Genomic DNA, 60,948 nt, shown 5'->3' with positions numbered 1-60,948 from the left:
ATAATGAAACCAAATTTGTATCCCAAGACTGTAACACTTTCCAACTTCATATCAAAAATATATACAATCAAGATTTAGAATAATTATTTTCAGAATTGTGTTATGATCCAAATATCATTGATCCGCACTAGGCTACTAGTAGTTGTATAATATATGTACAAGAACACCAAAGAAAGAGACTTGAGATGGCCTGCATGACCTCATTTTTCGAGATACAACAAAACAAATGAAGGCTTTAACAATAAATTACCACAAGGGGGCGACAAGTTACACTAAATGATAGCAGCACAACCAGAGTATGAAAAGGGGGATTAGTAAGGATAAAGCTTTTATTACACACATTTTATCAACAATTTTCACAAGCATGGGATAGGAGAGAGGTGAGAAAAAATATTTATGATGAAAAAAAGCCTCATAATCCGTATTATTCACGATATATTATTTATTTGTGAACTGAATCTGCAACATTGACATAACATTACACATCTGCAACAGCATCATTTGAAACGTCCAACTAAGAATTGTGAATAATTAGGTCGAACCTTAATTTCTTTTCTATTCGATGAAATGCCGTTAATTAGGCCGAATACAAATTGGCTTCTAATTTGGTCTATTTATTCATTACAGGCGGTATTGTCTCGGTCACGCCATCATTCCGTGCTGTTTCCTCACACGCCACATGATGGTAAACGCGAGTTAGAACATACCCACTTTACTCCAACAGCATCCTTCACTGATGAGCACAGTGCATCTGCACAATGATACCGGAATTCGGATGTTTAACTTTCAAAATAAGAGCGTGGAATTTGTCCATTATGCCTTTTCTAAAGTAAATGGACCTATTGATTTGACAATATGTGAAAATATGAAAGTATCCAAAGACAATGTGTTTACAGTTATAAAATGTGATGTAAGTTGCTGAAAGGTCACTCAAAACAGTGTGTAACAATTGACAATACTGTCCCATATCAGGCGAGGGTGATTCAGTTCTGACTTAAATTATATAGATAATTTGGAAGTAAATGTTACCAAGCTGTACTGGAAATATAATCTCAAAAGCCACAGACAGATATGGTCAGATGCGACCTTAAAATAAAAATTGCTCTTTGTTTACAACTTCTCAGATGTGGGAGTTGGCAATGGTTTGGTCTCTTTTTTCTGTTTCTAACACCAGAATTTTGGACTGTTGGTCAGACAACAAGCTATTTGAAAACCTTGCTGTTTTGACATTTTACTCACTTAATGATAAATCAAATTAAATGGAGAAAAAAAGAGAGAGGTCGATTAATACATTGTGTGCTATACTCAATCTCAACATCAACACACGGTCAAAAAGTCAAAACTTGTTGTATAGTTTATTTTGAAAGGTTTGACCGGATGTGCTTCTCCCAGTTGTGCCCGTCTTGACACCGGAGCTGAGTGGCCCACATTGAACCCAATCTCTGACGGAGAACAGGAGTATCGCCCCGGCGGACAGTTGCGGTAGCCTTCTGGCTCGGATATTTTTCATTTTCTGGATTTATACGTACATAGATAAATTCCGGGATGCCTTCAAATAAAAATCTCCAAGGTAATAAATAAAACAATTGCGGGTTGCCTTGTATATTTTCCCGGGCATCTGCTTATGTCTGTCGCTAGCTTAAAGCTTAGAAGTCTTTACAATAGAGCATCAGCAGGCCGACCCCGAGCTAAGCCTCTGTCGATATTAACTAGCTTGCTATTGAAATAACGTGATTTTGTATTTGCAGGAGGGAAGACCTTTGGACTGTTAAAGGAGCAGCAAAGGCAAAAACTGGAGGAGATAAACAAGGTAACGCATGTTTCCTTCATGTATTTGCCTCTAACGGTTACAAACGGTCATTTGAATGTAACGTTCTTGTGCACGCGCACACTTGACTTGGCATTGGCCTTGTTTGTGAGCGTGCAGCCACAATGATAATTTATCTGTCCCAGGAGTGCTGTTGTTGACAATGAATTCCCTCCCAAATGCCACACACATTCATTGTAGTGGACCATACCGAAGCTGTTAATGCATTTTATTGATTCCCCCCTGCTGTCTCGTGGCACTTGTTGAACGGCTGCATGCTGTCACACAGCGCTGAAGGGGTTATATGTGGGTATTCCCTCTGACATCATAATATCAATTTGATGAAACGCATTTGCAGCGTGATCAGTGGCCGCCTCCATGTTCGCAGAGCACAATGTGGCCGGGAAAACAGGTGTCTGAATGAGCCCTTTGTCTAACGTTTAGGCCTCGCTTCATCAGATTCCTCTGTTGTGGTTCCCACAGATTAACTAGATGTCTGTATAATCTCTGTTCCCCCTCTGGCCGCCTGTCATCAGCTCCCATATTATGAAAATCAGGTCGCAGGGAGAGCCAGGAGCGCCTGTGACATCTCTGTTTCAAACACTTCCTGTTGAGGTTCATAGAGATTAATCTACTTTTTAATATCCTTCATTTGTGCACCAGAAAGATGATCTCTAATTCCTAAGCGGCTAGGTCTAAAAATACCCAGCCAGTGTGATTAAATCCAAGGTTTTTATACACTGACATCCATTACTTTGGGTTATAAGAACATGTGCATCCTATGGGAATAAAACTGTAAATATTAGCATTAGTTTAGCATAAAGGATTCTCAATTGACAGATAATTAATCTGCAACTGGCCAATATTTCAACCAATGCTACCTATAATTTCCTGGTTCCAGCAGCTTCTGGTTCTGTCGGACACAACAAAACCTTTGTAAGACTGAGAAACTGTGATGGACCTTCTTTCTTTTTTTGAACGGTTGGGATGCACCGCTCTAACTTTCTAAATACCGATACTGATACCTTGGTTTTGCTTTCCACCCGATACTGAGTACCGATACTGCACCAGAGATTAGTTACTCAGCATGTGTGTCTCACTCTGAGGAAGACACTGGGATCATTCTTCTTTGCGTGAGACGACCTTAGGCTTGACCCTAACCTCTCTGTCCGAACTATGTTCCCAACTAAATGTAAAAAAGTTGCTGATATCGCACCCAGAGCCTGACAGATATACAAATTCGTCGATATCTGACCTGTGCACCTCAATTTTACAGACTTAACAATCCAATCCAAACTGTTTTCTAACACTTAAAAACAATATAAAGTTGCAGCCCGTATTAGGTCTGAATCTTAAGCTGGAGCAGACACAGTAAACTAGTCTGTATTTGACTTCTGTATCGTGACACATTCCCTGCAGAGATACTGACAGATTACATGCTTTATAACACTGGCTCTGCACTTGTTCAAATAAACGTGCACACTATAATACACTAGGAGTAGACACTCCTGTGCATGGTGGGCTGTAGCAGTGATTCAGCACGGCTGAGTCATGCCTCCCCGCTAAACATCCAGTTGTGCTGTTTGTCCTTTTCACCCTTAATTAAAAGCCTGACGGACACAACGGAGGTCAGCGCAGAGAACGGGCTCACCCTGCGCCTCGCTTTGCTCTCTCTAATTCGACATAGATTGAAGCTTTGAAGCTGACTCCCACGTGGCAGATTGCGTCATTATAATTTCATTAGAATAGCTCCCTTCAGGCTGATTTCCTCCGCACCCTTGTGGGGTGTTCCACTTAATGAACACGGAGAAAAGTATTGACAATCCATTGGGAAGAAAAACATCTGAAGATAATGAGTCATGATTCTCAAGTTGGAGGTTTTTCCACACATTTGAGAGAACAGAATCACATCAAAGCACTTTATGCTCTAATTTATTTTACTTTTACATTTCATTGCAGGAAGTTTCTCAGAAAAGTTTAGAAATTGGCTCAAAACTGGTTTCTCGTTAAACAGGTTTTTCTTCTAATCCCCTTCTCTTTTGTTCCCCCCTCTATCTCCTCAGGAATACATGGAAGACCAGAAATACAGGGATGAAGAGGACCTGCCCGACAAATTGGAAAGTCTAAAAAGTAAGTCCCCCCCTCCCCTCAGTATCTGCGAGTACGAGGGCGCGTTCCTTCTTTGTGGCTTTTGTCTTGGCCGCGGTATTTGTTTGTTTGTTGGCACGCATTGTTCAATCTGCACACATAAAAAGTCTTTAGCATTTTGTTTTCCTCTGTGGGAAAGACAGGCTGCTGTGATTTCTGAGAGGATTGGGAGGCCAAGTCCACAGTGGCGAAAGAGGAATGTGGAGGAATGTGCCGGGGCGTTCCTCTGCTTGTTGTTTTAATATTCAGAACTCTCTGCTCCTGGGAATAGATAAAACATTGCTACTAAGAGCTCATAACGGGAACAAAATGGCATGATTTACCAGAAGAAAAAAAACTCCTCCCTGTTGCTTAGATCTTATGCAGCTCAGGATGCATGTATTTCTTTTTCTCTGCCTTTTGCAGACAGAGTAACATACGGCTGTTTATTCTAAAAGCGAGCATATGCTTTGTGATGAGAAAGCTGCCATGTCCTACTTACAATCCATGCTCGCTGGAGGAAATGGAGCAGCGATATATAAACAGAAAGGGGGCCTGACACCCTGAGACGTTTTTTTTTCTTTCTATATTTTCCCTCTTTTTCCATACTGTCCCAGTGACCCAGAGGTCATATAAGCAATGTGCTTTTAACCACCAGCCAACTTACATCAGTGCAAATCATCATTAAGAAATAAGCCTGAACTTCACTCAACACCATCGAAACATGAAGGCAGCAGCAAGTCGTTTGTGAATCTTTTCTAGATAACTCCTTTCTTTGTTGCTTTTGTTTTATTATAACAGATGCTTGTCACAATCATTGCCAAATAACCCTCAGAAATTTAAGTTTCTTGAGCTGTCACAAATTGATACGGGGACAATCATTCTACTGACAAGCAGCGTTTAGTGCTGCATTTTGTGGTAGATGAGAGACGCTTGGCTGATGACAGAGACGTTATAACATATTTATGAAATAGAAATTAGAATTATTAAGGGCCTGTGTCCACTAACGCCACATTTTGCGCTGGCAGCGCCCATGACCTCAATTTCGGAGCGCTTCTCGCCAGCACTTACTGTTGCTAGGTTACGAAAGTTGTCTGGAGGCACTTCCGCTTCCCTCGGTGGGGATCGTTAAGTCTGATTTAAATCGCTCTGTCTGCTTAATATTTGCTGTATTCAAGTAAATTTTATTAATAAAACATAAAGACAATGGACAGGAATCGTGTCCTGGCATTAGCAACAGCTCTACACCTGGAAATTGTACCCTCAAAAAAACGAAACGATACGCTTCTCCTCCGCCATTTATGTTGACAAAGTTGATATCCGATGTCCCGCCCTTTCTTGATTTTGATTGGTCGGTGAGGGAGAAGTGACATTGACGAGCGCGGTGGTGTTCCAAAAGTTTAACTATTTTCAACTGAGAGAGCTGTGAGCGCAGCGACAAAAAACAGCTGATGCTGAGCGCTGAAATCGCTGGACTGCATCGTTTTTGTGTAGAAAATAGGCGCTGCCAGCACAAATAACATGTTTGTGGACACAGGCCCTGAAGCTAATATCTGCAAGTACGAACAGGAATATCTGCCTTTTAACCCACTGCTAACTATGTTCTAAAACTGGATCAATACATCCTAAATCACCTGTTTGTAATGGTTTTATTTACAAGTGTGTCAGGATGAAAGCACCTCTTTAACATCCTCCATGTGACATTATTTATGACAGCGACAGCATCGCATGCATGTTTTTAAAAGCAGGTGATGCACGGACTCTGCACGAACAGCCATCCGTTCACTCTGTGCCCTGGTGAATGGATGTAATGTAATGTCACATGGACATTAACATTTAAATACATTTCAAAATGAAATCCTTGTTTTTATTAAGTGGGATCAGGATTTGTTTGGGTAAAGTTAAGTCACGTGACCATGCACATCCTGCAGCGTGACTACTGCACGTGCACAAACCATGATGTTGATGCTGAAACAATACGTCCTGCAGCCTTGGATGTAAGTAGAAGTAATGTTGGCTAACTAATGTAGCCATGATGCCAGCAGGTCAGCTCAGCTCTGCTGGAGTATCATAGGCCGTATTGTACATTCACAAGATACACAGACAGGGAAAATGTTGCATTTTTAAAAGCTGGTAGGAGTCGAGACGAACAACCCAATGAGTCGCACAGAGGTGCTGATGTTTGCTGCTCAGGTCAGCCAGACAACAGTTTAGCAACAGGTCAATTTAAAGTTAATCTGATAGTGAGGAGTTTTTAACTGTTCAATATTTGTTAATGTATCGCACCTTGTGTCGTTATCGCAATATTGAACAGCGTAATCGCCAGGGATGGTCATTTCAAGCAAAAATACTATTCTATATTCACTGAGACCTATTCGACTCTTATTCAAAGATCTTATGATAAGCTAGTTAGTAGAAGTTTTACCCGGCAAAGTTTGCACATGACCTCATTTTAGTTTATTTTTTTAGACGCAGCTCCACACAGAACTCTCTGACGGCTGCAGAAGTCTCTGCGTTTTTCTCCGGTCCCGTATCTCACAGTGCAACACCCGTTATATCCCGAGTAATTGCACATCACAGAGTTTCCTCATATGGTGCAGGCCTACATATTATTATGGTAGTGAAATTATCTTGTCTTGCAGTATGCAGATTTCTACACATTTACAGGTTATCATTTCCCACATAAGCTTGTGTCTTTGGTGTTGTATAACTTTTTCTCTTCACACGACACAGATTTGATTTAGTTTGTCTGTCTGTGGATGGAAATGAAGTGAGTGGAGTGTTTTTACAATGAGCAGAGGCCTGAACAGAAGCAGTTATCTGCCCTCAGGGTCAGACAGTTTTATCTTTCAGAAAGGATGATGAGAAAATACCTTCTTTATCTGTTGGCCGGCGCGGCGGAGGAAGTCATCATCCATTCAGCTATTTTATCTGCAGGGTTCTTTTGTACACTTGAAAAACCCCTTCGGGTGATGGCTGCCAAATCAAAACAATCAAAACAGCTCAAACTAAAATCACAGATGCCTTTTAGAACATCAAAGACAATGATGGCAGAAGATGACTGTTACTTTGTCACATCGGTTCCTTAAAGTGGGTCAGGAGGAAACACTGAAGAAGACTTGAGTTTTGTTGGGTTGAGCCTTTTTCTGTGGCTGCAGATGATCAACAGGCTGCCGTACGACAAGTGGCCCTCTCAAGAATGGCTGTTTGTGTGTGTGTGTGTGTGTGTGTGTGTGTATGTGTGTGTGGAGGCCCACTCCTCAGGGTTTACGAACAGGGTACGCATTGTCCTGTCCCGCTCCCCATGGGTTTTCACACAGTTAACACCGCTCCCTCTCCCCCCCCTCCCCACACACACACAGAGCTGCCACTGTGGGACAGAAATAGCGTGTGTAATCTGACCAAAGGGGTTTTCTGGAGAACAGAGAAAAGTGAAACTTAGGGAGAAGCGGGAAAATGTCTGCTTTTGATGTTTATATAGCAGCAGCCACCTCAGGATGTTAATATTTTTTCATCTTTTATACAGGATTTTAAATGCGATAGTTTGTAGGGCTGCACGATTATGGCAAAAATGATAACGATTAATATTTTAGGGGCTTTTTTAAACGTCCTTTCACATTTACATAAACAAAGCAACATTTTCAGTTGTATTTTGTGCTGCATTTTGGCTCATGTACAAATTTTGCATCAAACTATGACTTAAAATTAGGTTCTTTACCTGAAGTTGGTGCATCTCCTAGAGGCAAAATGCAATGCACATTGCCTTGGTAATTTCAGTTCGTCTTTGGGAGTTAGGTGGGGAGTGTTTGGGAGTGTTGCACTGTACAGCATAGCTGTTTTTGATGTCTGATTTCGCGCTGGACAACGACGAGGAGTAGCGACGTTATTCCTCTCAGCCTTCATTCACTCATCATGCTGCACTTTGTGCTGTTTTTTCAGGTGGTTGCACAAGTTTGTTGTGTTGCTTTGCGGCGCAGAAACAGCTTTCATGCACTCTTTTCTTCTTATTTATTCTTGCTTAACATCACTGGCCCTAAACCCGTAGTACCTCCAAACAACCGATGACGAGACGTTTGGGGGACCGGTGTTTCGGTTTATCGTTTATTAGCGCAACAACAAGCAGCGCTCAAAATGCTACTTAGCGTTAGCAGCCTACATGACATGTTTACACCAACAACACGCCTCACTAAGATGTAGCAGATACGTATATTTTGAGCTCGTAATGAAAACAACACAGAGGCATTCACAAGGACAACGTATTCACTTCCTGTTTTCAACAGCTGCTGTAACTATGACGACCACAGTTGCAATCGTCTGAAAGTCGCCAGTTAACATTGTCTCACGTTAAACCGAAACACCGGTCTGTTGTTTACTCTTCCACTCTTATAAAGTTTTTTTTAGGGGGGGCTTTTCGAGCCTCTCGATTGCCCCTTTGGGGAGTGGCTGTTAAATGTCAGTATCGCCGTCAATCATGTTTACTTAATCCTGGGAAGCCCACATTGTGACAGGGATTAATCTTTGATTAACTATGCAGCCCTATTGCACACAGTGTAATGCAGGATAACTGGCGACATAGTAGCTGTTACGGAGAGCAGAGCATCCCCTACAAGGAAAATTGCATCATCCACTTGAGTCGGAGTTTGACAGTTGGACACTAATCAAATCCAATTATTGGACTGAAAGCTGTTCAAGTCATTGTCGCTTATTCAGGTTGAGCAGTTTAAATCGAGTTTTCCCTGAAAGAAATCACATGATTTGTGGAAGTACTTACACATATAGAGGATCATCAAATGTGTTTTTTTTCCCACTGATTTTTGTATTTATTTTAAAACTTTGGACAAAGCCAAGCTAGCTGGTTCCCCCTGCTTCAAGTCCGCACGCTAAGCTTAGCTAGCTGTTTCCCGATTTCATTGATCTTCTCATTTAGCGCTTAGAAAAAAGGGAATTAGCTTATTTACAAAATGTGTTTGTTTAAGCTAAATAACTGTCTACATGTCCTGTACAATAAAAAGTAAAAGTGATGTGTTTGCTGTAGAAGAGGCACATACAGCTCCAAATGCTCTTTTTTCTTATTCTGAAACTGAAAACCAAGTAGCAATATAGCTGAGGCTGAATTTTCCAATTTCCCTTGAATCAGTCGCATTGCTTGCACTATGCTGCAGGTTTGGGATTTGCTTGTTTTTCTCCGAGTGAGCACCCATGAAGGAAATCTCCTCTCCTTTCAGCCCAAGCGTTGTTGTTTTTCTTGCTGCGTTTGAACTTTTAAGTTCCCTTTCTGACTCCCTGACCGGCTCTGTCCCATCTGTCTCACATGTCTGCCCTACTCAGCTGCCCTTTGCCTGCCTCCACTGACAGACAGCCAAAACACACACTCACACAGACACACCTGTTATTATCAGCTGCTCGCGTCTTTCCTTTCGCCAGGTCAGCTGTCGGCTGAATGTAAGACAGTGAAATCACCGCACAGTGTGTTAACAGTTGTGCTGACATGTAAGACGCCAGCTGGTGATTGTTGTTTGTCTAAATGTTCCACAAGGGTCTGTGGTCTGTATGAGCTGAGAATGAACTAGCACTGTTAGTAATAATCTCCTGTGTGTGTCTGTTTTGCAGATAAATATGCTGAGTTTGACCTGAATGACCAAGGAGACATCGGTGAGTAACTGCACCCCTCATAACAACTGTTAGCTGACCTGTGCGCGGCGTCTACACGAGGGAACAGTAATTAATACTGTGTGTATTGTCAGCAGTGCGAGCACATGCAGGGCTTCAACAGGCTCATGTGTCATGTTTGTGTCCTGTATGTAAAGTGAGACCGTAGTGTACAACAGTGTGAAAGGGGCTCGAACAGATGTGATGCGAGCTCCAGTGTGGGAGTCAGACAGCAGGTGTGAGGTCCGTCTGTAGGTCCTGAAAGAAGATGTTAAATTAATCCGAATATTTAATGCCACAAAGACACCCTTCCTCTCCAGGCAGGACAGGATTTTTAAGGACTTTTGTGATGCCATTTTTGTCATGTAGCTAGTTCTTCATCAAATCAAAACTGTCCAAATGTTTGTTTAAAAACCAATTACCTTCAAAACAACATTCCCAATAGCCTCATGTGTTCTTTTAGCTTAGTGCTAACAAGCAGATGGTAAACATTATACCAGCCAAAGATCAGCTTGTTTGCTTTTGTCATTGTGAGCATAGCGAGATGACATTAGCATTTAGCTCATAACGACACTGCTCACGCATGTATCAGGATATTGCGTAGGAGTCCGGGTCCTGTTCATTCAAATGACGGCTTATGAGTCGTGCATGAAGCCAAAAGAGGTCAACTTCTGCTACGCCCTATCTTCTGGTTAGCTTCTTTATAGTACGGCACATAAAGCAATCTCACAAGCATTTCCTTTAAGTCCGCTTCTAAACCCCTGTGGCTCTGCTGCATTATGCAGAAGAAAATAACTTTGGATTCCCCTGTGAGTGTGTTTTTACAATAGGAATAATTTCGGAAAAGGTCTTTTTAGGGCAGAGTGTGTCACCTGACAGACCTGGAAATGTGTAATAGCACTTCCTGGGAGCTTGTTGTAGCCCTCAAGAGCTGCTAGCATGACGCTTGCTTTGCTACATATTAGTGTTGCGCCACTAACACAACACTGTTGTGACGTTTGCGAACGATACGATTCTTTTGAACAACTCTTTGGTGCGAATGATGGGAACCAAGTCGTAGGTGAGAGCCGTTCCTTTTATAGTTGTGCCCAAACTTCACTGGACGCCCTGGATCCAATCCCCTTTAAAAGAATGATCCAAATGGAAGCTGTAGGCTGAGACCTTGACTTTTCACTCTAGTATAGGTCGAGCTCCAGTAACACTTAATTCTACATTTCCCATTATGCAACCCCAAAAGATCCTTTGGTGTGAACATCCTTGCCTTCTTAATTCTCCTATCTTTGAAACCCCACACCTCCAGCATACACAGGCTTCCTGTTGAAATAAATATGGACCCGAGCTGACAAAAGATAAAACATTTACAAAAGATAGCCCTGACGATGTCATAAGGTAAACTCAACCTGTACATGAAACTAAAACTGAACTGTTCCTTCTCCCAGATCTGATGGGGCTGAAGCGGATGATGGAGAAGCTGGGGGTGCCCAAGACCCACTTGGAGTTGAAAAAAATGATAGTGGAGGTGACGGGCGGCAGCAGCAACACCATCAACTACAGGGACTTTGTCAAGATGATGCTGGGCAAGCGCTCAGCGGTGCTCAAACTGTAAGTAAACATCTGTGCATACAAACAATATGGACTTTTAACACGTTTCTGTCACGTTCTGTCTGGGTGATTGTGTGTGTGTTCATTCGTCTGAGAAGGAGTGTGTGAGCAGTGTGCAGGGTCAGCCCTCTGGTTCTGGGATGACAAGCGATGATGTCATTACCCACATCTGTTAAGCCTATCTGAAGTCAGCCCGTCGTTATCTTTAGCCGGGATAATGTGCTTAGGTAATTGATTATGGGCTGATTAACCGCTGACAGTCTCATAGCACTGACAAAAACATCAAAACGCATCACATCGTGTCAACAAAAGTCATCTTATCCAATAGAAATGATTTTATTCGATCACTTATCCATGTTGGATGAGGTTACATATTTCCCTCTGTATTGACACAGTGTAGTGCAGGCAGCGTAAGCCTATTAAAGAGGCCTCGCAGTAGGTCAGTCTGTGTGTGTGTGCTGCCTGTCAGCTCTGCTGGACTTAGCAGGCTGGACCCTTTCATGACAAATCTCATAATCCCGACAACACCCGGCAGAAAAAATGCACAACTTTTCCTTCTTTTGCCCTCAATCGTTTTTCGAAAGTGTATTCCATAATCCCCCTCAGCGGCTATTTATAAATGTGTCATTCTCTCCCGGAAACACTTCTCATCCACTTGGCTGCATTCTAATAAGATAGCTCTGAAGTCTAGGAAAAGCTGATTTTTGTAGTTGTTCTCAGCGCACCATGTTTTACATAGTAGAAATGCAAACTGATGTTAAAACCTCAGTTTGATAAGGCTCATTTTACTGCACACAATTTGGGTCACTATTTAATTGAAGGATGTCTGGAGAAGGTTTGTTCCCTCCTGTGAAATGTTAAGCTCCACTTTGCAAAGTGTTTTTATTAGCTATTAGCCTTTTGGAGTCCATGTAAAACGGATACTGTAAAATTGGATGTAGAAGACGTACTTTTAATTCTTTTTTTTTTCATCTAAAAAGTGGGCTGCGTCCTATATACCGGCGCTATAATCTAGCTAAAGCTTCGTCATGGTAATGCTCCGTTATGATCACCACTGCAGCCGCTACCCACACAACAATCAACATTAACGTAGGCTGAGCTCAACTGCCACACCGGTAGCTAGCAGGACTGCAAACTTGACCTGGTAGGCTATAATTTGTGTGTGTTTTCTCTCAAGAATATTTTTACTGAGTTTTAAACAATTAAGCATATTACACACAATACATTTGTGGAGTGCACAACAGATGTGATCAGACAAAGCGCATCTATAGCAAGAGAGCACTACTTATAAACTCGAACCAATTATCCCTCACCCCCACTAGCCCCAACTACCAGCCGGAATCCCGTGTGTCAGAGGGAAGCCTATTTCGTCTTAGGAGTAAATTGGGAAAGAGCTGAAAGTCGGGTTCTATATTTAGAAATGAGAAGGAAAATAGGGTACATATCAGGTTAAATAAAAGAAAATAAAAGAAGGAGGGTTTAGCAAGTAATAAACAATATACAGAATGTTACTGCCAGAAATCAACAGAACGACAATAAGACAAAAAAAGAGAGTCAGGATATACACCTTTAGTTTGACTGGAGGTTCTGAAAGTATTTCAGGAGAGGTCCCCACACCCTTTGGAACTTAATATTTGAGTTACAAACTGAGTAGTGGATCTTTTCAAAGTTTAGACAGGACATAATGTCCCTCAGCCAGTGAGCGTGGGTGGGCGGGGCAGCATCTGTCCATCTTAGTAAAACTGCACGCCTGGCCAAAAGGGAGGCGAACGACAGCATGCGGCACCCGACTGGCATCAGGCGCACGTCTTCCTCTCCAGTTGTGCCAAAAAGGGCGACCAGAGGGTTAGGTGCTAGGTCAAAATTCAGGACTGTGGATAAGGTTTGAAAAACGTCTCTCCAGTATTTTTACTAGACACGTCCAGAACATGTGAATGAGGGAGGCCTCACCTCCCTTACATTTGTCACAGCAGGGATTCACATCTGGGTACATATGAGATAGTTTGACTTTGGACACATGGGCCTTATGCACGACCTTAAACTGTAAAAGACAGTGACGGGCACAAAGGGATGTTGAATTAACCAGCTTGAAGATTGAATCCCATACGTCGACTGTCAGTGAGAGGTTCAAATCCTGCTCCCAGGCAAATTTGTGTGTGTTTTGAATGTGTTTCAAACAAATTAAAATAGTGTTGAAATAACATTTTATTTAATAAATGGCTATAAAAAACTTCCCTCTGGGACACCCCCAGATAAAACAGACTGTGTCTTGTATTCCAGATTTTATGGTAAATATATAACTTAAAGAAACACTGGACACAGTGTAGGTTTATCTAGTTTCCAGCTGTTTCTTTAATTTGTGCAATTTAGCACGGCACCCCACTCCCTGATAACTCCAACCGTCTGCACTCCCTCTCTTGTGTGCTTCTGTTTTTGTCTCTAGAGAGAGGATGAGGGAATAGAAGCTCATGTTACAAATCGGCTTTAGTGTTTAGTGCAGGAATTTTGCAGGCTAACAATTGATAAGGTTACAATTATTGGAGAATAGTTTGTTTGTGAAAGCTATTTGAATAAAGTTACTAATCACTTAAAGGGGGGTTATTATGATAATTACAAGCTTCAAATTCCACTCTGTGATACCTGTGGAGTAGCTTGGCATAATTTACAGGACAACAACTCATCTTTTTTTTTCACACTGGTGCTTTGTGCAGACCCTCTAACGGCTTCTGCCTCAAACAATGCAGTCAGCTCTGTCCCTTTAAGAAACCCCGCCCCTACAAGCCCTCTTTCTTTTGATTGGCCAGCTCTTTGAAGCCTGCTGAGGTGCAGCGTGTAGAAAAACACTGTGTGAAACCTGGCGTTCGCAGCAGCCTGCAGACTGAGCTGAGAATCCTGGGGATTACTACAGATTTGAAACTTGACTCACGTTTAGTCTGGACAGCCAACATTGTAAAATTGTATATACGTCTTAAAATGTGAAACAGCATAATACCCCCTCTTTAAGTTTGTTTAACCAAGACTTTGAATGCCAGATAAACCTCATAGTTGTTTTATAATAGTCATTGGTTGACAAGTGGCCGCTGCTGTGAGGGATCTTGACTCCAAAAGTTTTTTTAAATGCATTTGACAAAACAAAATGCAGCTTATTTCTTCTGCACACTCTTGCCTACAGCAGTTTAGACTGTACACTATAACAAGATTAGGTCAGCTGGTCCCTTAATCAATTTAGTTCTTCTGTCTACCTAGAGAGGATTAACTTTACATGCTTAAATCATCCAAAGCCATTATCACTTTTAATGGCGACAGTATGCTCACGTTAACCTCCTGTCAGTAGTGTGAAGAAAAAGGGGGTTAATGGGGGGGTTGTTGCCAGATTTGCTGAGTGCTGGTTTCCTCGTGGGGATCATTGCTCCTTATGGGCTTAGTGGAGCTTTGCAGAGTTTTCCAAAAAAGGAAATTAAAGACAGGCATTCGCTCCGAATAGCTCCTGTCAGATCGCTCACTCTGCTGTGTGTGTGTGCAGGCTGAACCACTATTCCCCTCAGTCCGTTTGTGCTTTCCCTCCATTCCTTTTCTTTCACTTACTGCTCGGCCAGTTCACACCATGGCATTTACTGTGACTCTCTGAATCCTCCATGAGCTGATTATCCCTCCTCACTCACACATCCTGCCTGTATTGTTTACTTTCCTTGCTCGTCTCTTACTACCTTCTGTCTTCCTGATTTATTAGTGAACTTCCTTATGCCTCTCTCCATGGTGCTGAAGCCATCGAACCTGTATTTATCTGCCTGTGTATTGATTTCAGTTTAAGATATTACTGGAGTAGTCAACTGACACAATATTTGACTATATTTTTTAATTAATTGATATAGTTCTGTATGATGTAATTAAAAAAAAATAGCTTACAAACAGTTACTACTTTTATTTCTCTCATGTGAATATAAATGTACATAAATTGATAAAAAGAAACATTCTTTGCAGCTCCAATTAAACGCACAGGCAACCACACACGTCCAGGCCAAATCCTAATTCTTATATAACATTCTATATCTGTATATAAAGATGGACGACGCGTCTCCATCTGCTCTCACTGTACAAAATTGAAGCCAAAACAGCACCCATGATTGTCCCTGCCATCTTGCGATGGTGACGTTTTTTGGAGCCAGAGTTGCGCAGTAGAGATCTGCAGGTGGAGCCACCGTAGCCACTTCCGCTAACCAAAACACACACTTAACTCACCTTTAAAAAACCAGCAAGGTTCCGCACGCCGGCGTATTTAACATCAGAACAGCTTCTTTGTGTTGGTCTGAAGCAGACTAGATTGTTTTAGTTACGTCTCCTCTCGCCGTTCCTCCTCTGCTCTGCTTATCAGGAACAGATCGGCTGCAGGAGCTGTATTTGTTAACAGAGCTGTCAATCATCCTTTTTACAGCATCAAATAAGTAATTACAAAATAAACTTGTCAGAAAATGAACACTTGGATGTAAATCAGCATGATAAGAACTAACTATAATGACAGAAACCATGTTTGAGGAAAATGTATTTGACTGTGTATTTTGATTTTATAGTTTGACTCATGTCCCATCTGTTAACATGGAGGAGGCGGGCTTTATGAGCTATACTGCAGCCAGTCAGCAGGGGGGGATAGAGAGGGTTTTGCTTCAATTCATACAGTCCATGGTTTCAAAATGTAAAATGTCAACAAATCCAAGGAATCTGCAAACAGGTTGTTTATTTTTGCTAATTTCATGATTCCTCTCTCTCTCTCTCTCTCTCTCTCCACAGAGTCCTGGTCTTCGAGGACAAAGCCAACGGCTCTCCCTGCAAACCAGACGGACCCCCTCCAAAGCGGGACATTGCTAGCCTGCCTTAAGTTTAGACGTCAGCCTCCAGACTTCGAGCGGAGCAGAGGGACCATCAGTGGTTGCGTATAAAAATTGAGTCGTTCTCTTAAACATGTGGAGTGTCGTTTTAGTGTGGGACCAGTGATAAAGGCTGTTATTTTGTGATAAAAAAAAAAAGGTGTACAAGGTGTCTGTTATTTGGAAGACGGAGCCCACCACTCACTAAATGATGTTTGACTGTGAATATTATTATTCATGTTTCTTTTTCCTTAATTAAAATGTAGCATTGATAGTCGTACACGTAAGCCGCTTGATAAGTTAAACTTTGTAGTAAGTGTTTCATGGTTATATTATGAAGGGAAGACTTAAAAATCTCCATATTTTTTTTATTCTTGTTCTTTTGTTTCGTGTTTGGGACGCATTAATTTTAACAATGTGAGTGTAGGACGCTTTCAGGGGAAAAAGAAGCAGTTTTTCCAACACGTCGTCGCACTGTCCTCAGTGGGCTCGGGTTGATTCCTGCCGGGTTAAACTTTGTCAGCTTCTCGCTTTAGATCTGGTGCTGGAGATTACAGGCCCCGCCCTGCTCCTCTAGGTCAAAGTCTTCAGCCCTCTTGACGCTGGAATACTGATCTGGAATCAGTAACTAGGTTATCACAGCCGACACGTGGTCTGAAAACACTCTTTGTAGGTGACTGTACTGCTGTGTGTTTTGAATTATAACACACTAGAGGAGGGGGGAGTAAGAGATCGTGTTGACCATGGGGCTCTGCTTGAGGGACAGCAAACCAGACTTAGTGTTAGATCTGTACGGTTAAGCACACGTTAGTTTTGGAAGGAGTGTGATTACAGGCACACGAGCATAACAAATGTACATAATATACTACACACAGTACAATCATGTTCTTTCCAAGTGCCTCAACATGCAGATACTGTAGAGCTTAAACACGCAGAGAGGGAGTGCACAGTCTTAGCTCACTAATTCCAGAAACAGTTAGTTTTATGATGTCTGTTGAGTTATATTAATGAGGTGTTTCCACAACATTCTGAGTGCGTGACGTTCACAAGTGGTGGATTTTTTAAATGTAGTTTCTATGCGTGTTTTCCCTTTTTCTTACCATTATTTTATACATAACAGCGTTAACCTGTTTATAGGGTGATTTAACCTCTTAGGTTACCCTTTACTTGTTCATATTTGTGTTATTAATTTGTCTTTCTACCCTATAATTTTTAACCAGCCAGCCATTCCCTCCCTCCTCGGTTTAACTGGGTTCATTGTCCTGTGAATTCTGTAATTTGTGCCTCTGTTCTGCAGTTTAGATTTTCCTGTACGTCGCACTATTTACTGTGAATACGGTACTTTTGTAGTATTTTTAATCCACTTAAGATGTTTTAATCTGTTATTTTGCTTGCAGTCTGGCTGGTATATTAATGTTGTTAAGATGCACATTGTTTGCAGACACCAAAGGAATTAAATTTCTTCTTACACTGGCCTGTAAAGTTTTGGATTCATTATTGTGGTAATAAGGATCTTTGAAATTTAACTTTGTTGAAAAATTGAGAACTTGAACACATTTCATCAGCATGGAGTATTTATTTACTTTTTTATTTCACTAGTAAACACCAGTTTATATTAAAGAGGGGGTATTATGCAGTTTCATATTTAAGACATACGGTATATAATTTTACAATGTTTCAAATCTGTAGGTAAAAGTATGTTGGAGTAATCCCCAGGCTTCTCAGCTCAGTCTGCAGGCTGCTGTGAACGCCAGGTTTAACTATGTTTTTTGTACACGCTGCACTTTGTGATGTCAGAAGCTGTGTGTCAATTTGGAGGCTGCATCCTTTGAAGGAGGCGGTCTACGGAGGATCCGGCAGTCATATGCTCTGTTTGAAATCGGATGCTACATACTGCATTCAGCGGTAGTATGTAGTACAGAGCTGTTCAAATTGATTTTGCAGTATGCAACGGCAGGCGCCAGTTTCTGATTTTGGAAAGCGGAAATAAGCAATGCCATTTCAACTGCCGGTGTGACGTCGTATCTTAACTTATTATTTTAAAGACTTGTTTCAAGAACATTTCATTTTTTAACGTGTAATGCTAGCTATTCGACTGAAACCAAAATCTTTGAGTTCCTCTTAAGAGTCCGCCAACTCATTTTCTAATCTAAGGATACATTGGGCCGCGAAGGATGCACGCGTTGGATCATTCGTGGCACGGGAAAAGGAGGACGCGTTTGTCGGCCGCATCTGAAGGAGCCTTCGAAATGGGACAGCCTTCGACGCGCCGCTGTGGCGCAATCGGCCTTCAAAGGCTGCCGCCCCTGGATTGGGACACAGCTACAAAGTGCAGCCTCAGCAAGCTTTCGGAATAGCTGGCCAATTAGAAGAAAGTGGGCTTGTAGGGGCGGGGTTTCTTAAAGGGACAGAGCTGACTGAGTCGTTTCAGGCAGAGGCTGTATGAGGGCCTGTACAGAGTTTTTTTATCTGTAAATTCACAGTATCACAGAGTGAAATATGAAGCTTGAAATTAGCATAATACCCCCCCTTTAAGCACACATTTCCACAGATGTTAAGAGCATAAGATGATACACTTAGAGGGAGATAAATAAATGCAGTAATGATGTTTTCTTTAGTGGCTAGTCCATCACATCTTAATAACCTATGCATACGCAGAATCTCATTATCAGTCTTGCATCTTCCAGTTCGTTCACAGGCAGTAATAAATAATGTGTGGGAATATTTGACTATAGTTGCATCACTGTGTTTCATTGTATTAATGCTTCCATACCATATTTTTCTCATTCACCTTCCACGTTGCTTTCGTGCAGCTGTGTGAATACATTCTCTTCTTGAGCAATAAAATGTTTTCATGAAAAGGAAATAGCTGCTTTTGATTTTTGTCTTTATTTCCTGTCTGTAAAAGGCTGTTCATATTGCACGTCACCAGGAGAGCAGGTTACTTTAACAGGCCTGTGCAGCAGGACTATATTAAGCACAGCTGTAATTAAAATGCTAATCAGTGTTGCATGCGGAAGACGGACTGAAGTAGGCAGAGGGACAACAGAGCTGAAACTCTTGAGTAAGGAAGGATAAAACATCCCGCTAGCGATGATGACACTGACCCCAGGGCCCAATTTTGTCTTCTGTGAACCCTTAACTTAGCAACATCACATTTATTTTGCACCTTTTGTTGCATTTAATCTGCTAAATCAAGTTGTGTTTGAAGAAAGTCCTATTCGAGCTTCTCTCAGTGTTGCTTCTCTAACATTTCACTCACTTCCACCTCATTCAAAAACGGCTTTATCTGTATTTCATCCTTCAGTCGGCAGAAGATTGAACCTTTGCGCATTGTGCTCTGGTCATCGACTCACCCGTTGTTTGGATTTAATTGCTAGTTATTGCTGAGTCCGAAGATGTATTGTTCCGCACTGATGCTGATTTATGCTCAGTGGCTGGCATGGGAACAATGAATACAAAGCTGCATGTCTGCTCTCTTGCGCGCACACTGCCATCTAGTGGTCATGAGATAGCTCTATGACTGCTACACAAACTGGATTTAAAGCAATTTATAGGATTCATACTGTATACGATAAGGAACCAATTTGTCTCTGTTAGTGACTTAAACACCCTTATTTCGTAATAGAAATAACAAGTTAAATAAAAAAAGTGTGATAGCTCAACCGTCATGGAGGGGTAGTGATAAGAAGCCAATCAGGGCTTGTATTCAGCTCAAGCTGCAGGCCTTCATTAAGCCCGTTATCAGCGGACGACTGTAACACAATTACAACGTCAAGAACAAGTGTGATTAAAAGGATCATTTGCGAACCTCGTGCACAATAAGTAGCTCTGATAATATATTCTTTCATACATAATAAAATTAAATATGTAATAAATAAATATATATGGTTTTCCACAGTTAGATCCTGGGGTTTGTAGCTCTGCAGGGCACAACCCTGATGACGTCATCAAGGTTATCTGGCTTGGGCCAGGACGTACATTTTTAAACAGAAGCCTGTATTACAAACTGGAGACAGTAACAGCGTGCATCGGGAGAGCTACAAAGGAGCTAGATTGTTTGTATCAGCTTTTTTACTAATCAAACAATAATAAACCTTTTTAGGGGAGGGGTTAAGACCTCTGCTACTCCCAGCTGAATTTGTCTAATTGCCTGCCTTGTGGTGGCATGAATGAGTAGTTGTCAAAGTGGTGTGTCCTCTATGGAACATGCATCCATACATTTAATTTACTCTATTTACTTGCAATAACAATGCGGCACCATCGCTGAATTCTGTGCTGGGCCTACATGGACTGTTACCCATAGGTAGACTTAAGAGCGCCATTGGGATGGAGGTCAGCTGCGACCCATGAACAAGCTGCTCCAAGTCGGAGTTCAAAAGCTGAAACAGGGGAACATCCTGATAATGTCGCACTTCCTGTTTGATGTAGAAGTTGCCACTAGCATTGTTGGCTGCGTTAAAAACACCCGGGTAATCCGGGAGTGTTGGTGGCACTCCACTGCCCTCACAGGTGGGGTGTATCAGGAAGTGCGATCTGTCCCATAGTCCTGCAGAGACCAGGGTGCAGGTATGTGACGTTGCAACATACTGTAGAAACAGGCTTAGCTTGCCTCATTAGTTTGGGCAAAGGCAGCATGGCATGTCATGATCTGTAATATCAGCGACCAGACTAATGTTTTGTTCTAGATCGCCGGAAAATGATCCTGTTATCACAAGAAAACAAGCTTTGTTATCTATAAATTATACGATAAATCGATCTGTTATAACAGAAAAAAAACAGGTTTGTTACGTGGAGATTATAAGAAAAATTCTAAATCTCGAGAAAATAACCTGAAATTAGTCACAGGAAAACTGAATAAATAAAATGTCACGATGCATGTCTGCTTAGGGCTTCCGTAGTCCTTTATAGCGTCTTACATGACTCATTTTGCTTTAAACTGTAACAGCCCATTTGACCTTTGACCTACATCCTAAAGTACATGCAAAAACACCTCTACCAGATGATGCAGCTGAGCCAATAGAAATACTTTGAATACACAAACTCGGATTCACCATTAATGACTCTTCCTATATTGAGCAGCTCATTTACTATTTAAAACTAACTAGAAAAAGAGGACCAGAACCTTAACTGACAAATTAGACCTGCAAGATTAAAAGTTAACACAAGATGTCGCCACCGAGACGAATTTTTGTGACCAGACCAGGGAGGTTAAAATATTTTGCTACCAACGTGAAGAAGCAAGCTCATATGGCTTTCACTCCTTACGTTTCCACCTCGTAAATAAGAATGCCTCCGGTACACTAAACACAACAGACTGTATGCATGTTAATGTACTGAAGGTTAACTTTTCCCAGGACTTCATGTGCCCTAAAATTGGAAAGAGTAATAATTGAATCAGTATCTTTAATTCTCATTGCACATACACAGAGCAGCACACACACACACAAACAGACACACGTAAAGGTACACAAAGTTTAATTGACAGGCACTTTTGTCCTCACTGTTAATTCCCAGCAGCCCTCTCTGGGGAGTCATGGTAACTGTTCACCAGCCCGCTCTTTCTTAAATAATCACTCACTGACAGAGCGAAACCTGTATTTGTTGAGTCTGTACTTTGAATTATAAGCTGGGTTTGCAAAGAAATAAAAATATTTTTTTGCAGCTCTTCAGGATATCTGAGAGGTATCTTGTGTTGTGCGTCGTTGTGGTTTTGCGTAATGATTTGCGATGCTCTGGTGGTGTTCAGTCATCCATTACTGTCACTCTGCAGCTTTTAAAATCCTGACAAGCTGATTTGTATTCACAGCATGTCTATCAGGACTCTTAGGTCATGAGTGAATAGATTCAAAATCAAGATACATGAGTTGAGATTTCAGGTGCGGGTGCCTTTGACTATCTACTTCTGGAGGTGTTTGTCCCTCACAAGGAGATGCAACCCAGGCCAAGATCTGCAAGCAAACACAGGAGGACATCAACGGGTTGTGTCGGATTAAATTGAGGCTGTCAAAGTGAGTCTCAAAAAGACATTTGATTAAAAAGTTAGACATGGGAAAACTAGTTTGTGTATACCAATTTTATGTTGATAATATAGGAAATATGTCGATCGTACATTTAATGCACCATGAGAATAGGTACAATGGGTTACATACTCCATCATAAGTAGTTTTTTCCTATTGTAATTAACTTATATAACCATAATTTAGTCTGACCTTATGCTCTTAATCCTACCAAATGTCTGCTCTCATTTCACTTTCCAACTATTATGTAGTTTCCTAAAATAGAAAAGAAAAGTCTAACAGCCAACTGATGAATACAAGCTTTGAGCAGCATTTCAAACCCACCATTCTGCAGAATTTAAAAGTAGCAGGAGGAGGACTTATATAACACAATGAACACAAACAATGGAAAAAGATTTACTAATCAAACAGCTTAGATTTTTTAAGATTAATTTTGGTAATTTCTGGCATTCCTTTGCTCCTTTTTATTCCATTAGAATGAAGCATGAAATGTGGTTTAACTGACATGCTAGAAACAGAGCTACACCTACCTGCGCTCAAGTCACCTGGCTGCACACTATGTTTGACAGCACCTATCATAATGACTACATTGACTCATCTTACTGGACTCACACAATTGCATTGTTTTCTGACCAAACCTCTGAGTAAACCCAAGGGTTGATAAGTAGAACTGCAGTCAGTGAGAGCACTTATTTTGCCAAGCTAACAGAGTGACATAAAAAACACAATGGCTCACAGTTACAAATCATTTTAGTAACATAAAATGTTGGGTAAGAAATGTTGTTTTAATTCTTGTCCTTTGACCCTGAGGGCACTTTAAGACCACTTTAATGTTCACCCAGGGAACACCCTAGGATACATTTATTTTAGGGAACTTTGCAAACCAGATTTGTGGCGCTTGCTTAAGCTTGGGGTGTGGTACATATTCAAAATGAGTCACTGTGCAACCACAGAATGACATTCTCATAACACTCAATCAAAACTTCTAAAGTCATTAAAGTCTGGATGACAAATGTATCTCTCTAACTCCCATAGCATTTTACCACTTATCGTCTAATTCTGTATGATTTTCTTTGACAAATGTCATAACAGAATGTATGTTTATCTGAGATTAAAACAAATACAGCCAATATAAAGCACCACAGGGCAGAGTTGATCCCTATTTCCCATAGTGCTTGGACCACACCACTTGTCTCTTGTTTCTATATTCATCGCATTTTATAGCTTTCTCTGTAAATAATTAATGCTATATTTCTTAATGTTTGTTCCTGTTTGCTTCTGACATCCTGTTACATTTCTTTTCCTCCTTTACTTTTATCCCTCATTAATCTTGTAGCCCTATGAGTAATGTGTATTTTTGTTTAATTTTAATGAAATTAAATTAAATAAGCTTTATTGGCATGAGTGTAACATTTACAATATTGCTAAAGCATTATGTAGTTATACAAATAGAATTTCAATAATAATAATAATATATTTTCCTAATAGTACCTAATAGTTTCCAGGGACACATTAATTTAATTAATGGCAAGTTACCGAGTTAGAAGTTTACTAGAAGCACTTGAAGGCAGCCTACTACGTCGCTTACGTTTTTGACGAATCGCGCACGAGCCGGGGCGCCTCCCACCCTCCTTGCTGAACGGAGCCGCCGCTAGAGTGGGGACGTACACAGCGGAGTTCAGTCCATCTCTGCCCGCAGATAGCTAACCCCGCAGCAAGGCCACTGCGGGAAGATGGCGACGGAAAAACAGAAACATGAAGGAAGAGTTAAAATTGGACATTACATTCTCGGAGACACACTCGGAGTGGGGACATTTGGAAAGGTTAAAGGTACGTCTTGGCTGTCTTGACGCTCGTGCATCCTGCCAACTGAAAGATGGTAGCAATGGGAGCTGTTAGCCTAGCTGCTAATTTAGCCTGCTATGGAAGCTAACTTGTCGCAACCGTAGAGTATGTTCGCAACGCCAGGGAGGTAACACACTTGTTGTCCTGCTAGTTGTCTCAACTTGTTTGTGACAACGATAACGTGTCTGGGATTTAGCAAACGTTAGCTGCAGTACACATTAAAAGCCGCACAATGCAAGTTTTATGACATTAGCTTCTGTTTAGCCACTTATATCAGTTAGCGCGTGAGCTAGCCAGAGAGCCACAAGTCGCCTGTCAAGACAGACACCGGGAAGTAAAGCCCTCTCGCTGGGGGGCAGTTAGTTACCCTCGTTCGTGTTGTTTTATCTTATTTCTCCTTAAAAAATGAAACAAGAACCTTGTGCAGCTCACCACTTAACTTGTTTTCAACTCTCTCATCCAGATGAGTTACATTTTCCATCATATTGGAGAGTCGGTAATGCCTGTAGATGTATATGTTGAGAGGGAGTGGGGCAAATTCTGCCCAATCTACGCCCAGTGTTGTCTGTCCAGAGGGCGGTACAATGAGTGTCAATACACAGTTTAGCTTGTACCAACAGGTATTGGTAATAATGGATTTCAGAAAACCTCTATTTCTATTTGCTTACATTTTCTTTCAAGATATGCAGCTATTATTCTCTGGTATGTTTGTTTTGAGCTCCTGATAGGAACTTTAAGTTTGTGTTTATTCTGGCGACCCCTGTTGACAAAGCCACACCTCTTATCTCTTTGCTGATTTTGTCCTGTACATGCTTAAAGTGATAATCTCAAAGATTTCCATTGAAATAAATGTTAAGTCACTATCTATCGCAGAATGAGGTAAAACAATGGTGATTGAGCTTATTGCCCTCTGATGAAAGCCTTTGCTTTTGCGGTATTACAGACTGGGTGTCTGTGGCGACATTCACAGAAAAAAATCACAAGCAGCGCCCAGTTAGTGACGCGTTTTCCATCACCCAGCAGTGGTTGCTCTGCCAGAGAGGTAAGGCAGAGCTAAGCAGCTGCTTTTCCGGTCTTTGCAAGTGTTTCGAGTAAACAGTAATCTCTTATGGCTGAACAAACAAAGAAAAGATGGATGACTACAGATACAACTTCAAAAATAAGTGAAAATCCAAAGAAAAAGAAACAAATTCGACACTCAAATGAAGTCTAAAAAGGAAAGCCGTCCAACTGTGGACGTCTGGTCATGTGGGACGTATCTCCATTAGGTGCCACCAAATAGAACGAAACTGAGAACTTCGAGATTACGTCTTAACGTTTTTTGCCCTGGAAAATGTAAACAAAGGCAGCATGCAGTTAATCGTTTCGTCTGACACCTACCCCCGCCAGCAGTTTCAGGCATTAAAAATAACTAGCGCTATATAAAGATTATTGATCTTGTGACTGATGGGCTGGATTGCTCTTGTAGCTCTTATAGAGTAATCAGAATTAATTTCAGTCTGTTTTATAACCAGCGACAAATTCCTCACTATGGCTTTAAACCTAGTCTGCAGGCTGAATTCTGTTCCAACCTGTAGTGCTTTTTGTCTCCTCAGAACACATGATTACACCCAAATGAAGCTCACCAAGCAATCTCTCCTAAAACAACCACTAGCTTTGTTTATAGTTAATTTCCAGTGAGTCATCTCCCTGCAACCCTTTTATATGTTATAGGAAGGAGGAAGAGCACAGTGTGCTGGAGTTTGGGCCCTGAGATTGTTGTAGTCTTGATTACTGAAGACTTGGTTAATAGTTCACTTCCAGGGCAACTGGTAAATCAATAGCAGCTGTTTACTAACCCCGACTTGCAAGTGTGCTGTGTTCGCTCACCATGCATTCAGAAGTTGTAGTTTTTCTCTGGATTGTAGATTTGTTTTGATATGTTAGCATACTTTTGTTTGGGCTGCTGCAGTTTAATATCACTCATGTTAAGTTGTAGCAACATCAGTTGTGATTAGTTTCACGTCAATTTAGGGATAACATATTTTAGTCTAGATAAATCTCAGACTTCTTGGGTTGCTATTTGGTTTGTGTGATCATTCCTGAAATGTTATCTGTCTTGAGTGTTGTGGTTACAGACAGAGATATTTCAGCCCTTTTATCTTTTTCCAAAACTTTCTGGAATTCTCTTAACGTAAAGCATCTAAAGAAATCAGGGTTTACATATTGACAATAAATCAAAATATTACTTTTATATGAATGAGTTTTGTCGTAATAATGACATCACAGAGAAATGTCAGTCGACTCTGTGCCCCCCTCGTCTTTACAGAGTTTTCTACAGTCTTTTAAATCAATGTTTTGTAGCCAGCAACATTACTTTTTGTCCATTGTCTGGTTGTCTCAGGATAATTTCCAGGTGCAGGATGCAACATTTTTCGAGTTCAAATGCATACATATACATTTAGCAACTAGCTGGTGAACATAGCGGAGTACTCAGAAGCTTAGAGGCCAGGCTTTTCCTGCAAGAGTTGGTTTACGGTGGAACAGAGCTAAAAGTAAATATATTGTTCTTAGATTCATCAGGTAGATAAATATAACAATTAAATGCATGCTTAAGTTGCTTTGTCTCTGCTGATTATATGTAAATAAGAAACTGTTTGCTCACATGTTTGACATGAGCTGATAATTTGACACTGCTGAGTTGACAGGATGTTTCTGCTGAGCCCAAATAGACAAAAACACATTTTTCGTAGTTCCTGAAAGTTGCCAATTTGAAGATAGAAAGGTTTACCTCATAGCTACAGCAGTATGGCATTATTCTGTAATATTTCCTACTTTAATTGTGCTATTTTAAATCTTTTATATTTATATTTCTCCTGCAGTGGGCCAACATGAGCTGACCAAGCACCAAGTGGCGGTGAAGATCCTGAACAGGCAGAAGATCCGCAGTTTGGACGTGGTGGGAAAGATCCGGCGGGAGATCCAGAACCTCAAGCTTTTCAGGCATCCTCACATAATTAAACTGTAAGTCCTAGATTACACCCTGCTCGCAGCTCCGTAATCCCCCTGCCGCCACATTAATGCCACCCACTGAGCTATTTCCAGGTTTAATGGTGTGTTTTAGAATACATCCATCTAGGACAATAACAGTCTGACCCAGTCTCTCCTCTCCCTTCAATCCCCGGCTCATTCTGCTTTATTGCCTGTTATGGTTATCCCCTCTGCTGACCTTTCATTTTATTTTAAGAAGTCTGTTGTTGGGCCTTGCCATATGACCCCTTCTTCTTAAATTTAGTAACTATTGAACGAGTATTTATAGAAATCGTGGGTCTTTAAAGTGCATTAGGAAATAATTAGAACTTCTGATCCATATTTGTGTTTTTATCCTTTGTTATGTGTCCTGTTTAAACAGTTTAAGTCGACTGCCGACAACATTTGCATGTGTTCATTCAGATAGTTGCACGGCTGCGTGTTTTTGTATGAGTCATTGTTTAACTTTATGCCTGAACTGACTTTGACACTAATCGGAGGTCAGCTCGGTACTCTGTTGTTGCTTTATTGCACAGGTGCATTTAGCAGTGATGATAGACATTGCTAGCTTTAAGTCGGCAATACAGAAATGCTGTTGTGGTACACGGTCACTGGAAGAGTCACTGATCTAAAAATACAGTCCGAAAATTGAAGAGGTACTTCCTGCTTGGTAAAGTCCACAGGCTGCAGCAAAGGCCACAGTTAGAGGGTCATTACTGCCCAGGAGGTGTGGCTAATTGCCTGAAATACCAGCTCCATGTCATGCATGCACAGGAATGTAAACTCTGTTTTGTGTGTGCAAGAGATCCAATCTTTGACAGGGTGGACAAACACTGGGGCAGAGTGCATAGCATTGCCTGTTTAGTCTGAATAATGTCTGTGAGGACAAATGAAGCAATATAACACAGTAATGCTTCCCTTACAGGATGTTTGTTGCAGTTGTGACTCATGAGATAAGCGGTTAGTCAACGACTCTATAAACTTTCACTCTCAGAAAGATTTGTTCCTTTAGACTGTGACATCAAACATTTACCTGCAGACATGAAATTGAATGACGAGTAGACGAGAGCTGGTGGATTGAAGATTAGACAGACACAGCACAGGGTTTTACTACTTTTGGTATTTTGAATCATGTGGATTAAGAGCTGCAGGGGTTACAATGTGTTTTCTGTCCTGCTGACAGACATGTCAGAATTTCTGTTATTATCCTCCAGCTCGATGTTGGATATGACAATCACATTGAGAATGTGGCTTATGTGCAAGCGTAGCAAGCCACTCAGCCAGTTCAGCGTAATCAGATGTAGCTGAGGTGCAAGAATTTCTCACCAAGCCTTGGACTGCGAGTATAGGCAGCAACCAACAACACATTCTCTGTTATTCTGCTGCGTTATTAGCTGTCCGCAATAATTTTTGTTGCATTGATGCTGTAATTAATAGAGTGTCTCCACACAACACGGATGAAACCACAGATTTGCTGTATCATAGATAAATTGATATTGAATTGTGGTATTTGTAATGAACAAGAATGCTTTTGTTGCTCGGGGGCATTAAGTCTTGATTGTTTAGAAACTAAAGCCCACTAATTCAAGAGCTTTCATAACTGTAGTTTGTTAAATTTTGTCTGGAGCAAGTAAGGGCGGATTGTTCACAATCAGCAGATGGATTTCATTGTGTAGTGTAGGGTTTCCTTTCCTGCTACATATCCGAGGTTATATCAGCCGTACTGGAAAGATAAGGTGTGATAGAACCTTAAGTAATGGCATCATTTATAAGTTTTTTAATAGCAAGAGTTGCTCTTAACTCTATTAACAGTGCCAATAATTTTTACAGTTCTTTCAGACTGGTGCAGTGATGCATTCAAAAGCCAACCTTGCTCTGTGACCCTGCTACAGCCCAGAGTGGCTTGGACACTGCCCTAAACATAATTTATGAACTTTATTTCATGGCTGACTGACAATTGAGGGCAGGGGAGAGTGAGGGCACATGGTTCATTTTATTAGGGCTATATTATTATATTATTATGTATATGATACACAAACACACACTAGCGATTGGCCTAGATAGGTTTTGCGCTTGTTTAGGCGAGACATGGGGAAAACAAAGCTAATATTTAAGTTTCTTACACAGTTTGATACCAAACCCTGGAAATCCTATTTTTTCTTTGTGCATATAATAACTAACAACTGAATTTATTCAAGCAGTGTACGGTCTGCTAACCTTTAAATACTCGCATGATTTAAACTTTGTGTTAATATCTGCAGGTATCAGGTTATCAGCACCCCGACAGATATCTTCATGGTGATGGAGTATGTCTCTGGAGGGGAGCTCTTCGACTACATCTGCAAAAATGGAAAGGTAAAACACACATACTGGAAAATATGGTCATGATGTCACATTTTCTTTCCCTGCTGTCCTACGTGGCCGATACATTTTAACTGAGGGGACAGGAATGCAGAAGTGTGCTTGATGTTATTCGCAGCCTCTGGTGCAGACACAGTAACCTGTGAACCGAGCGCCAGCAGCGGCCGCAAACCATTTCAGCAGCGCACAAAACACTGCTTAGTCAGCTCTGATGTGCTAACTGAGTCACAGAGAAGATCTCACCTAATGGATAATTTGTGCTTTGACAGTTGGATGAAAAGGAGAGTCGTCGGCTGTTCCAGCAGATTATTTCTGCTGTAGACTACTGCCACAGGCACATGGTGGTGCACCGAGACCTCAAGCCTGAAAATGTGCTGCTCGATGCGCACATGAATGCCAAGATCGCAGACTTTGGTAAGTGTGTCTAGCTCCTAAAGTCTGGTAATTTTAATATAGAAATAAGTAACATAGTGAGAAGGACTTTGATCATTTGCTCTACTTTAATTTTACAATGTGATGTTTTTTTAACCACTTTTAGGGTGAGCAATGTGTTCATGTGCAGGTGCACCCTTTTTTTTTAATCATATGGGGATGTTCCAATCCAGGCGCTGCACTCTTTAAGTACATGCAGCTTGCAAAATCAAATTTTACTGCCGCATCATCTCTGGCCTCGTATCACCTTACAGAAAAGTACTCTAGTAGGCTCTTCACGCTGACATAAACAGATTTTATCTTTGGGAAAAGGAGAGCTCGGGTATGAGGAATCAGTGTCCCTGGAGTTGATGATGATGATGAGTTGCATAAAAGAATGTAAATGAAAATAACATTAGAGATAGTTTCACTCTGTTCCACTGAACATTTGGGCAAAGACATGTGGGAATGTGCCAGTAAAGGCAGCAAAGAAGACCAATAACAGCTAGTAGATATGGACGTAAACAATCCAGGCTTTAAAGTCATTTAAAAAAAATCTGCAAATGTTGTAAGACTAAGCAAATACAGTCAGCGTGTTTGCTAAGCCTGGAGGAAAACACGCAGTGCCTTATGGTCAGAAACCCTGTTTTGCTCAGCATATATGCACCACTTGTTTTCACCAGAGAAATTCTTTGTTTGTGCTTTATGCTGTTTTGTTTTCAATCCAGTCTTATTTAGCATACTTTTACAAAATTACTTAATTGTCCCATTTATTTATATTTGGACACTGTTCCTTCATATTTTTCTGTGGCTCACTTGGAGGGAGGCTTGGACTGTAGTAAATGTAGAATTAGGGGAAAAAAAGACACCATGTATGTGTAGGTAGAGGGAGTTAAATATATCACTGCTTTATCTGCTTAGCACACAATCACTCAAAGTCAAAGATGAATGGCACTGCCACCAGCAGAAAGAGATGGAGCGCTGGTGTCTTTTATATCAAGTTTTCAACTTTGAAATGAGGTGTGGCACACACGTCTGTTAAGTCACTATCTATCACTGAATGAGGTAAAACAATGGGGATTGACCCTATGGCCCACTGATGAAAGCCTTTGCATTTGCAGTATTACAGACTGGCTGTCTGTGGTGACTTTCACGGAAAATATTACAAGCGGCGCCCAGTTAGTGACGCGTTTTCCATTACCCAGCAGTGGTTTGTCTGCAGGGGGTAGGCAGAGCTAAGCGGCTGCTTGCTGAACACACAAAGAAAAGATCGATGACTAAAGATACAACTTCAAAAATAAGTGAAAATCCAAAGGAAAAAATTCCACGCTGTTTGAAAATCTGGGAAGTGTGCTCTAACAAGTACCGTTTATCACCACAAGGTGCCGCCAAAGAGAACGAAACTGAAATCCCCTAAATTAAAGATTATCACTTTAACTTAGGACCAGCATATAACCTGCAGACGAGTAACCTGCAGGCTACCCCTCAGTTAAAGATTATCACTTTAACTTAGGGGTAGCCCAGACTATGAAAACCCAAATCATGCTGTCAAAATAATGGCATGTTTTTGTGCATTGTGTTCGTTGTATTTTCCTTTCTTTAATAGTAATGTGTTAAACAATCATGTGAATTATCACCTGACTCTGTTACTTTCCGCTGTATCACAGAGCATTATAGCCAGCTGGGCTCATTGTTTAGTTTTCCAACCTGAACTTCACTGATTCACTGAGCTCACACTGCTCTTACAGCGCTATTTGCTGACACTTCTCTTTGCTATAATCAACTTTAGAGGTGATGGCATGTCATTGTTGTGCTGACAACTTCTTCCCGCTGCCCCCGAGTGGCCAAAAAAGTTAGAATTTAGAGGTTTAAACTCTTGGGCCTTTGAAATGCATATGTATGTTAAAAACTGTTAAACAATTCTGTGCAGGTTTATCAAACATGATGTCAGACGGAGAGTTTCTGCGAACAAGCTGCGGTTCTCCAAACTATGCTGCTCCTGAGGTCATCTCAGGAAGGTAATGTGTTTTGCCATCATAACAAGTTGACACTGACGTACAACTTTCTCCCATTAAGTTGCTACATGATGTTGTTGACTAAACAAAACCGAGTAAAATGTTGCTTTCATGGTTACTAGACTGTTTCTTCTTACTCGTCTGCAGGTTATATGCTGGTCCAGAAGTGGATATCTGGAGCAGCGGGGTCATCCTCTATGCCTTGTTGTGTGGGACGCTTCCCTTCGATGACGATCACGTGCCAACGCTCTTCAAGAAGATTTGCGATGGGATCTTTTTCACCCCGCAGTATCTGAACCCGTCAGTAATAAGCCTCCTCAAGCACATGCTGCAGGTGGACCCCATGAAGAGAGCGACCATCAAAGAGATCCGGTGAGCCTGCTGAGATCAAGTTCAAAATGAAACAATGCTATGTCGCTTTCTTTGTCCAGACTACGCAGCAGATCATGATGATGCGTTCATGGTCTGTGGTTTTTTTTACCACTAAACTAATTTCTCCTCCCACAGAGAGGACGACTGGTTTAAAGAGGACCTACCCAAGTACTTGTTCCCCGAGGACCCCTCCTACAGCAACAACATGATCGACGATGAGGCCCTGAAGGAGGTGTGTGAGAAGTTCGAGTGCACAGAGGAGGAGGTCCTGTCCTGCATATACAGCCGCAACCATCAGGATCCATTAGCGGTCGCCTACCATCTCATCATTGACAATCGTCGCATCATGAGTGAAGCCAAGGACTTCTACCTGGCCTCCAGCCCTCCCGACTCTTTTCTAGACGACCAGCACCTGACGACGTCCGGTGCAGCCGTGACCGTGAAGCCTCACCCGGAGCGAGTACCCTTCCTCGTGGCCGAGACTCTTCCCAGGCCTCGTCACACCCTGGATGAATTGAACCCACAGAAGTCGAAGCACCAGGGTGTGAGAAGGGCCAAGTGGCACCTGGGTATCCGCAGTCAGAGTAGACCAAATGATATCATGTCGGAGGTGTGCCGTGCCATGAAACAGCTGGATTATGAGTGGAAGGTAAGGAGTCACATATTAGACAGTAATACCTCTTTACCTTTTAGTCGGTAGCTTTTAGTCAGTCATTGTTTCTTAACCCTTCCTTACTTTTCCAGGTTGTGAATCCATATTATCTACGAGTGAGGAGGAAGAATCCGATCACTGGCATGCAAACCAAAATGAGCCTTCAACTCTACCAGGTGGACAGTAGAACCTACCTCCTAGACTTCCGTAGCATAGACGGTAAGTTTTTGCCTCAACTTACTCTTATCGTAAAATCTGGAATATAAGACGCAGTCTGTTTTAGGGGGTATCCCAGAGGGAAAAGGGTTATTTCAACACTATTTCAATTTATTATATAAGTAATTTCGGCAAAGTTAAGACCCATTAATTAAAGCAAACCACAAGAAAAACTGTTTCTGTGTAGCTTACTATTTACAGTGAAACCAACACTCACCAGAAACAGATGAACAGGTGCTCTTCCGGGGATTTAATAAACCAAGACATGATGCCGTTTATTTTGCTGACAAATCTAAAGGGGCGAAATTCGCTTCACTTTTCATCTGAACACACGTTCGCTTCTCAAGTTGCTAACCGGACTGTAAACAATGCAGTGCACGATAAAAGGAAGTCTTGACTGGAAGTTGTTTATCGCTAACTGCTGGCTAAACTGGACGCGCCCGACATGTTCACCGTTGTCCGAGATTGAGTCAGATGTTACCAAGGTAGAAATCAAAGTACCGTAAAATCCGGAATATAAGACGCAGTCTGTTTTGGGGGTATCTCTGAAGGAAAAAGTTTTTTTTTATAGCTATTTATTAATAGAAACGTGTATTCAAGTTATTTCAACACTATTTCAATTTATTTTCATTCAAAACGCACAAATTACAGCCTACCGTCTGTTTTCGCCATGTCGAGTTTGCAATCCTGCTAGCTACCGGTGCTGTAGCTAACAGTAGCTGGCAGCCTACGGTAACGTTGATTGTTGTGGAGGATGGCAGCTGCAATGGCGATCATGACGGTGCATGTCCGTGACGAAGAGTTAGCAGCAATCAAGTTGCTTAAAACAGCGAGGAAAACACAAAACAGCACTGCGGCATATCGTAAATAGGAGACGTTGTAGCAGCTTGGACCAGGAAACAGTTAAATGCAGAGGTGTGACGTCACCACTTAACTGGATAGCGCCATCATCTGGGTAAAATACCGTAACACAATAACATAACTCTCCATGTATTAAAAGTGTGTCTTACCGTACATTACCTATGATTTGTAGAAAACACAAGAAATAGATGACCATTGGTTAAACTTCTGTTCTTTAATGTCCGATGGATAACTTCAACTCATCTTATACCACTGAATTCACCATCCTCCTGCTAATGTTTACATGGATCCTGTCCTGTACCTATCTGCGTCAGCGCTGACTTCATAAATGATTGACTCAGGGTTGAGAGCTCAGGCTTTTGCACAGTCTGTGTAGGTGTGCAGCACTACCTCAAAGGAAACTATGAGATAAGAGTGTTGTTATAGGCCTTTCACAGAGCGCAGGCATGCTGTGTAAAGGGTATGAGGCTGAATTCTGACTGCAGGCTTGAGCAAAGGCAGCTACAGTGTTTATGTTTGACTGCAGCTCTAACTATTGACTTGAAGGAATGATTGTTGAGAGATTAAACAGGGTTTCTGTAGTATTTATCAAATAAAATTAGACGCATATTAAGACCTTTTTATATAGTAAAATGAGTGTTAACTATTTATTTATTTACTTTTTATATAGATATTTAAAGATAATTTTCAGTACTTACCTGCAGTGTTTATAATTTAAAGCTGTCATAAGCCGAACCCAAGGGTCAGTATAGGGGCCAATCCTGAGACGGACTCTCTTACCTGCTCAAATAAAGCTGATTAAAAACCCATCCTTTCTGTACTGTATTGTGCGTTCCACCTCAGCCTGCTCTACATGTGTTACAGTGCTGTTCATCTTAACCACAGCCGGCCTCTACAGCTTCTGCTGCATCTGCAAGTCAAATTACAGTGTGTGAACGTGACAATTGATTTGTGCACACTGTTGAGTAACTGAGTTGAGAAGGAGAGGTTGGCAATACGCACAGATTTGCTAAGCTACAATGCTAATTATCGTTAGCAAAGAGAGTAATAAATGGGTTGCAGCTTCCCCTTGCAGCTGTTCTTTTTAGCCTGAAGGAGAAGTGTCTCAATCTCAAACGCAGCTGTTGTCATTTTACTGTTGCAACAGTCAGACTTCTTTTTTAGGGAATTTAAGGATTTTAATACATCTTACATTTTTCACATTTGCAGACAACCTGGTAGTAGACGTTGATCTGGCTTTAAAGGGCCAGTTCGCTGATTTTCAACCTCAGTATGGCAGGAAAAAAATTCAATTTTACTCTGTGGCTTTGGAGGACGCTATCCGCTTCTCCAATGGACTATAGAAAACCTCCAGACTACGTAAAATTCATCATCTGGCGGAGGCCAGGGAGCTCGCTAAACCACACTTCCTCTATCTAGGACGCCCGCCTCCGATGTCATGTCTCAAAGTCATCAGGTTTGAAATGTAGACTGCAGACCTGAAGATGTTGTACACAATCCACCGGTATATTCTCATCCTATTTCGTATCCTGTCCCGCTCTGAGACATTGCCTGAAGCGGAACGGTAGTATTTCACTCCAGTGTCTCTCGCTGGGTCGTTCCTTTCTGAGGGAGGGGCGCAATGCACACTGGGTGTTGTAGGATTTGTAGAAAGGGCTTTCTCTACAGCTATAGTGCCAATTTCAAATATTATTGCTTTAATCCTTTAATCCCAAACATGGCCAATTTACTGTTGCAACAGTTTTTTAGGGAATTCAAGGATTTAAAGACTTTTAAAAATGTTTAAATTTGCATATAAGCTGATTGTATATATTGAACTGGCGTTAAATAAAAGTTTGTATGTGCATTTGGTAGAAATCATTTTGTGTCTTGCGTTTTACAGATGATATGTTGGAGACAAAATCTGGAACTGCTACCCCTCTCCGCTCTGGGTCTGTGGGCAACTACCGCACAACCATTAAGAACGATGCCGACGGAGCAGACGCTCCTGCCACGTCTAGCACTGTGCACGCCACCAAGGCGGCAGAGGGCTCCTTAGCTTCATCGTTGACCTCATCCATCGACTCAACGGGAGGGGGGGACATCGCGACTGTCCCTCGACCAGGAAGCCACACCATCGAATTCTTTGAGATGTGTGCAAATCTTATTAAACTACTTGCACGATAGCTTGCAAAACAATCGCTAGCCTTTTTTTTCCTCTCCGAGTGTCTTTATAGCAATAAGCATGCAACCGATTCATGGCTCAATTCATCCCTGCTGAGGATGAAGTGATTGTTCCATGGCACTGATGCAGGTTAGCGTTCCCTAAGCGGAAGAGTTGTTACTGAGCTGGCAGGGAATGTAAGGGGTCACTGGGAAAGGTGAACGACCAAGCTACTTAATAGCAAGGAGAGAACAACATTTAGGATGGGGGTTTTACAATTTTCTGATCAATCTAAAAGCAAGAGTCCACATCCCAACTTAACATAATATACAAGTGAGTACACTGAATTTCCTGTACTGTAGCCAGTGAGCACTGCTTTCCAGTACAGAGAACAAGATCAAGTTTCTGCCTGCAGAGAAGGAGGCCACACGTCGAGGGTTTGGTATTTGGGTGGCAGTCGTATAAGGATGCAGGAAGCACTTTTGCACAAGTATCTTTAATTTCCTGCTGCTCTTGTATTTCTCTCAGTGGGGATCAGAGGAGTGGTGCAGATGTATCGGGGCGCTGCACTGGCTATAACTCGGGTTGTCGTGCCCATCACATTCATTGGACTCTGAAGAAGAAGTGCAATGACCCTTGTTGTTTCTGTCTTGTGTCAGGGACTAAAGAATGCTTCATCAGATTTTTGTTTGGTTTCATTTTGTTGTGAATCTGAGTCGTCAGAGACTAAATTTTCATGGTTTTGTCCTTGTTGTAAAAGATTTGTTTAAATTTGTCTGTCCCCTACATTTTTATATATAAAGACGTGAATATATTTATCAGTGCGTTGAGTGGACGCAGTGTTGGTTCTATCGGAAATTGAATTGTTTGTTTTTTCTTTATTGCATTAAGATCTATTGCTGGATGGTATATATTTTCCTTTTTTTACTGTCTGGTTTTTAAATCAATATCACCGTTTTGTTTCCTTCAATCACAACTCTTCAGATACTTGATTGTGTTTCCAGATAAATATAACCTGCTTTTACCGTTTAAGAGGTATTTTTGCCATGACAGTCAAAATCTAGAAATATATCATTTTCAGTGTCGCATATTAAAATGACGAGTTGATTTTGACTTTTTTTTTTATTGCATTTTCTGTTTCTTGTTTTTTAGATTAAGAATTAGGATTTGAGTGTGATACCTGAGTGAAATGCCTTTTGCCTACTTCAAATTTGTAAATGCCAATCCATCACAAGTGTATAGGCCTCAGGGCTGAATTGAAAATGAGTAGTAGCAATTACATGCAGTGCATGGACATGTCTATTGGCAGGTGAATACATCCAAAATATGACCATGTATGGATATGTTTATGTTGAGACACACATTCCCTTAAGGGTCAACCTTAACAAAAGGTTTACAAACAGTATGTTTAAACATGAAACTTGTGAGCTTGGAGTAGTCATAATAAATAAATATAAATTCTGATAGGGATGCACGATATTGGGGTTTTTGACGATATTTTCCAACCCTTTTTGCAGATTTTGATACTGATATATTAGGCAAATTTTTTCCACCTAATTGCAGAGAACATCAAGTGTCCCCTGTAGTGGACTTGATATCATGCCTACTCTTATTGTGGTAGCCCACGGGCGATTAAATTTGTAGTGTTGAATGAATGAGATTTGGCCCCTCCTCGCATGACCGATGCTGAGCATCACCTGCTGTCTGTTTCGGAAACTTTGAAAATCTGCTGCACCGCAGACATCTCGCAACCTTCTTCACGCTTGAAGGAAGAGGCGCGGTGCAGGCAGTGAGCGCGCACACTCGCGCTGAGTTAATGTCGTAGCATTACGTCAAGCTTTCTTATGGAATCATCGAGCATTTAGACGTATTTAAACCGTTTCATCGGCAGATAATATCGGCAGAAAAATGACATATCTGCCGATGTCATTTTCAAGCCATAATCTGCAGATACCAATAACGTGCAGATAATATCGTGCATCCCTAAATTCTGATAAAGAAGGATCATAAATGTGTTCCTGGTTCATATTTGATAAAAAAATATCCATCAGAATATGATACTTGCAAGCTCACAAGGTCTTAAATATGTCTGTAATCACAAGTATGATGCGTCTCCCTCCATTTCCTGTCCAGTCTTAAAGTTTTAAGTGGTGTCTGTTGTTTGGCTGCCTTATCATTATCAGTACTGTTAATCGGTTTTTATGTCCGTAAAAGTTGGAATTCAGTTCTGGTCAGAGTTTTTGGGACCTTTTGCAATTTTAGGGGTTTAAAGTTAGCAAATTATTTAGTCAGTGTTGTTGATTCATAATTATCGTTTGTAAGGAATTCAAAGATTATTTTAAGTGTTGGCATTATTAAAAAAAAAAAAAGATCTTAATTGCAAAACTTCAAATAAACATCTCATTATGTTGTTGCCAAACTTTAGTAGACCTCAGTAACTGCTACCACCTTTTAACTTATGGCAATAGGAATCAACAAAGCAAACTTCAAGGGTTTCTCATTTCGTCATCTTTAGCCAGGTTTTAAAGAACTTTGCATGTTCTCGTTGTAATATCACAAGTTTTTTACAAGGAGGTTGCAGTTGCTGAAGTCAGGGATTCCAGTGTTTAGCTCTCCACAGCTTTAAAATCTGAATATATCTCATTTGTATAAACAATTTTACATTTCAGAGATATAATACAACTATAATACTTGTGATGATCTTGTTGGTCACAGAAAAGATATTGTAAAACTAAACATTTTTAGTTTCAAAGGGCAGTTGCAAGTACTGTTTACATAACTTTTCATGGGTTTCATGATGGGTTTTGTAGGAAAGATGAATGTGTGAACCTTTGACCTTTTTTCGACAGCTTACTGAGTAGTGTCCTATCTGAACTGCTTTAAAGAAAAAAATGTTCTATTTTTGTTTGGTGTGTAAAGGGACCCTACCAGATTGACCAGTGTAAATCTGAATGGACGTGTTGAAATCATTTGTATACACAACTGCCTAATAAACTGCTAAATTGCACACAATTCTTCTAGCGTTTCTCTGTATGTTTCAAGATTTTTGACTGCTTTGAAGAGAACTTGAAATATTATAACAACTTGCATCACAGTCCTACAATAAGAATGCTATTGAGACTGAATATTACATATGTTCACTGCATTTATGCTGCATTTGTAATAGGCCTTAATAATAAGCATATCGCAGTAGGAAAAGCGCAGGTGTTTATAGTAGCATTAATGATGGCTGTATTCCATTTAGCTGCTTCCATTTCATTGTCCTGGTTGGGTGCATGCTGACTGCCTGTCATGGCTTTCTCAGACACCTGAATAAAACAGAACCATTGTAAGAGTTATTATTAACACCTGTGCTTTTCCTACTGTTAGAAGTCAAAATGTCCACTGTGAAAAAAAAACCCATTTGCAGTGTAAATAATGTCAACAAAGAATTGGAGAAGGGTTTACAAATTATTTTTTTTTCACCAAAGTCATTTAGCTCTCAGACAATTTTGGAACAGTCTTGATGTATTTCTGTTTAATATGACATAAATCTATGACGTTTATTAAAAATTACATCTTACACAGCGCACAAAATGTCAAGGAAACCTGTCTGGACATGTTCCCTAGTTATCCCAGTAGTGCCATCTTGTGAGCAAAGTTGAGCGTTTGTCCCTGACATTTAATTTTGGAAACACCTTACCCGAAATGTAGTATTTATTATAATAAAATATTAGTCGAATGTTAAAAAAAAATGTTTTGGGAACAGTTTTGTTAACATGTTAGTATATGTGAGAATAACACTGTCCACTAGTCTGCCTTCTTGGCATTAGGGTAAAAAACATACAGTCAGTGCTCACACAATGAATCATCACATTAGCCTTTTTGTCAGTTAAGTGTATCATTATTATGAATTGGAAAATACATAAACCAGATTGTTTTAGTATTGACAACTGGTTAAAAGAGTTCATGGATTTATTGTCACTGGAACGGGCAGCCTCAGCCCTCTTTGAATTTGACTGTGGAGATGAAGGACCCTGGAACTTTATAAGACTGTACTTTGAAAATAAGCTATGTGATTGAATTTACTGTAAATTATCTGCCACCCCACCCCCCACCCCCCAACCTTCTTATGTGATAAGTTTGTAGATTTGTTTTGTACGTATATGTGGCGTATAAGTGTTTTGACCTTTGCTGAAAAAAAGAAAAACAAATACAAATAGAAATGAAAAATTAAACAATTAAAAAAACATGTTAGTACTATCAAAATATAAAACAAAAATACCGTTCGTGTTTCTTTAAGAAACAACGTAAACATTTCCACAGCTTCCGGGTCACCAAATATGGCTAACTAATAACTTCCGCTAGCTTATCTAATTTGGTTTACGGAGATCTGTCAGTAAGTCTGTGCGTATACTTAGCCTCCTAGGTATTTTAATTGTCTTTAAACAAAAATATGAAGCATGTCATGTCAAGAATTAAACAAGTACATCTTTTGAAAGCAAGCGTATTGAGGTGTCAAAGAGTTCGAGAAGCTGTTAGCTAGGTTCGAGCTAACGTTAGCTAGCTTGTTTGTGACAGGGTTGTTTCGGTTTATCAACGTGTGAAGCTACATATTCCATGTGCTTACATGAGAAATACACTTTTACAGACATGCTAAAATAAAGCCGTCCAGATAGTTCGGTAAGCTAAGTTGCTAATGAATCTGATAGCAATATTATGCAACCGATTTAGCAAGTTTTCTGATATTTCAAAATAAAACTTTCTCTTCAGGGATTTTCCAGTGCTGGTTGAATTCTTACTTAGCCTGCTTCCTTTTCCCTACAGGATGGCTTCATTTGGCTGGAAGAGGAAAGTAGGCGAGAAGGTTTCAAAGTCAGTGGTGCAGCAGTTCGAGGCTGAGGAAGAGAAGCAGAAGGCTGGAGATGAAGGGCAAAGTCAGGAAGAGGAGGTGGACTGGCTGCACGCCATCAAACGACGGCGGGAGGTCCTGCTGGAGGACTGTGCTGCCAAGAGCAAGAGGATGAAGGATGAGGGGGCAGTGATGGCTGAGGAAGGCAGGTGAGGGGTGCTGTTGAAAGCTGGCAGGTGTCTGTGCACGCTGTGTGCACTTCTGCAACACTTCTTGTAACTTTGTTAAGATTGCATGCACACAGAGGCACATGCTCTATTAATTTAACATAAAGCTGTATGACGTGTGGGTGGCTGGATTAGTTAGGCTTTTTGCAATCATTAGAAAAATACAGTTCACTTTTAAACCACTGAGTATTTACTCACCTGCTGCTTTGATAAAACGGACTACTGCTGAACAAACAAGATTCATACACTATTATTTCCCTTTGAAAGACATTTTCCGTCCTCTGTGCCAGTTTTATAGCCGGCAGGATTATACCTTGAATCTTATTTTATTCTGTGATACTGGAGGCTTCCTGCCTGCGTGCTGCTGGATTCTTTATGTGGACTACAGGATGGGATAGAAGGGGCTTTACTAAACCTTTGATGGTTATTTAGGCAGGCCAAAAAGAGAGAGTTATTACCATAGCGATCTAATCCTCTGTAGCAGGATCTGCTAAAGACAAGGAAGTAAGATATTTACAGTGAGAACAGAGGGAAGACAGAGTGCAATGAGGATGCGTGTTTGAGTTGACTTACTGTATAGCCAATAGGAAGTCAACTTTGCACAATAACAAGGGACATGTGATATTAGAAAGTCTCCAAGGGAGGGCGCCAATATACAGCGAACACAGACTCATCTAACAGAGCTTATACTGTAGCTCCCTACTGACTTGATCATAAAGACAAATATATATTAATTCAGAAGCACAAGCTTGAAGTAGTCAGGTTTTTTAATTTATGGCCTTTTTGTGCAAAGTGCAAAATGTGTATTGGTGTCAGCGATCATATTTCCTCGTCTAGATTTGCACTTTAAAAGCCCCAGAGCTGCATTCCTCTCAGGATGAGATCAGTGAATGGATGTGGAGACTTATTTCTGTTTTGGCCGAGAGATAAGCTGCTCTTAAGGTCTGTCGTCCTATCTTTTAATAATTGCTGAAAAAAAAATCAAGATTTTAAAGGAAGATTTTCAAACAAAAACTGATAAATTGCTTCTACAATTGACTCTGGCGCCGACTGACTCATGGGGAGTTTATGTAACATTGAATAATGGTGACCAATATAATTATTTTTAGCAATATTTCTCTGCTGCCTTTGCATTTTTTCTTTTAAAATACACAAAAGAACTAAGCCTACATAAGGAAATGCTATCAGATATGTGCTTCACTATTATTGACCTTTTAAGCCAACTATCTGTCACTCTGTTAACCCCCACAAGTCCAGAGGAGGTAATGTTGCTGCCCTCAGTGACTGCCTGTAATCGTATTTGCAGGGGGAAAGTGGATTTTGCCGGGGAAATGATGTCGTTCATGGTGCTCTGTAATGGCTGTTCAGAGGTTTGAGAAACCGTGTCTGGTCGGGTCAGTTCGTCATTACCGAGGTTGAGATGCTCCTGACGTCACTGAAGAGCTCCTCGATGACCTGGTTATGAGCTAAATCGCATGTTGAGTCACATCGTGTTCTGATAGGTGCGGCTGTGAAGAATAGTATCGGTATAGTTTTACATAAAGGGTAAAATCACAGTAATCTTCATCCAGCATCACACCAAATGATTTCTGTATTATCGGCTCTTGCGGCCATGCAGTGGTGAATCTTAATAAGCATAACAGGCTGAACTGTCACTGTGGTTTATGCATGAATTGGCTGGGTGACAACTTTTATTCATGAACTGCACGGGCGGTAGGCTGTCTGACTGGACGAGTGGTTGAACAAACAAACAAAAGAATATATTATACAATGCTGGGATTTGAATTCTCCGCCATCATGACCACACAAAAGTTAATTATTAATGTATAAAGCAGTGCTGCCAGACTGAAAATACAGCAATATCGTACTGCTGCTTTAAAATTATTGTATTTTACCAAAAAATATCGTACATGTGAAAAAACCCCCCAGAAAGGGTCAAAATACCACACAGAATTTCAAAACTATGCCCTGTAACATGAAGGTCCAGTCCTTTAACCCCAATAGTATGCCTTTAACAAGACGGTAATTGAATGCCTCGCACAACAGAGTCAATGGCAGTCCATTACTATATCATTCCCTTCTTCATTACCCTTCAAAACAAAATCACCGTATCTACTAATTCCTCGCAATGTTTTTTTGGCATTATTGATCGTATATCTCACAGAAATATCGTACAAATATGATAGTTATCGTACATCTGGCAACACTGGTATAAAGTGACGTTACGATGCATTCAAAGATGTAACCAAGAGAGCGCACGCGAGGATATACGAGAACACGCCAGAGCTCGCGAGACAGCCGCTGTAGTGCAGATTTTTTTCACATCCAATATTCATTTTAATAACCGAATATCTTTTTTTTAACCACAATTCGGATGTATAATAACATTTAGAATACTCATAGACAGCCCTAAACACAAAAGTGTTTGAAACAGTCGTCATTTCAAATTCAAAAGATGATTGACAGGTCCTTCCTTTACTTCGGCATCTGATCAAACCTGTCCAAACTGTGAAACAAACATGACAAATATTCATCAAACGTCATTAAAGTTTCTTCAGTTATAGAAGACCATGCAGTTGCAGCATTGCGTCTCATTTTATGTCTTTAACAGCTGGTCTGCACGGTCGTTCGGGAGGCGTTGGGAGGCAGCAAGTCATATTATCATCCAAATTCTCCGCATACTTTGCTGATTTGTCCGTCTTCCAGCTGTCGTGCTGACTCAATCTTTTCACATATAAAAAACCTTGCAAGCTTGCAAGATGTAACGTGACTCTTTGAGGCTATTTGAAATATTCAACATCTTCTCTACACGTGTGATTTTCTTTGTTTTGTGCTTTAGATGAGCCTGCTTGTCTACTGGTTTAGTGTTGCCATCACATCCATGTGTGAGGGGCTTTTCTGCCTTTAAAACCGCAGCGTGTGAAACGATCATAACGTCCCCAATCTGCGAGCCAGAACACACTGCAGGTATCTCAGTTTGTTTCATGTTTTTATATGAGAGTGAACTTTAATCTATTTATCATCTTCTTTGTCCCTCCCTTCCTCTCTCTCTCTCTTCCCTTTTTTTTGAGCGACGTGCAGAGTTGTGATAACAGCAGAGGTTTTATTTTTAGCTCTCTGGTTTCATATGTTCCGTCTCTTATTGTGTAACTTCCTGACATGTTTCTGCGTTTCCTTTGCTTCATCTTCATTTCCACACTGCTCTGGTTCCGTTTCATCACTCCTCTCAGTGACGGAGTAAAATGACAGTTATTAGCCGAGGCTTGAGCCTGGCTCAGGCTGTAATCCGAGTAACCGATCGGTGTTGATGGTCTCATTGTGCGGCTTTAATTTGGCAGGACACTACATAATCTGTCAGAGCCTTTGTCTTGATCGAGCTATTGACGTGATGTTTGGGCCAATATTGACTTAGCAACATATTCATGCGTCTTTTCATTGTTCTAAAAAGCACAGGTTGACTTAAGGCAAATCAATCCTCGTTAACAAATCTATGCAAAACAGATCTGGTGCTGAAAGCTGCTCTGTCGTGATGCTTAATGAGGCTTCTGCTCCTGCTTGGTTGACTTCTTGCATGTCTAAAAAAGGAGCTAAAAGCTAATCTCAGTGTCTCGTCAGATCAGATATGAAACTGCATTAACGGCTGGGAAAAGTTTGATTTATTGCAGCATATCGGCTCACTTCAGTGAACCTGTGTGTGTTTGTTTTACTCGTTGTATATTTTGTGCTGCTGTTCCGTCAGTGATGTGAAATATGCTTACAGCATCAAGAAGCACATGTAGCATATCATCCTGGGAAAAGCAACTTAAGAATAATTTAAACGCTTAAAACTACAGAATCCTTCAGCGGACATGCATCCATACATTTTATTTACTCGTTTTCCGGTGATAACGACTCGACTTATTTATCACGTTATCACGAGATAACGACGCAGCACAATCATAATGTCAGAGGATCATGACTCCAAAAGCACAAAATAAACATAGAAGCAGAAAATCACCTCATTAGTGTGTGCAATGGCAGCATGGCATGTCCTGTTATCAGGAGAAATAAAAGCTTTGTTATCTCGAGATAATGGGCCAAATTAATCCACTATAACGGGAAAACCAGCTTTGTTTTAAAAGAAGAAAAATAAGTTGAGATCTCAAAACAACCAGAAATAACTTGTTATCATGGGAGTAAATAAATTGTATGGATGCATGTCCGCTAAGGGCTTCCGCACAAAACCAATGAGAAGGTTGATTGAAATAAAAAGTTGGTAGAGCAGGCGCCGCATGTACAGAGGCTACAGTCCTCCACGCACTGATCGCAGGTTCGACTCCCGGTCTGCCAATCATTTGGTGCATGTCATCCCCCACTCTCTACTCCCCACATTTCCTGTCTCTCTTCAGCTGTCCTGAAGTGCTCTGTTTTTAAGTTAATTTAACCTTCATTTAACCAGGTAAAAGCTCTTGAGATTAAGAGTGTCTTTTTTAAGAGTGTCCTGGCAATAGGGCTGGGTATCCATAAGGATTTATCAATTTGATTTGATTCCAATTCACAGGGTCCCGATCCGATTTGATTTGATATCGATTTGTTTCGGGGTATTTCAGTTACGATATCAACGCACCTCTAACCTGGTGCAATATCAACATTTTTAATGTTTACAATAAGAATTGACCCCAAAGAAGTTACATCATGTACTTTTTATTTAACATGACAAACACAGTCAGCACAATATTAACAATTTTTTAACAAAAATCTGGGTCATGTTTTTGGCTCTTCAACTTGCGCGAGATTTGGCCACGAGATCTCACAGCGCGAAGATCAAAGCCACACGAGAGTTATCGGGAAAGACATACTGTATAACAGCATGCCGAAAAATACCCTCGCAGCCAAAGCCGACGCTAACAGAGAGTATCATAAACATCAGTGCAAAACTAACTTACATATTCATGAACGCACACATGATAAAAAGAGTCTGTTGGTGATCACTGATGTCTCCGTTGTAGCTGCAGTAAACAAGTCCGGGCATGTCTCCCGTGTTTCAGGGTGAGTCGTGCTGCGTTCAGGAGCGCTCAGAAACGTGAGTGATCAGACACATATTAACATATTTTTAAAGATCGATCTGGGATTTATGAATCGATATTGGGTCATTCAAATGAGAATCGATTTGAATCGGGAAAATCGTTTTTTTTAAACCCAGCCCTACCTGGCAAAGACAGGCAGCAGCACATTTAACTACGGCTGTCATGGTAACGGTATGAACGCAATACCTGACTGTGACTGTCAACGGCTTCATGGACCTATAGCTTGACTACTTAAAATCCCAGGTTCAATAAACTAACTGCAACTATACTTCAAAATAAAAGGTTCAATATTAGGAGTGAAGCAGCATTTTTTTCCCCCCCTTCACTCAAACGCCACACGTCACATTTACAGGTCGCTGTGGCGGCACGGAGAAAACATTAGGACCTGAATGCTGTATGGGAGATGCAGCAGTGAGACACTTCACAGGTGATCCCAAGAGAGTGAAAAAAAAAAAGTAAAAATGACGATGTGCCTCCACAATATTCAAGATTAAAAGCATCCAATGAGACAAGTTCCTTAAGTTCCAGGTCTTGTTGTAATTCGTCCTGAGCGTAGGGAGCAGCAAACTTAAACACCTCTTTCCTCAGTTCAGTTCTGACCTTTGGGACAGTCAGTAAAAACAGGACCTGGGCCTGAAGATTGTAACTTCCCGTCCTGTTCTGTCTGATGTAGGTCAGAAGGGACGAGGGAAGCAGACCTAAAATAGACTTGTAAACCATCCAACACAGGCAGATAGCAAACAGTGATGAGTGAAGGCTTTAACATTAGTGATGAGCCTCAATGCTTCATGATACAGTGTCCAGAGCATGTTAGCTTTGAGAAGAGGCCTGCATGTGTAAAGACACATTCACACTGGTCAAATGGGAAAGCTAACAATCGGCATTCTGGGTCAAATGACCCTGCAGTAGACCCGGGTAATGATCGCCTCTGCTCCGATCGGCATTGATGGGAACACAAAACCTGTGTCGACACGCTAAGCTCCGCCCCCTTTCCAGCGCGACGCTATGCTCCGTCGGTAACTTCTGCGACTCCTTGTCATCTCAGCTACAAATTCTGCCCGTCTCCGTCCGAGCAGCACTCGAACATCGTTCCACATTTGTCGGCGCCGAGTTTAATAAACAGACTGAATGAGTAATAGAAACAATGAAGACCTAACCACCGTAACATCTTCACTGTTTACTAACGATGTTTCGGGCGCGTTTGTGACGTCAGACGGTGAAGCAGCAGAAAAGAGACCGACAGGAGTATACTTCACTGGCAATGGGAAAAGAGACAATCGGCATCTATAAGTGGGTCTTCCCGGGTCTGAAAAACATGCGTCAACATGCTAAATTTAGGTGGGAAAGGGGTATAAGTCACGTCCATAGTCCAGCACAGACAGAAAAGTAGCAGCACACTTTTTTTGGACTTGAAAGAAAGTCAGGATTTGACTCTAGTTTAAGCTTCATCGTATGCACTGAACAAACGCCGTATATTAAGTTACATAACATATGAAATCTCAGGGTGGAGACAACAGAGACAGGTGTCCACGTGCGATGTAATATGTGAGCCTTTATTTGAGTGTGTCATAATTAAACGCTGCATTATCTGAACAACAGCCAAAGTCAACAACAAGCCATGTTTAATCTGCTGTTGTCCAACATGTCTGTGAAGGGCGTTGAAATCATAGCAGACAAACATTGACGCACTATTAATAAGTCACATGAAGGCTGTGGTAATGGTGTGTGACACAGCAGAGCTTTCCCGGTATAAACCAGTAGCAGCCAGGTCATTGTTTATGATGCAATTAACACTTTTTATGTGCTAATCCTCCCTGCTCGACGATGACTGTTTGAACCTCTGTGTGTGTTTGCTTTAGGCACTGGGAGGCCATAAAGAAGTGGGACGATGCCATTCAGCTGACTCCAGACAACCCAGAGCTCTATGAGATGAAGTCTCAGGTATATCTTTAGAGCTATATTTCACCATTTACTCATTTTCACACCTCTCTTATTTTTACTTACCCTCTGGGTAGGCTCTTTCTTCATGTCTGTCTTGAAAGAGTACGCCATCAATTTAGCTTGGCTCTCCTAGAATATTGTCGGGTTCAAGGTGGACCGTGTTTTAAAAAGCATAAAAATCTATGCGGCAGAATCAGATTGACCTCGTCTTGCTCGTCTTCTTGCTGTTAACGGTACATTTTGTATTGTCCGTAATTGTTCTGTTGTCCACTCACTTCATAAATTGATAAAAATAAACAATTATTATTTATATTTTTGAAAGCATTCTTAGTTTAAAGCATTTTTTCACACCTGCCTAAAACGTTTGCACAGTACTGGACATTACGGGCCTGTGAGTTTTGTACCTGCACTTGAAAACAAACAGCCTCTCCGTTAGGAAGCGTTTATGTGGTTAAAACAGCCTTTAACCACACTGCAGGTACACAGTATGTTTCTGCTGCTTCCTGGTGCCGCTCAGTACAAGAACATCTAAAATGTGCTGCAGTTTAACAGCTGCATAGAGTGTAGGAATAAACACTGAATATGTCTGGTTGTATAAGGGTATTTCTCATTCAGGATTAGTGCTGTCAAAATTGGCCAAAAATGACGTTCGATTATTGCTTAAAAAACCCCCACAAATGTTCGAACTATTCGAATATCTAATTTTGCACAACGCAACGAGAGACAAACTTACTTACAAAGATATATTGATTTAACACTCGGTCTACCAGAATTCTGAAACTACTAGAATGACCATAGCAGTCATTTTGACAGCTCGGACATTATTTGCATATAATTTGGATAATCAAGAAAAAGATCTAAGAATAAATTGATGGAATAGGTAAAAAACACACCAGGACACAAAATGAAAATGACCGTTATTCGTCTGGCTTTTGCTGTCATGTGTCTGGAGCAAAGTTAATTTGCGAGTCGCATTATGAAGTTCCTCCGTGACATCATCTCATTGGTGCATTTCTTGAACAGGATGTTGTCAGTAGTTTTGCCTCTCTCGGGTTTTGAGTGAAGCTACAGCTAGATTTTAGCTTCACAGAGCATAAAAAACCAAACAAACAATAGAGCAGGAGAAAGAGCGGGAAAATAGTGAAATATGACACCCCTTGTAGAAAGCATGCAGTCAATTTGACTGCTATGGTCATTCGAGGTAGTAATACTCAGATCTCTTTTGTGTTTTGAAATTGTAATGATAAAACAATGTTAGAATAAAATATACACACATTTAGGAAAAGTCAGGGTCCTATTGGTACATAGGTTTTATTTAAACAAAGTTATGACGTTGCAAATTTTGAAAGCAGTCAAAATGACTGCCTTGGTAGTTCGAGTGTTAAACAGAAAGGTGCCTTTTAAAAGATCCTACACCTTGCAAAATAAACAAATTAATTAAGTAATTAGGTTACGGTAAAACGGACATTCAGCGTTCCAAGCGAGGTATATTTATTCAAACATAGCCTTTAAAATAAAACACACCTGTCTGTTATGCTGGGGGTGATAATCTCTCTGTCCGGCCGGGCCGGGATTTTAAATTCTCCGACATCATTACCGCACGCCACACGTTTGTTGTTCTAGCTCGTTTCAGCGACACTAAAGTTAATTATTAATGTATCATAGTGACGCTGTGATGCATTCAAGGATGCTCCGTAACTAAGAGTGCGCGTGAGGGCATACGAGAACTTGCGAGCTCGCAAACAGCCGCGGTAGTGCTGATTTTTTTTGTCGCAACGAATATTAATTTTAAAATCCGAATGTTCGTTTTTTTATTACAATTCAATTATATATTCGAATTTAGAATATTCGTTGACAGCACTATTCAGAATAAACCCAGAACATTAAAGCTTACGAGCTTCAAATTTCAAGATAGCTGAGTACTCATGTTCTGTGGTTTAGAGATGCTCCTGACCACCAGCATCCTGTGTGCGCAGGTCTACCCAGTTGTGTGTGGGTGTGTATGTGATTATTTATCAGCAGTCATGGCCACGTAATATCCTCTTTCAGATGCCACTTTGGTATGCTTTTAAGCTAGATGTCAGCACGTTTATTACCCCGCTGAACGCCGACAGCTTTAATGTTCTGGCTTTTTAGCTCAATTTCCTGGTTCCTCTCTCTTCCTGTGGCCTCTTCTTTTCTTCCACAAATCCATCTTTTAAATATCGTTTCCTATATATTTGGGAGTTGTGGGAAAACCAGACCTCCCTCCATTATTTATTATTCATTTACGGCAACTAACCCGATTAAATCTCTCCCTATAGACGCAACCATTCACATCACGGGCAGCATTGTAAGCCTGTTATAATATTATCCATTACAGGATATTTGAGAAGGAGATCATTACTGTCCAGGCTGGAAAACACCCCCAGGAAAAGGGTTATATTACCCCCATTTTTTATGACTGACTCGAAGCGTGACATAAGCACAAACTGCTGTTTTTGCAATGATTCAGCATTGCTACATATTCATAGCAAATAAAACCTATTAGCATCCAATATCAGCATTTATATTGGTCTGAAAATAGGCTGGACCTCATCGTATTCCCATTAGCCCCAGATGACGACGATGCTTACTCCGATGCTGGTCATTCGCTTCCCCTCGTTGCTTTCTTCATACTTAACTCGATTAGTATTGTCCGCTGTGTTCGGTCACTGCAGACTGATGTGCGCTCTGCAGGAAATTGGACCCATTTGTAAAACTGTCAACACATCTTCCGGGCTGTATGAAGGATTTCAAGCTGCTGCTTGTGAGAAAAAACACTTTAAAGCTCCTGTGAGTTTTTTTACTGGTGATGACACATCCATTATATTTACGGCCTATCCTTATTCAGGGTCACAGGGAGGCTGGAGCCTATCCCAGCTGTCATTGGACGAGAGGCAGGAATGATCGCCAGTCAGTCACAAGGCTGACACATAGAGACAGACAACCTTTCATGCTCACATTCACACCTGCAGGAAATTATGAGTCACGAGCACGTCCTCGAACTGTTGGAGGAAGTCAGAGTACCCGGGCAGAACCCAGGCCTGCACGGGGAGAACATGCACACTCCACACAGACAGCGGGTCGGCGTTAGACGAGATGATTTACTCGCAGACCAAAAGTGTCCACGTTTCCACGGAAAAGATTCACAGTGGGTGATACATTAGCAGGTTTAGCTCAGTCGGTAGAGCAGGCAGAGTCCTCACCGCGTCAGCCACTGGTTTGACTCCGACCTCGGCCCTTTGATGCATATCATCCCAGCTTCCTGTCATATCTTCACTGTACTCTCAGTAAGGGAGAAAGGCCACACACACAAAAAAAAATGTGCACGGTTATAGGACAGGATCAGCAAAGAGAAAATATGTAACGCTTTGTCCACAGAGGTCGCCAAGATGGACACAAAAGTTTAATGTCATGAGATTATTTGGATTTCTTTGTAACATTTCTTGCTATATGTGCCCTTAAAATTCGGTACCAAAAATAGACACTCTGTGCTCCATGCATGTTTATAATTTTTCAGCTCCATGCCGTTTTAGTTTCCCTTGTTAATGCATTTACATGGATCAGCTGCTGATCACTGGACGCTTCTTTGTATCACATATAGGTAGAGAAGACGCCGAAAACACGGGAGAGACGCTGCTCGTTTAAGGCCTGTGGTTTCTTGCACTCATGCCTTAAGAAAATATTAGAGTAACCAGATGCACCAAAACCAACCAGAAACATTCACCTATGTGTTTGATCTCCTGACAGACAAAAGCAGCCGAGTTGTTCAGGCATTCATGTAACACTCCCGAGTTCTTACAGCAGAAAGAAGTTGGACTGAAAACGTCTTTAACTGCCAACAATATCTAAGCCTCTAGAAAAACTGTCGGCAGCATTTTGGTATGCAAATTCCAGAAGAATGGTTTGACAGTTTGTCTCGTCCATGACAGAAGTATCCCTGTAAAACAGCTAATTATCTACTTTTGAATTAAAGATGATTGATAAAAATCTGCTGCATCTGGTGAGGTTGAAAAGGTTAATGAGGTGAGTGAATCTCTGTTCAGTGTGAGCAAAGATAAGTAAGTTACAGAGAGTGATCTTGGGACTATGACTCCGCAGTGTTCTGCACTGTGTGTTCATTTGGTGAATGAGTCACTTCACCAGAGCTGGAACTACCGGTACTCAGTTCAGTGAAGATTAACCTGCTGATTAATAATTTGGTTTATGTAAGATAGAAAAAAAATGCTCATCACTATTTACTGAGTCAAAAGTAAAGTCTTCCAAGAAGATCCGAGAAAAACAGGAAGTGTACCTATTTAAAAGATGTTAGCTGAGAATTTATGTAATTTAATTGAATAAGACATCTTTAATAATCAATTATTAATATTGTTGGCTGTTAATATATACAATGTTACAATGTTGGATGACCATACTAAACATGGATGAAGCTTCAAATCTGTAGAGCCGCTTTCCTACTGGTCAAAAAACCCGCTAACAACAGGCTTTGTTGCTTAGTGGGAAAGGTTATAATCAGCATTCAGACCTCGGCTCCGATCGGCATTGATGGGAACACAAAACCCGTGTCGACACGCTAATCTCCGCCCCCTTTCCTGCGCGATGCTATGCTCCGTCTGCGACTCCTTGTCATCTCAGCTACAAATTCCGCCCGTCTCCGTCCGAGCAGCGCTCGAACATCGCTCCAATTTGTCGCCGCTGAGTTTAATAAACAGACTGAATGAGTAATAGATACAATAAAGACCTAACCACCGTAACATCTTCACTGTTTACTAACCCTGTTTGGGGCACATTTGTGACGTAAGGCGGTGACGCACCTATAAAGACCGACAGGAGTATACTTCACTGGCAATGGGAAAAGAGACAATCGGCATCTCTAAGCGGGTCTTCCCGGGTCTGAAAAATCTGAATCAACACGCTAAATTTATGTGGGAAAGGAGGAATAGTAAAAGTATGTTGGAGTAATCCCCAGGCTTCTCAGCTCAGTCTGCAGGCTGCTGTGAATGCCAGGTTTCACACAGTTTTTTCTACACGCTGCACTTTCTGATGTCACAAAGTGCAGCCTCACCAGGCTTCGGAGAGCTGGCCAAACAGAAGAAAGTGGGCTTGTAGGGGCGGGGTTTCTTAAAGGGACAGAGCCGACTGAGTCGTTTCAGGCAGAGCCTGTATGAGGGCCTGCACAGAGCACCAGTGTGCTTGCTGTAAATCATGCTAAGCTAGTGCACAGCAATCACAGAGCTTTAAATTTAACTTAAAGGTATGAATTTTGGATAGTTCCTCCAACATTTTGTTATGTTTTTATTGTTGGCTTGATTTGATGTTGAACCATTCATTGCTCACTGGGTTAGACTATGGTTCATTCCTTCTGTACTGCACTTTATGAGTGCATCCCTTTTTTGTTGCAGCAGCAGCAGCAGCTTCAGTCCTGCCTTAGTGTCTAGACTTGGACTATAAAAATACGCTTGTAAGCAAGTTATACGTGCACAGAGCTCTATCAGCTGTACTGATTAAAGTGGAAGTGGATGTTTTCCAGCAGACAAATAAGACACGGCTGAATCACTTCCTGTGCAGACCAACCTCAAGAACTCTCCAGAGGATCGAGCCCGACTGCTTCTGTCGGACATTTGTTTCATCACAAAGCTGATGATGTTGTTTATGTTGCATATGCTGTGTTAACACTTGTAAAAGCACTTTCAGCTGTTGTTTTCTGTTCACCATTGAAAGATTAATTTTCCTCCGCAGGTGCTGACCATTCTGCAGGAGGTGTTCCCGGCCGTGAAGGCTGCGGAGACGGCGGTGAAGCTCCGCCCCCTTTGGTGGGAGGGCTGGCAGACTCTGGGCCGCGCCCAGCTCAACCTGGGAGAGGTGGAGCTGGTGAGTACGGCTGGCAGAACACTCAGAACGAAAACACATCAGAGTACGGCGTGCTCACAAATGCTGTCCAACTGCTGTCGAAGTCGTGGCTGTAAACAAACGAGTGAGTCACAGAGTCACAGAGTCACAGCGGGAAGAGGCGACAGAACCTGAAAATCCATTGTGAGGCTTGTTTAATAATTGTAGATGACTTCATATTAGAGGTGGCTGAGAGCGCGCTCCCTGCAGTGAAGAAGAACAAATGCATTGATGATGAGTTGCAGTCAGAAAGACAAACACAAGAATAACTCCAGTAACGCCTCCCTGCTCAGTCAGTCACATATGACCTTCATTTCAGGATGTTGTGCAGTGAACTACACCTGATATTTAGCCGACTATAAATCACATCTGTCGTCTTTTTGAAGGGCTGTTTACACACGTCACTTCTTCATGTTTACTACTTTTAGACAACTCCTTCCCTCGAAGAAGAAGTCCTTCTTTCAAAACACGCCCAGACGCCTCAGGCTTGCACAATTGCTTCAATTGCCCCAGAACACGCCGGGACCTGTGGCCGTGTGAAACCTGCAGATCACGGTTACGCTGTTGGCCCATTTGGAGCCGAGCAAAGAGGGCTGAACTAATGAAGCCTTCAGCTAATAGCACAGCGTGCCTCTCGAAGACGGAGAGACCTGTCCTACGGCAGTAAAACACAACAATGGGAAGTGTTGAAAGTTGGTCGGGCACAAACTAAACCAAATATAGACACACCTCTTTGTGTAATGAAGCTATTGGGAAGGAAGGGGAGAAATAAATGCTTCACTATTTTTAGCCAGGCTTGTCGAGTCAAGTTAAGGAGCTTTGTGTGCATCAACATGTTCGAGTAATGCCTGTTTGTGCAAATGTGAGCGCACAGATTCCTCTTTTTCTCTTTCATGAATCATCTTTTCTTTAAGTTCTGCGCCTCATTCAAGGGAAAAAAGGAGAATACCCAGATAAACAAACACGCAGCCTCTGATTTGACCTTTACGTCACTCGTCTAAGTCTTCAAACGCTGCGGCCCGACAGCTCTGTTGCCATTAATCTTCTCATTATTATCATTAACAACTCTTTTAGCTGTAATTTTCCAGGAGCAGCCGGTTTATCTGCCCACCGTGGCTTTTTTTTTTCTGTTGATGGATTACTTTCAAAATAAAGCGACTCGAGTCTGCTCAAGATGAAACTTGAAATGTTGTTTTGGACTCGGACGAAAATGTTGCTGAGCTAACCCGACAAAGACTTTTCCTGTACGACACGGGAACGTTTCAGCACAAGCTGCAGAAGTTGGTGATGTGAGCGTCCCATTAAGGAGCAGTTTATGAGGAAGTTGTTGAAGGTGACCTTTTGCAGTGTTGCTGTTGTGAAGGGCCAAGAAAGGCTTGTGTGGGTTTGAATTAGTTCTGCTCATTAAATAATTGATGTTTGATGCGTCAACACTTCCTCGCCCTGACTTTGAGCACAGGTCAGGCTGACATTAGATTGCGTTTTCATGATAGGTGTGGCTCCCTGTGTCCTTGGGAGCAGGTGCAAATGCAAGGTGAACTTTAGGGACGAATTTCGAATATTTGAATGGTCATGTTTTGCATGTGTTCACATTTCTGGGTGTTTATTGTTCACAGTGAAAAAGGGAAAACTGCATAATTCCGTGTTTTTCCTGAATGAATTAAAAAGGTTGCCTCTGAAATGGGCCGTGCAGAGCAGCTGCAGCTTTCTACATAGAACCTTGCTTTCATGAAATCGACCAATCGTCATTCACCGTCACTCACCTCAGGCTGCCTTCTCGCACGAGCTTGTCGTCAAGTCGTTGTCAAGATTTCAGCTCACCATTCCGATACCTGCTGGCGATTCTGGCTTGAACGAATGAGGTCGAAAAACCGATCCTAGAGCAGCCATGTTTTCTACAACTTTGGAGTGACAGTGCGGTGTGGGCGGAGGGGCTACGCTGTCACTCCAAAAACTGTCAGCCAATCGTGGCTGAGGTCTAACCTTTGAATGGCAAAACGGCTTGTTCTTTTCAGGAGGAAGGAGAGGCTCGGAAAAATAATGAAATTAAAATATGTATACAATTTTTAAAACGAAACAAACTTTACCAACGTGATTCAAAAACACATTAGAAAAATAGAAAATTGATTGCATCGCTAAAATATGTCTCCTTTAATTTATAAAAAATCATCATCAGTTCATTTTTTTTGTCCATCAGTTGCTGATCCTTTGCTGCAGCTGGACTCTAAAGCGAGAGAACAGTAAGCTTTGGTGCAAAAGAATCTGAGCTCCAAAATCTAAAGCCTTTTTTACACTGCAGTTCTGCGACAGTGCCGTAACGAAGCTCCGCCGTCAAGCAGCCTTTGCCATTTTATTTTGGACCAAGCAACGCCGGCGTAAAGCCGCCCCGGTGTGTGTTTCTAAATAGCGTTCCGGCGTTGCAGAAGCAAAACATGCGCGAGGTGTAAACGAACAGCGCGTGCTTCAAATACACACTCACGGTGCTGTTCCGCCCTGCCAGCTTGGTAGTTTACACAGACGGCGTTTCGCCTCGGTTACGTGTCTGTTGCTAACTCCGATGTCGGCTAAGAGGGGGAACGACTTCGCCCCACCGTTACGCCTCCGTCCGTTATAGATAGAAGACGAAATGTAACAGAGGCGTAATAATTCCGGCTTAAACTGGCTGTAAAAAGGTCTTCACAAAGTAAATTACCAAAGCTTCATGTGTATTCTGTGTGCAACTTACACATTTCAACGCTGCAACTTTCAATAAACCAGAATCGATTCAGGAGCTCATCAGTCACCTCAAACATCCCGTAAGGATCAGAGCTGTATCGCCTCGACACTGACGTCTGGTATCAGTCTGATATGGACTCAAACAAAGGGGCTGGTCCCGTCTATTGAAGTAAATTATAAGTTGAAATGTATGAGAGTGTTCTCGGTTGGCAGTTTGCCTGGCAGCCATTTTGCTTGAAGGAAGAAGGAGGGGAGCTACCTCGCCTGCGTGCAAAGAAGTAAAGCTGAAGTGACAGCTGTTCTGAGGTATTCCATGCACGGTATGCCAACAAGCTCAGCGGCTACATGCAATATCTGCAAGCCGTATATATTTTGAGGAAAGGCTCGTCTTGTAATTTAAAGTATAGGGACTGAAAAAGTTGTGTGGGTGCATCCAAAGCAGGGGACTGATTTATGTCACCATTTTACCGGCTCAGCTCCTCTTCGACATCAGCGCTGATAAAGGATCGCAGGCTGCTTGTATTTCTGTTTAATAGAACAATAATTTCCCATCGATCTACTTCTGCGCAGTCAGCTCAGAGATATTGATGTCTCCTAAATTAAACCATAAATTTGCGTCCAACACAGCGGCCCGGCTCTTGCAGAAATACTTTGTGTTTCAATCCTGCTTTTCTGCCCCTGCAGGCTGTGAAGTCCTTCCAGGTTGCGATCCACATGTGCCCGTCAGAGCGCAGCCTGTGGCAGGATGACCTGGCGTGGGCGCGGAGGTTACAGAAGCAGCACTTGGCAACCAAGGAGAAAATACGGCAAGAGGAGGAGACCAAAAAGCAGATCCTGAACGCCCCCGAGCTCGAGCAGGACTTTGATTTCGAGTCGGATGAGGTTTTGGCCGCGTGCGAGGCTGTCGCTGAGCGACAGAGTCGCTACGAGGAGCTGAAGAGGAGCGCCGTGGTCATAGACGCTGAGGGAAATATAAAGAATGTCCTCGCTGGGGAAGGGGCATCAGAGGACACGGAGACGCCGTCAAAGGAACAGTTTGTGAAAGCAAGAGGACTTTGAGCTGCTCCCAGCGTGAAGCGGTTACATTTCTCTGGACTGAATGGTTTTATTTAAAAACCAGTGAGTGTGTGAAGCTTAAAAAAACACATGTTCAGAAGCAGACGTGAAAATAATAGTGATGGTTTTACGCAACAGAATGAAAGACGATCTACATTTTACATCTAGTAGAATAAGTGATTTCTACAATAATAAGCTGCTACATTCTGCATCCGATGGGAAGCAACACATTCGACCACACTTCAAGATGTTACGCCACCGAGACAAACCACACGAGGAAATCACAGACGCACAGGACACAGAAGGGAACAAAAGACAAACCACAAGCTACAGATTTTTTTTTTTTATTTCCTTTCTGACACTCAGAATAAAAGTCTGCAGTTATACTTCATTATAACCAGAACACCCAGACTCATCAAATTATAATGTTATTGTTTCTCTACATTATTACTTGATGAACAATCGTAGCAGAAAATGTAAGTAGAGAGAGAAACTATTAAAAAATGTTGATTCAGATTTCAGCAGTTGTATTTTTGGTTCTTTTGTAACCTAATCTCTCAGTTTGGCTCAGCGTTTAAAGTGCACGCCCCCGTGTTACCAGGCACTGTCCTCGATGCGGCAGCCGCGGGTTCGAGTCCCACCTGTGACCATTTGCAGCAAGAGTAAAAATAATGTCCGTAGTAATGTTTGAACGGTGAACGTGCCAGGCGGTAAGAGAAACCGTTTCCTTGTGATTGACTTGTTATTAACGGGTCTCACCTTTGCCGAAATTTCAACATCATGATGCAGATTTGTAAGAAGTAAAAATTCAAGCTTTGTCAGGTCTGTCCTCAAGAGGAGAAGAAAACTTTTAAAATGCTCGTTTGTTGAACGGAGGTCGGATCGATCTGATGCATTTGAGGAAGTTGGGAAATCTGAACGCTGTACAGCTTTCGTGACACAGCGTCAAGGGAATTTATCTCAAGTTACATTTTAGATCTAGAACAGATTGATAGCGGTTAGCATACAGATGTCTGTTTACAGTGCATCCGGAAAGTATTCACAGCGCTTCACTTTTTCCACATTTTGTTATGTTACAGCCTTTTTCCAAAATGGAATAAATTAATTTTCCCCCTCAAAATTCTACACACAACATGAAAAAAGTTTTTTTGAGATGATTGCAAATTTATTAAGAATAAAAAACTAAGAAATCACATGTACACAAGTATTCACAGCCTTTGCCATGAAGCTCAACATTGAGCTCAGGTGCATCCTGTTTCCACTGATCATCCTTGATATGTTCCTACAGCTTCATTGGAGTCCACCTGTGGTAAATTCAGTTGATTGGACATGATTTGAAAAGGCACACACCTGACAGTGCATGTCAGAGCACAAACAAGGCATGAAGTCAAAGGAGTTTGTCTGTAGTAATAAATTTGCTAACATTTCAAAAAAACTTTTTCATGTTGTCATAATGTGGTGTTGTGTGTAGAATTTTGAGGGGGAAAATGAATTTATTCCATTTTGGAAAAAGGCTGTAACATATCAAAATGTGGAATAAGTAAAGCGCTGTGAATGCTTTCTGGATGCACTGTATAGAGATTAATAAGAAGCTAAATCGTCGTCAGATGACGCTGATGGGAGCGGGGATGTCATTACGATGCATCACATTCCTTCTGCTTTTGCGCTCCTCACGGACTGTTAATATGACTCGGACTGCAAGCGTAGTTCAAACGGAAACCAGAACACTTGCCTTCCGGGAAACCACGTCCCTGCGTAAATAGAGATTAGGCACACCTGAAAAATCTAATGTAACCCAACACACCAGCTCAGCCATTAGATCTGCTTTCATGATGCCTGTAATGTCCAGGCTTCTTTCTACGCTGTTGTAGAGGTGTTAATTCAATGACATTTCAATGTCAGGGTCATAATTGGGAGGTGTTTCTAATACTCATGTATGTAAATAAGGAGGACCAAAAATCACACATCTCAATATAATGTAGTTCAGTACGGCATCTTTAACTACAGCCTCAGTAACAAACATTGAATTTGCACACTCTGACTGTCAACAAAACAAAAGTCAACAAAAACTTCATAAAAGCAGAATCCACGGAAGTGCTGTTATTGAACTGCATTAGATTGTACAGGTGTGCCTAATGAAGTGGCCGGCGAGTGTGTACATCTCTTAATGTAGGGGAAGTGTTTCTTTTAAGATTATTTTTTACACCTTTTATTTATACGACAGCTTACGAGAGACAGGAAACATTGGGAGAAGAGAGCGGGGGATGACATGCAGCAAAGGGCCGAGGGCGCGAGTCAACATCATCGAGCACTGTAGCCTCTGGTTATGGGGCGCCTGCTCTACTCGCTAAACCAGCTGCCTTTTACGTGTTTTAATAGCAGCTTTTTGTATAGTTCATCAGTGTATAACTTTCAGAAATCAGTCAAAAATTGTGAAATACGACTTTAAAACTTTGTCGGCCTCATTTTTTGAACTCCTACTGCTCCTGAGGTTTGTAGGGCAGCACAAAGATAGACATAATTAGGTTTCTATTTAAGGCTCACCGTAAGGCCGGAGAGATCGCAGATTCTGTGTCAGGTATAAAAATGTGTATACTTACACGGTTAGTCAGCACTACTGGTAGGCAATGTCAGCGTGTAACAATAGATGTGGCTTCTATTGAGTAAATATTAAAACTACAGCTTTTTTTATGTGCAAAAATATTGTTTGTCAGAGGAACAAATGAAGGCCTGAAAGAGCAACTCATGATTTAAACGACTGCACAAACGGCTTCCTGAATTTTAAATGAGGTCAGTGTGTTTCAGACAAACAGGACACGTGACTACAAATCGATCTACACTCAATACTAATAAATAAAACAAAGAGGAACATGATTACTCAGGGCGGCGCACACTCGCCGGGGACACGCCCAAACTCTTGCTGCTGCTGCCGCTGTTGATTCTACAGGTTGCATAATAAGAGAGATGGAGGACGCTTGGGTGCAATCAGGGTGTGTTCACTGATTTCAGCTTAAGCACACACAGATACGGACGGTTCAGCTGCTGGCTAGTTTGTTTGTTAGCACTGTTGTACGGGGACGGACATTACAAACAAATCCATGACAGAAAGGAATAAAGAAAACACATGTCATTCATTGCTCCGTCTTCTTTACAGCTGCTTGTATAGAAGGTGAGAGACCGTGCAAGCTGTTATTATTTCATTTCTTGGAAGTCCCCTACATTCCTGCGCCCAATCACAAACACTCTTCTC

At 41.4% G+C, this 60,948-nt stretch overlaps 3 protein-coding genes across 5 annotated transcripts; all 3 read left to right on the top strand.

The window, feature by feature from the left end:
• Window positions 1-1,447: 1,447 nt before the first annotated feature.
• On the top strand, window positions 1,448-17,520 carry aif1l (allograft inflammatory factor 1-like). Its single transcript, XM_069673790.1, has 6 exons — window positions 1,448-1,570; window positions 1,749-1,810; window positions 3,871-3,937; window positions 9,545-9,586; window positions 11,023-11,185; window positions 15,971-17,520. Exons 1-6 carry the CDS (start codon window positions 1,546-1,548, stop codon window positions 16,056-16,058), a joined length of 447 nt encoding a protein of 148 aa, XP_069529891.1. The 5' UTR covers window positions 1,448-1,545; the 3' UTR covers window positions 16,059-17,520.
• Window positions 17,521-23,733: 6,213 nt separating this feature from the next.
• prkaa1 (protein kinase, AMP-activated, alpha 1 catalytic subunit) lies at window positions 23,734-38,964 on the top strand. Its single transcript, XM_069673473.1, has 9 exons — window positions 23,734-23,897; window positions 26,774-26,915; window positions 29,183-29,276; window positions 29,552-29,696; window positions 31,624-31,711; window positions 31,856-32,080; window positions 32,216-32,729; window positions 32,825-32,951; window positions 35,692-38,964. The coding sequence occupies exons 1-9, from the start codon at window positions 23,801-23,803 to the stop codon at window positions 35,973-35,975; spliced, it is 1,716 nt and encodes a 571-aa protein (XP_069529574.1). The 5' UTR covers window positions 23,734-23,800; the 3' UTR covers window positions 35,976-38,964.
• A 1,305-nt stretch (window positions 38,965-40,269) lies between these two features.
• Window positions 40,270-58,205, top strand: ttc33 (tetratricopeptide repeat domain 33). Of its 3 annotated transcripts, none has more exons than XM_069673657.1 (5): window positions 40,270-40,330; window positions 40,759-40,992; window positions 47,936-48,017; window positions 53,778-53,909; window positions 57,327-58,205. In XM_069673657.1, the coding sequence occupies exons 2-5, from the start codon at window positions 40,760-40,762 to the stop codon at window positions 57,699-57,701; spliced, it is 822 nt and encodes a 273-aa protein (XP_069529758.1). In that variant the 5' UTR covers window positions 40,270-40,330; window position 40,759; the 3' UTR covers window positions 57,702-58,205. The 3 variants fall into 3 exon arrangements, with proteins under 3 accessions (XP_069529758.1, XP_069529759.1, XP_069529760.1); XM_069673658.1 differs by having other exon boundaries at window positions 40,291-40,338; XM_069673659.1 differs by lacking the exon at window positions 40,270-40,330 and adding an exon at window positions 40,430-40,614.
• The last annotated feature ends 2,743 nt before the right edge of the window (window positions 58,206-60,948 follow it).

Source organism: Semicossyphus pulcher, unplaced genomic scaffold (genome assembly GCF_022749685.1).
Source record: "Semicossyphus pulcher isolate SPU_LCO1_2020_fin unplaced genomic scaffold, fSemPul1.0.p SCAF_22, whole genome shotgun sequence".
In the NCBI taxonomy this organism is placed as follows: domain Eukaryota; kingdom Metazoa; phylum Chordata; class Actinopteri; order Labriformes; family Labridae; genus Semicossyphus; species Semicossyphus pulcher.
Note: the sequence above shows the minus strand (reverse complement) of the source record. Positions and strands in the feature narration are given on the sequence as shown.

Bases quoted from the DNA above. Each gene is read 5' to 3' on its own strand.
- prkaa1 (XM_069673473.1), top strand. From the start codon at position 23,801: ATGGCGACGGAAAAACAGAAACATGAAGGAAGAGTTAAAATTGGACAT. The intron at 26,916-29,182 runs GTAAGTCCTAGA...TAATATCTGCAG, and splicing joins CATCCTCACATAATTAAACT to GTATCAGGTTATCAGCACCC. The intron at 32,730-32,824 runs GTAAGGAGTCAC...TTACTTTTCCAG, and splicing joins AGCTGGATTATGAGTGGAAG to GTTGTGAATCCATATTATCT.
- aif1l (XM_069673790.1), top strand. From the start codon at position 1,546: ATGCCTTCAAATAAAAATCTCCAAG. The intron at 1,811-3,870 runs GTAACGCATGTT...CTATCTCCTCAG, and splicing joins AACTGGAGGAGATAAACAAG to GAATACATGGAAGACCAGAA. The intron at 3,938-9,544 runs GTAAGTCCCCCC...TCTGTTTTGCAG, and splicing joins CAAATTGGAAAGTCTAAAAA to ATAAATATGCTGAGTTTGAC.
- ttc33 (XM_069673657.1), top strand. From the start codon at position 40,760: ATGGCTTCATTTGGCTGGAAGAGGAAAGTAGGCGAGAAGGTTTCAAAG. The intron at 40,993-47,935 runs GTGAGGGGTGCT...TGTTTGCTTTAG, and splicing joins GTGATGGCTGAGGAAGGCAG to GCACTGGGAGGCCATAAAGA. The intron at 53,910-57,326 runs GTGAGTACGGCT...CTGCCCCTGCAG, and splicing joins ACCTGGGAGAGGTGGAGCTG to GCTGTGAAGTCCTTCCAGGT.